This window comes from Myxine glutinosa, chromosome 1 (genome assembly GCF_964187855.1).
Source record: "Myxine glutinosa chromosome 1, kmMyxGlut1.1, whole genome shotgun sequence".
NCBI lineage: Eukaryota > Metazoa > Chordata > Myxini > Myxiniformes > Myxinidae > Myxine > Myxine glutinosa.
In genome coordinates, this window is record NC_136261.1 from 84,822,772 (window position 1) to 84,894,860 (window position 72,089).

Here is a 72,089-nt window from a genome sequence, read left to right on the forward strand (position 1 = left end):
TACGAAGTGACAGCCCACTGAGCTATTGGGTCTCTGGGATATATATATATATATATATATATATATATATATATATATATATATATATATATATATATATATATATATATATATATATATATATATATATATATATATATATATATATATATATATATATATATATATATATATATATATATATATATATATATATATATATATATATATATACTGTATATATATATATATATATATATATATATATATATATATATATATATATGTATATATATACTGTATATATATATATATATATATATATATATATATATATATATACTGTATGTATATATATATATATATATATATATATATATATATATATATATATATATATGTATATATATATATATATACATATATATATATATATATATTTGGTTTTTGTTTGTATATTTTGTATATTTTTGTATATATATTTTTTTGTACATTTTTTTTTTTTTTGCTGCTGCATGACGAGCTGGGGTATAATATATATATCTTTATTTATTTATTTCTTTCTTTCTTTATTTACCGGTATATATATTTATTTAGACGATATATATAGACTGCGTTAAACGACCTCTTCCCTTGTTTCAGTTTCTTGAACTTCTTGAACTACTTAGGAATAAGATGCTTGAACATTAAAGTAATCAGTGATAGGCGAACAATAAAGTAATCGATAGGCGATCGATATTGCTCCTGCCTCGTGGAGAAGTTGCGCTTTTGCCAAACAGGGCGGAGCTTCTGCTCGTAGGGAGGAGATTGCGATTTAAAGGGCGGAGTTTATCCATGATTCGGGTTCGGCTTACCCACCTCGAGGTCTCCAGTTCACCAGCGAGCACACAGGGGGTAGCCATGTCTGACACCGATCCAGGTTGGAACATCTCTTTCGCGGGCTGTGGGTTTCTCGGGGTGTACCACATCGGCGTGGCGAGTTGTCTGCGGGAGCGAGCTTCTCACCTGTTTGAAGGTGCCTCCAAAATCTACGGTGCGTCGGCTGGTGCGTTGGCTGCCACCTCGCTGGTGTGCGGCGTTTGTCTGGGTGAGCACACATCGTTTGTACATTTACCTCGATTTAAAGAAGAAGATAAATTAAGAATGTTTCATTTTGCTCAAATTATTTATATTAAAGGACTGGGTTTTGAGTACGTATTAAATGGATATGGGTAAGATATGCTCGAGATATGTATCGGTCATGGGTCGAGTCTGTGATAAACTTTGCCAATCAGCTGTTATCTATTTTATGACATTATACGAGGTCGTAACTCGATGCATGCAATGCAGTCTTGCATAACGTTTGTAAACCACTTTTAGTAGTTGCGTCGTCCTGAACTTGCAGCCAACGGTACAAAGTCGCGCGACCGAGAAGTTCATAACCGTGCGCTCATTGGCTGAAGGCGGTGATCCAAGCGCGCGGTGCGTTGCTATTGGAGGAGTCGAGTTGTGGAGGGGCGGGGCTTGGTAGAAGGCGGGGACGAAATGGGACGCTGCGACACGTTTGGGGTTATTACAGGGCAAAGCTTGACCTGTTGGGTTTTGGGTAACTTGCACCTTTGTTTGCTAAAGGTGAAGGTGACGTTTATAGCTCCATGATTCGATTCCTTTGATTACTGTAGTGCTAAGTTCGTACGTTCTCAAAACCCTCCTGAAGATTGTTCTTTTTCGAAACAGAGAGAACATGTTTGAAGGAATTGATCATTAACGAGTAAAAATATGGTAAACCCATAAATTGTAATTTGCTTTGCCACAATGATTGTTTTTAAGTAAAGGTTAATGGTGCTGTTTTGCTGAAGTTTTAGCTCTGCTGGTTCTTGATGTGGAGACCTCAGAAAACAGTGGATGCAAACAAACAACCTCAAAATATCTTCTCAGCACTCTGCACAACCAGAAACCCAGCCGGTTTGTATCCAAATTCCAAATAAGTTGAGAATTTCTGATAATATTCATTATTCGTCACAGAGTTCTTCCGATGCTGGGTGCTGGTCGTGTGTGTGTGTGTGTGTGTGTGTGTGTGTGTGTGTGTGTGTGTGTGTGTGTGTGTGTGTGTGTGTGTGTGTGTGTGTGTGTGTGTGTGTGTGTGTGTGTGTGTATGTGTGCGCAGTTTGATAGAAAGGTAGGTGGTGTGGTCATGCTGGTTGATAGATTGATGTATTTAAGGGTAAGATGTGAATGATTTCATGATATATTATCGAGTGTGTAAGGAAAGTTATAAATATATGATAATGTAGGAGCTGCGCTCCAACGTAAATCGGAAGAATGGACGCGACAAAAAGCTGGAATTCGTCCGAGTTTCTTTATTGTGTCAAATCAACTCGGGTACTCTGAAAAGCCCGTTTATCGGGCAGCAATATAAAAAACACATTATCCCGGAGCGTTTGCCCGGGAAAGGCGAGAGGGGGCGTGCCCGGGCATCCTGGACGAGGCCTGGCAAGTCGAGAGCGGGCATGCCCGGGCGTCCCGGACGAGCCCGGCATGGTGATCGCTCCGCGTCCTCGGTAGGTGCAAGGCGATTGTGTATACCCAGCGGTAGCCGCTACACACGTCCCCCCAGAATCGACTTGCACCGGCAGGGTCAATTTAAGGGGGGTCCTGATGACCCAGCCGAAGCGACCCCTGGCGGTCGTGGGGGGGGGGGGGGTCCGGTGTGGTGGTGGACGGTCGAGTGGGGGGCACCGTGGACGGGGGGGCGGCCTCGCCACGGCGGAAGGGCCAACCGTGGCGGTTGGTCGATGTCCACGTGCGCCGGCCTGAGGCGGTCCACCGCAATCCGGTCCGACCTGCCGCCGATGTCGATGACGAACGATTTGTCGTCCCGTCGCAGGACCCGTAAGGGCCCGTCGTACAGCGGCCGTAGTGGCCCCCGATGTGCGTCATGACGCACAAAAACGTCCTCCGCTGTGCAAAGCGCTGGGGGGACGTAGGACTGGGGGTCACCGTGGTGGGACGTTGGCATGGGGGCAAACCGTCGGGCGGTCTCCTGGAGGTCCGAGCGCTGGTGAGCTGCGGACCAGGGACTGGTAGCGTCGGGCACGAATTTGCCCGGGACGCGTAGCGCCTGGCCGTAGACAAGCTCGGCGGTGGATGCCCGGAGGTCCTCCTTGGGGGCCGTGCGGAGGCCCAAAAGGACCCACGGCAGCCGGTCGGCCCAACCGCCGTCCTGAAGGCCGGCCATGAGCGCGGCCTTCATGGAGCGGTGGAATTGCTTGCACAACCCGTTGGCTTGGGGGTGGTAGGCCATAGTACGGTGGAGCTTGACCCCCAGGTTGCGGGCGACCGCGCCCCACAGCTCGGAGGTGAACTGCGGTCCGCGGTCCGATGAGATGTCCGCCGGTGCACCGAAGCGGGCGACCCAGGTGGCGATGAAAGCCTGCGCCACGTCGGCGGTGGTGGTGGAGACGAGGGGAACGGCCTGCGGCCACCTGGTGGTCCTGTCCACCATGGTGAGCAGGTGTGTGAAACCCCATGATTGGGGGAGGGGGCCCACCAGGTCCACGTTGACGTGGTCGAAACGTCGTTCGGGCACGGTGAAAGGTGCCAGCGGGGCCTGGGTGTGTCGGTGGTACTTGGGCCTGTTGGCAGGCTGTGCAGGTGCTGGTCCAATCGCGGGCGTCCCGTCGAAGGCTGTGCCAGACGAATCGCGCCGACACCAGCTTCTGGGAAGCTTTCCGGCCCGGGTGGGAAAGGCCGTGGAGGGAGGCAAAGATGCGGCGTTGCCAGGTAACGGGCACGATGGGGCGAGGCTGACCTTGGGAGACGTCGCAGAGCAGGACAGTGTCCGCGAAGGGGATGTCGGCCAGGCAGAGGCCCGTGTCCGCCGCCCGGAGGGCTTGCACTGTGGTGTCGGTGGTTTGGTCCGCCGCCATAAGCGCGAAGTCCACGCCGAGGTGGACCGCGTTCGCGCTGGCCCGAGAAAGACAGTCGGCCACGGCGTTGTCTTTGCCGGCGACGTGCCGGATGTCCGTAGTAAACTCCGACACGGCGGAGAGGTGGCGCTGTTGGCGGGCCGACCACGGCTCCGTGACCTTGGCCATTGCGTAAAGCAACGGCTTGTGGTCGACGAACGCCGTGAAGGGTCGGCCCTCCAGGAGGTGGTGGAAATGGCGAACGGCCAGGTGTAGACCGAGGAGCTCACGGTCAAACGTGCTATATTTGAGCTCGTTCGGCCGGAGTTGCCGGCTGAAAAAAGCGAGTGGCTGCCAAACCCTGTTCACCCATTGCTCATGTACGGCGCCCACCGCGTAGTCTGAGGCATCCGTGGTGAGGGCGATGGGAGCATTGAGCACCGGTGAGCGAGCAGTGTTGCGTCGGCGTGGGCCCGCTTTGAGCTTTTAAAGGCCGCGTCCATTGCTGCGGACCAGACGACGTCGTGCTTGGCCGGCTTGCCCCGGAGGGCTTCGTAGAGGGGCCGCATGAGTTGAGCAGCGCAGGGCACGAAGCGGTGATAGAAATTCACCATTCCCAGGAATTCCTGCAGGGCCTTTATGGAGCTGGGATGCGGAAACGTGGTGATGGCCTCGACCTTGGTTGGCAGCGGCACGGCCCCGTTCTTGGTGATGTGGTGGCCCAAAAAATCAACGGCCGTCGTGCCGAAGTGGCATTTGGCCGGGTTGACGATGAGGCCGTGCTCGCTGAGGCACCCGAACAGTGTTCGGAGGTGGAGGAGGTGCTCGGCCCGGCACGTGCTGGCGACGAGGATGTCGTCCAGGTAAACGAAGAGGAAGGGCAGGTCGCGCAGCACGCCGTCCATCAAGCGCTGGAACGCCTGAGCTGCGTTCTTGAGGCCAAACGGCATTCGCAGGAATTTGAATAAGCCGAACGGCGTGATGACGGCCGTTTTTGGGACGTCGGCCGCCCTGACAGGTACCTGGTGGTATCCCCGTATTAAATCGATCTTTGAAAAAAATGACCCGTCCTGCCAAATGGGCGGAGAAGTCTTGGATGTGCGGGATCGGATACCTGTCGGGGGTGGTAGCGTCGTTAAGGCGGCGGTAGTCGCCACATGGGCGCCAGCCGCCCCCTGGTTTTGGGACGATGTGTAGTGGCGAAGCCCACGCGCTATCGGAGCGCCGCACGATGCCGAGGTGTTCCAAAGCGTCGAACTCGGCTCTGGCCACGGCGAGCTTGGCTGGGTCGAGGCGGCGGGCTCTGGCGTAGACCGGTGGGCCCGTGGTTGGTATGTGGTGCTCGATCCCATGTCGTACTGCGACGGCTGAAAACGTCGGCCGCGTGAGGGCCGGGAACTCCGTGAGCAGGCGAGCAAACTCGTTCGCCGCCGGGAGGGCGCATGCCAGCTCGGTCGGAGCGGAGCTGCTCAATGTGCATACCAGGGAGCTGAAGGTCTCGGCGTTGATGAGGCGACGCCGTTGGACGTCCACCAGCAGTCCGTGTGCGCAGAGGAAGTCGGCGCCTAGCAGAGACATGGGCACGCTTGCAGTTACAAAAGTCCAATTAAAGCGTTGGCCGCCGAAGCAGAGCGTGACGTTGCACGGGCCGAAGGTGCGGATGGCCGATCCGTTGGCCGCAACCAAGGAGGGGCCGCAAACCACGGACTGCCTGTCCTGATCGGAGGCGGGTATGACGCTCAGTTGGGCGCCGGTGTCACACAGGAAGCGCTGTCCGGACGCTTTGTCCCTGATGAAAAGTAAGTTGCCCGTGTGGCCGGCGCTCATGGCTGGTAATGAACGCCGGCCCGGCCGTTTCCCGGCTTGCCGAAGGTGCACGGGGGTTGGCATGTCCGGGCCTTCTGTCCGAACCTGGCATGATAATAACACCACGCCTGGTCAGGTGGAGGCCCCGGTCGTCGTGCTGGAGGTGGTCGGCACGGCGTAGCGGCCGCCAGTTGCGTCGGCAGTTCGGTCGTCGACCGTGCCGGGTGCTCGGGCGCCATGGGCGTTGCTTCGGACGGCGGTGGGCTCCAAGTCGCTGCTCCAATGCGTTGGCCTGCCGCGGAGATCTTGTCGGCTTCCCTGGCGAGGGCGCGGGGATCTGTGATCGTCGTGCTTGCCAGGGCGAGGCGTACCTGGCTGGGCAGCTGACGGAGGAAAAGCTCCCGGAACAGGAATGCCGGAGAGTGCTCGCTGAGCAGCGAAAGCATGTAGTCCATTCGCTCGGACGGGCGCGTGTCGCCGAGCTCGTCCAGGTCGAGCAGGCGCCGTGCGCGTTCCGCCGATGAGAGGGCGAAAGCGTCGAGGAGGAGCTTTTTAATCACGTCGTATTTGTCAGCGGCTGGCGGGCTCTCGAGGAGGCTCAGGGCGCGGGCCGCGGTGGTGGAGCCGAGCGCTGCTACCACATGGTGGAAGTGGGTGTCGTCGGCCGTGATGCCTCGCAGGGCGAACAGGGAGTCCGCCTGGGTGAACCAAACCGTCGTGTGAGCCTCCCGGAAGGTAGGCAGTTTGAGGGTAACTGCCGTGTCCATGTTGGGTCACCAATGTAGGAGCTGCGCTCCAACGTAAATCGGAAGAATGGACGCGACAAAAAGCTGGAATTCGTCCGAGTTTCTTTATTGTGTCAAATCAACTCGGGTACTCTGAAAAGCCCGTTTATCGGGCAGCAATATATGTACACATTATCCCGGAGCGTTTTCCCGGGAAAGGCGAGAAGGGGCGTGCCCGGGCGTCCTGGACGAGGCCTGGCAAGTCGAGAGCGGGCATGCCCGGGCGTCCCGGACGAGGCCTGGGAAGTCGAGAGCGGGCATGCCCGGGCGTCCCGGACGAGCCCGGCATGGTGATCGCTCCGCGTCCTCAGTAGGTGCAAGGCGATTGTGTATACCCAGCGGTAGCCGCTACAATAACACATTAAATCCTATTGCAAGTAAAGTTGTAATAAGTGATGTTGCATTGATGGGTTGACTGACTGCCTGGACGTAACTGAGGTTGTGGATCTACTGATGTACCATCTATTGATGTGGATCAATGATCGAGGTTGTGGATCCGCCGTTTGGAGAGGTCCTGGGCTGAAAGGATTGAAACCTCGAGGAAAAACGGTGCCCAGCTGATGATCCATGCAGTCGGGAAACTAGTCAGTTGCTTACGGGTTAACGTTCTTGCTTTAGGTGGAGAAACTATGTTTGAGGTTTGCAATTTAAATAAAGTTGAATATGGGATGTTGTGAAATTAACATCATTTCCAACAATCCTTTAAATTATTTAAGTTTAGGAACAACCGATACTGTACAATTAATTGTGTGTGTGTGTGTGTGTGTGTGTGTGTGTGTGTGTGTGTGTGTCAGTGTCAGTCAGGGTGTTATCCTCATCTTTATACATTCATTTAATCCTCAAAGGGGCTTGCAGGATAGCCGATAAGTATGCCCACTCATCTTTCAGGTGTATAGATTGAGTTTGAATCTCGACCGCGCTATGAACCGTCACCCTGTGTTTCCGCATACAAGGCGAGACATCAATGTGTGTGCATCGTCCATCGAGAGGACGTTAAGTCGGAGGACCTGCCTGCCAGCACTGGTCGTTGGGCGGACGTTTAATATCCCACGGGGTCTTCCATGAAGAGTAGGTGAGCTATTAGCCTGCACAAATTCCAAAATCCGACCTGGACTGAATGCTGGAAAGGCAATGGCAATCCACCTAGTGTACACCTCGCCAGGAAACTGCTTTGGCAGCACCGATGCTCTGTAAAGAGTATGGTATCTTGATGATTATGATGAGCAACGGTTGAAGTTGTACTACATAGAGTATATGCAGAGCAAAGACATTTGTCGACATCAGTTTACTCTTACATTTTAAAACTTTTTTTCAAATTTAATTGTATTTATGATAACCTGTGACAAAGAAACCGAAGGGAAAGGAAGGATAGCGGCTCTCGAATCACGAGCCAACATCTCAGATGGGAGCGTTCACATCTTCTACCTTGATTGGTCAAAATATCATGTTGCAATTAATCTGAAATCTGACATACTGCCTGCTTTACAAAATTCAAATCTATGGATTTATTTGCAAAAAGAGTTTCGTTTGTGAGATTTAAGGCTTTTGACGTCATAGATGGTGTCTCACTGCATACCACCCATTACATTTTTGGACCTTGCGGTTTCTTGCCTTATTGTTAAGACCATGCAATGTCCTTTGCTGTGGACTCGAGTTGCCACACAGGGAATGATGTCATGATTTTGTGGCAATTTTATTTGCGTCATTATTTTGGTGGCTACAGTCGTATAACAAATCGCTGCAAAGTTATTCTCATCTTCCATGTCTTTGTAAATCTGAAATCGGCGTCCTCCATTGGGAAACAAGGTTTTGTAATGATGCATGTCTTACCCTCTCTCTGATGTCATTACATTCAGGAATAGGCAACACTGTCATCGCTAATTACAGTAGAACTTTGTCGACCTCAGATTGAAAACGTTGCGTTGTGATGATGTGATTAGATTTCTGTCCTTCTGGATCTGTGGTGAACTCACGAGTTCTATTTATTACATCAGCACTGTGGTGGAATTGGCAGGGCTGTCCCAGTGTCCCATCCCAACAGCTCCACCAATCACCACATCTATCACATTGTTTTTGAGTCGGTGCAGTTGCTAATTCGTTTTTTTCATGGCTTTCTCTGTCACCGAAGGCGGACGAAGGTTATGCTTCCACCCCTATGGCCTATGTGTTGTTTGTTTGTCTATCTTTTTGTCTGTGAGCAGGATGTATCAAAAAGTTGTGGATGGATTCGGATGAAATTTGGTGGACAGGTTGGGTGTGTGACACGGACAAATTGATTAAATTTTGATGAAGATCCAAATCTGGATTCGAAAATTTAAAAAATTTGAATTGATTCTTCGCCATTGAGCGACAGGACCAAAACTGATCTACAACATCAAATTTCAAAAAGTTGTTATGGATTATGTTATGAAAACGGATTATGACAACTTGGTGGATGAGTTGGGTCGTTGACGAGAAGAAGCCGATTAGGTTTTGGTAAAGGTCCAGACGCAGACCTGGCCCATCGATGGGATAGAAAATGTAAACTGCTAAGCCTGGCACTCTACTGAATGTCGTCGCGTTGCAGTTTTACTTCTATTATTATTTGTTCCTTCACTCTTCTTACTCTATATGACGAGACTGAATCATTCTGCCTCAGTATACCCAGTTCTCAGTCGGACTTCTCCTCACGGAACTTCGCATGTAAGGAAAGGTTACTTTAGTAGTTAACCTTCTTTCTCTCTTGACCAATCACAATGGCCATCTATCTCCCCTATCCCCACAACAGGTCAGTGCTGTTCTGATATCATGCAACTGGCCAGGGAAGCTCGAAGGCGCATCCTGGGGCCAATGCATCCTTCTTTTAACATCATCAAGATCATCCGTGCAGGTCTGAGGAGACTTCTTCCCGAGGATGCACATGAGCGCGTCTTTGGAAAGCTTTGTATCTCGCTCACTCGAGTATCTGACGGCAAGAATGTACTGGTGTCCGATTTCTCTTCGAAGGAAGAGCTTATTCAGGTGCGTACCGGTCTGGTACTTTTTAAAGAGTTATCTACTTATGATGTTGCATGTCCAAAGGAAGGACCAAGGGTGTTGGAGAGTTGGGGTGTTACATTTTGTTTTCAAAAATAAAGTTATGGGGGAAGTTGGGACACAAGAGATATGATGGGGGAATACTGTTCTGGAGGAGTGGATAAAGGAGAATTGAAAGGACATTTGGAGTAACGAAATGTGGATGATTTGGGTGCAAATTTCTGCCATTTTTCAAGTAGTATGATGTAGATGTCCCATTATTAAGGACTGCTGAGTGTACAAAGGTTACTAAATGGTAGTAAGATGAGGGCAAGGGCAATAAAAATGACGAACTCGCTTGTTTCAGGTAACAACTTCACTGACCAGCCCAATATGCCTTGTGTTTCAGGTCTTGCTATGCAGTTGCTTTGTCCCTATTTACTGTGGCCTCATACCCCCATCATTCCGTGGAGTGGTGAGTTCGTAAGCTTCTCTCATTGTGAATTTTCTCTTTTGCACAACTTTTTGTTTTGCAGCATTATTGTGTGGACCATACTTGGTGTTGGCCTAATGGTTAGGGTGGCGGGCTTGGGATCCTAAGGTCCTGAGTTTGAATCCCATTGAATTGACGCCAGGTGGAGTTGACTCAGCCTGTCATCCTTCCAAGGTCGGCAAAATGAGTACCAGATAACTGATTATAGAGAGGCATTGCATCAGCGGCAGACTCGCCCACTGAAAAATGATGCAGCCGGGTGGCTGCACACGAACCACCACATTGTGTGGACCAAAGACCAAACATTTACCGAAACGCATCCTGTCTTTGCATCTCATGTGGTATAATTACCCTCGTCAGAGGAGAGGGTATTGCATTTGAGTCCGTTTGTCTGTCTGTCTTTGTGTCTGTTTGTTTGTCTGTATGTCTGTCTGTTTGTTTGTTTGTCCGCACAGAATAAATATGATTTTCTCTGTAAACTGTTTCTCCGATTGACAGGATATTTTCACCAGAGGTGCACCTTCTCCTGTAGAATGTTTTAATGATAATTATGACATTAAAGGTCACGTGGTACGGGCGCCATCTTGGAAAAACTGAAAAACTTTGCACCTCTATATCTCTGAAAGTGCTGCATAGAAAAAATTGAGATATTGCTCATTGTAAAGAACTCTCCATGGGGAATAACATATGTTACTGATTGTCATACGTGCCTCCATTATGACGTCATAATTCAACGAGTACAAAACTTAATCCGATCAAGATGAAATTTCTTGAACATCATCTCGGGATAAATTGGTAGAGAAAAAAAAATGATGACGTCATCGGTCACATGGTTCGGCTGCCATATTTGTTTCAACATAAAAGCCTTAAAAACCACTAAAAACACATACTGGTGAGGGTCTGCAATCTCTGATTGCTCTTTCTTGTTTCTACTGTGGCTTTCTGTCACATCCCAACATGTCACCACATCACCCATCTCTACAGCTGTGTCCATACAGACAACAAACCCATAGTAACTGGGCCATATTGATTCCCAAATTTTTTTATCCGTGGTAAGACTTTGGTGTTCATGTAAAAATATTTAATCATGATCAGGCGGCAAGTGGCCAATTGGTTTGCAGCACAGGATATTCTCTGTCGATAATAAATTATTGCTTTTATTTTATTTTATATACAAGGGTCTAGGCTCATGGAGGAGCTAATGACAAAGGATTGCAGGTTTCGACTTCCAAAGGGTATGGAAGAGGTGCATCATGAAAAGGAGAAATCCCAGAGAGGAATAGAATGAGGAAAAAACAAAAACTCGAGTTCATACAATACCTTACTCCACACAATCTTGAGAAAAAGGAAATGGGAAGGGTCTTTTCAAATCTTGAGTTACGTTTCTGAGCACCTCTGGTGGAGTCTTTCATATGAGTGATATATCCTTATACACAGGGGGGAGTCATTGGCAAAGTGATAGCGTTAGATGCCACAAGAGTTGTTGCAGACAGCGTCCTCAGATAACAAGTTGTTATTCTGGGTCAAAGTGTTTGGTAGGAATTGGCACAACCAGTACCCTTGGATCGTACTTTGCCTCCTCGGGTAACGCGTTAAGCTGGACCAAATACTTTCTTCATGTTCACATAGTTTTCTTCTACATGACTAATCTGCTAGTCTAGATTAACTCTGCATGACACTTTGGTTTGCTAACTTCTGTTCACAAACACCTGAGCTCCCGAAAGTTTAAGATTAAAGTTGTTTCAAAGAATATCTCATAAATACTAAATTGCATAAATTATTAACTCTACTAACACAATGATGCAGCTTTTTGCTTTTTACGGCGTAGCCCATAGGGCAAAGCAGTCTATAACAGTGTTTCTGTCAGTATGTATGTATGTTTGTCCTCTCAAGCGTATACCAATCAGAGCTGAGGATCTGGTCACATGACAGGGTGATGTGATTACGTCTGATGTCATTACGGCGTACCACGGCTGACTCCACACTTCGCCATTTTGAATTCCAATGTCGTTCAGGCCAAACATATCGTTGAACCTGTCATATATCACAATCGCCATGTTCTACCTTTACGTTTTTCATTCAGTGCGAAACATATACAAACCGATTGTTAAAATGATCATGAAATACCAAAAGCATAGACGTTACGTGTCTTCCAACGACACAGTACGTACAGGCCTAAGGCCTCATGATTTCATGCCTCAACTTCAGGCCGCTTCGGACAAATTAAGCCCAGGTTTCTTAATACAGCAGTTGTTTTCGTGATAATAATAATAGCGTTAATACTAATATTATAGTAAATATAATCGTAACACTGCAATCCCTTTGTCATTATGGCAAAGTTTCTAGATTGAAGTGTGCATGGTTCATGAATCGATGATAAGCGGTGTACGGTACAAATAACGCGGAATTAAGGAATTAGCCTCGTTTTTTTTACGGTAATGTCATTTTCTTAATATAATGGTAACGTAACGTTGATATTAAAGTAAATCTAATTGTAACACTAATCCCTTCGTAGTGACTGCAAAGTTACTGGAGGTTAAAATATGTTATCTTCTATATATTAAAGTAGCGGCAGTTTTGTGTCACGCAACGTCATTACGTCTATGGTGTCTTTACACCGTGCGATGGTGTACGACGGCCGACTCCACCGACCGACATTTTAATTTATATACTGTACATGTCGAACCTTTCCTCGAAGCAATCGAACCTGTCGGTGTTTTTACACGCGGACAGCTGTACGTTGCAGCGAGTAGAGTACTACGGCTACGCCGCTGTTCGACTTTCGGTCTTGTTTGATAATAAAATGAATCTTAAAGGTATTTTTATGGTTGTCACTTTGGAGTACGTATTTTAATGTTCGAGGGGTGACTGATGACAGGAATTAGTGATGTGATGTGGGGTGAGGTTGGAGGAGGGGGAGGGAGATAAAGTTGAGGTAGAAGATAACTTGGTTAACTACAGTTATAATAAATAATAATAATAAATCTTTATTTTCCCATATTCAGATTTATTATTTGGCTGGTGTTGGCTTAGCGCTTAGGGTGCCGGCTTGGGATCCCAGGATCCTGGGTTTGAATCCCAGTAGATCGCTGAATTAACACCAGGGGGTTGACTCAGCCTGGCATCCCTCCGAGGTCGGCAAATTGAGTACCAGTTCACTGGTAATTCCTTGTGTGTCGTAAGAGGCGACTAACAGGGTTGGCGGCAGGAAGGGCATCCGGCCATAAAACATTGCTTCAAAAATGGGACCACGGTGCCCGAAAAAGGCCAACCCCTACTCTGCGGGGAAAAATGGCCTCTAAAGGTGGTTTCTATTCAGGGAAATTATTCTTAGGGTTAAGGAATATGGTTAAGTAGATTACTACATCGATGGCAAATGTACCATTAAAGGGGAGGCCAGTGGTTGTGCAGGGAGGACATTAACCCTTTGAGAACCACAAGCATCTTGAAAGTAATTTTCAGATACAAGTCCAATTTTATTATAAATTTCGCTATAATAATCACGAATATGAATGTGAAATTCAAGAGCATGCATGATGTAAAATACAAATTTTTCGAATCAACAAAAAAAGAAAAAAATCATGGAAACGACAAAAGCTCTTCCCCAGTGTTGGCTACTTCTTCTTCTTCCTCTTCTTCTTCTTCTTTGTCTTCTTCTTCTTCTTCTTTGTCTTCTTCTTCTTTAACAGACACTATTATCCCACCCCGTGGGGTCAGCTGAGGGAAACCTGTCCCGAATCTTCAAAAACCGTCTGGCCAGGCCTGAAATTTGACTAGTTCGGGCAGGAATTTGGAATTTTGGCCATGGGGCCGGCGATAGCTTGCTTACTCTTGCAAAAGACACCATGGGATCTTTAACGTCCACCAACCCATGCTGGCAGACGGGACTCCAAATTTAACATCGATCCGAGGGACGCACATTGATGAATCACCCTGCCCGTGAAACACCGAACTGACAGTTCATAGCTGGGTCGGGATTCAAACCCAGGCTAGACAGCTTCGAGGTGAGTGTGCGTACCTCTAGACCATCCTGTCAGCCCACCCAGTGTTGGTTACAATGTGTGCCAATGTCAAATTGCAGGGAAAATATCAGAGATACACCACTTTAAAGTTTAGGAACATTAGCATCTCTTGATCCTTAAAGGGTTAAGAGGGGTGGTGTAGTCAGGTGACTAGGAGGACAAATTGAGCAACGATGCCGAGCCTGCTGTGTCAACACTCTATGTAACAAGTCAAAGTGATATGCTGTTTAATGAATACAAGAATACACCAGTCACTGGAGTATAAGAGCACAGGCAACGTTTGTTCGACATTATTTGTTTGGTGTTTCTTGTTTATCATTGGGTCTCGCGTGATGGTTGTTGACATTGCATTGGGAAACACCATTGATACAACAGATCCGTAGGATTTAAAACAACATTGATGGTGCAATCCATGGTTCCAAAAAAAAAACCCCTCCAAAGAGATGTTATTTCATGGTTTTTGCCTTGATTTGTAATTATAACAAAACTTGAGTGCTGTACCCAAAGTAATTGTTCAATGCACAATCAAATCAAATAGATTACCCTGTCAGAAAACATTGCGTAAATGTGCTTGTCCATTTTACCAAAAGATAATGGCATGACTCTCGACCAAAGCAGAAACTGTTATCCTAGAGTTCTGCATTTAGCCCATTGCATCATTAAACGCCCGGTTTTAGGGAAGGGATGTTGAAATGGCCGACACACCTGCCAGCTTTTGATTGTGGATGTCAAAATTGCACACTTTGAAACGTTGAAAAACAAACAGTCGGCCATTGTGTAGTCGTACCCTGGCCAACTTAAATTTTTTCCCTTTGACTGAGGGCTGCTTCAGCAATATCCGTGATGGATTTGCGACCTGGCCAGGGTATATTCTCATCTCTGGAAGTGTTTGATGTCCTACCTCTGCTTCTTATGGAGTATAGAAGCTATTATTATTATTGTTATTATTATTATTAGCAGAGTACCTGCCCTATGGGCGATCTTGTTCCAAGCATGCAACACATTCTTCTGCCATCGGATATTTTCTGCTGATTTCCTTTGGTAATACTGCTCTTGCTGATTTCTGTTCAACTTGGGTGTCCTTGGTTTTTGAGGCATCTCAATTTTCCAGAAAAAAAACCCAGCAAACGTCACCCTCGCTAACAATACCCAAAACCAACCACACCCCCTCGTTCCCCTTCCCTTAACCATCCCCTCACAATCCCCCATCAAGCATCACCCTAGCTAACAATACCTATGACAACCACACACACCTCCCCCACTCCACTGCCCCCCACAATCGCCCTTCAAACATCACCCTAGCTAACAATACCCATGATCACCTCCCCCCCTCCCCGCACCCCCCGCGCCATCCCCTCACAATGCCCTATCAACCATCACCTGAAGCTAACAATACCCACGACCACCCCACACCCCTTACCCCACTTCACCATCCCCTCACAATCCCCCATCAACCGTCACCCTAGCTAACAATACCCATAACAAACCCCTCCCCCCAACCCCCACTCCATCTTCCCCTCATAATCTTCCTTCAACCTTCACTCTTGCTAACAATACCCATGACCACCTTACCCCTCTCCCCCACCCCCTCACATTTCCCCATCAACCATCACCCGAGCTAACAATACTCATGACCACCTCACTCCCCTTACCCCACTCTACTATCCCCCCACAATCCCCCTTCAACCATCACCCTAGCTAACAATATACCCATGACCACCTTACCCCCTTCCCCCATCCCCTCACAATCCCCCATCAACCATCACCCTAGCTAACAATACCCATGACTGCTCCACACCCCTCGCCCATCCCCTCACATCCCCCCCATCCCCTCACATTCCCCCATCAACAATCACCCTAGCTAACCCACGACCACCCCACACCCACCATCCCCTCACAATCCCCCGTCAACCGTCACTTTGGGGTCCAACAATACCCACGACCACCCCATAAGCCCCCAGCCCCTTTATCATCCTTAAACAGTATCGGAATCCGAGCTTGCAATGCACCGTTTCTCTATGTACCGTCGCCGGCAGGATCACTGTGAGTTCACAATGTGACATCACTGGCAATCTCAAAAATCGACAGTCTGGTTTTTTCCGGCACTTTGTGGTTGGCAAATAAAAAAAAATTCCCTTCAAATTATACCGTGATGAATGATTGCCAATGGTTTTTCAGGCGAAAAAAATGCGTTTGGGTTCCCCTTTAAGGGTCTTTTGGGTCTTCAGTGTCTTTTCAGTCTTTTGGGTCTTGATGGTCTTTTGCATCTTTGGGGTCTTTTCATTCTTTGGGGTCTTTTTATTCTTTGAAGCTTTTTGGGATTTAAAGGATCTTTGGGGTCTTTTGGATATTTGGGGTCTTTTGGATATTTGGAGTCTTTTGGATCTTTGGGGTCTTTTGGATCTTTGGGGTCTTTTGGATCTTTGGGGTCTTTTGGATCTTTGGGGTCTTTTCAGTCTTTGGGGTCTTTTCAGTCTTTGGGGTCTTTTTGGTATTTGGGGTATTTTGGGTCTTCAGGGTATCTTGGGTCTTTGGGGTCCATTGGGCCTTTCAGTCTTTCAGGCCTTTTGAGTCTAAGGGTCTTCGGGGTCTTTTTGTCTTTTTTGTCTTCAAGGATCTTTGGGATGTTTTGGGTCTTCAGGGTATTTTGGGTCCTCTGGGTCTTCAGGAGGTGGCAGGAGAAGGAGAGGGATGGGTGAGGAAGGGAGTGGGGGGAGTGGAAGGGGGTTCATCCCCTTTTCGTTGAATATATGCTGGTGAATGTGCCGTTCATCATGTTTCCGAGTTCAGTGTGATGTCGATCAGGAAGAAGAAGAAGCCTTACTACCAACTTCGTACACTTCTGGAATTGTTTGATTTATTTGTGTTCAAATGTCTGGTGATTGTTTTGTATTTATTTATGCGAATGTGTACTTGTACATAACTGTCATTAATAAAAAAGGCTTAAGCACTTTTTTATTTATTTATCCAAAAACACGAACTTTTTTTTTTTTTCAGTTTTTTTTTGCCTAAAACACTCCCAGGCACTCACTGATGAACCTCTGAATGTTAGACGAAAATCCGTTCAGCCATCTCTGAGAAAGATGGCGACATGCAGACACGCGCAGACAGACGCGCAGACAGACGCGCAGACAGCCGCGCAGACAGACGCGCACACAGACACGCACACAGACGCGCACACACACAGACACGCACACACGGACGCGCACACACACGGACGCGCACACACACGGACGCGCACACACACGGACGCGCACACGCACAGACACGCACACGCACAGACACGCACACACACAGACACGCACACGCACAGACACGCACACACACAGATAGGCACACACAGACACGCACACACACAGACACACACACACTCAGACACGCACACGCACAGACACGCACACGCACAGACACGCACACACACAGACACGCACACGCACAGACACGCACACACACAGATAGGCACACACACAGACACACACACACACAGACACACACACACACAGACACGCACACACACAGACACGCACACACACAGACACACACACACACAGACACGCACACACACAGACACACGCGCACACACACACACACACACACACACCTATATGGATGAAGATAAATTGTTCTTGCCCAGACTCTGTGGCGTAATTGTTAGAGCGTCTGCTCTGAGCCTGGGAGATTCAAATTCCAGCGGAGTCGTACCAAAGACTCTAAAAATGGTATGTCCTGCTTTCTTGCTTGATACTCAACATTTAGGAAGGAAGTGCAGTTCGAACCTGTGGTTGCATGGACAAACAATCATAGGTAGGAAATCATAGCCAAGGCTTTGATGGGCCTAATGTCCTCTACTTGCATTGAAGTTCCTTGTAAGAGAACTCATGTTATTATTTGTGCTTTCCCACCTATTTCCATGCCCACGTGTGCAGCGCTATGTAGATGGAGGACTCAGTGACAATGTGCCTCAATACGCCCTCCGGAACACTATCATTGTATCACCGTTTAGTGGTGAAAGTGACATCTGCCCTCAAGACCCTTCTTCCAACTTCTTCGAGTTTCTATTCAAGAACACGAGTATCCAGTGTAGCCTGGCAAACTTGTGTCGATTTTCACGAGCCCTTTTTCCTCCAGACCCACAGGTACAACTTGAAACGGTATAAGAGGGATCGGGATGTAGGAAGTGGTGCATTTTGGAGTTGTTTGGCATGCATGGCTCCAGTCTGCCTGCTGTTTGACTGCATTTCTTTCTCTTCCAGGCATTGGGGGATCTATGTGAACAAGGGTACAATGATGCATTGCAATACCTGCACAATAATAGTAAGTACAACCTGTTTTTTTATTCAATTCAGATGTATAGCATGAGAGGTTATTATTATTATTATTATTATTATTATTATTATTATCATTATCATTATTATCCTGGAGTGTCCATTTATTTGGAGGATTCTTTAACCAAATGCACTGGTTCAAATCCCATCCTTCCATGACTTTATCATTATCAATCTCTTCATTCTGTAATACGTGAACCATATTAAAAGAACCTTATTGCTAGAATAAAGTGTCAGCAATGTTGAGGACTATGTAGAAGGGGTTAATTACAGTGAGGTGATATTGATATTGAGACTTTTGCAGATGTGCCAGTGGATTACTCTACATACCTTGTTGTGCCTTTGGGTGTACAGCTGCTATGACATAAGTTTTTCACATCTCAATAGAGGGTGGCTTGTACTTTGTTTCTACCTTGCAGAACCTATACTTGTCCGATTGATTCAGTTCCGCCATTTTCTTAAAGCTTTTGGTGTAGTGTCCTTGGTCTTGGGTATTTATCATGATTTGTTCTCCATCCCTGTTGAGATGACCTCTTATTACCTATTCCAAAGAGCCTTATTTGTCTACTCCCAATCTGTCCAACTCTTTTTTTTTTATACCTTCCTGCTTTTTTATCATTTTCCCAGATGTCAGTGTAAATCTGTTGATATATCATTTTACTCTTGTTCTTTCTTCTTTTTTGAAATTGATGGAGCTGTACTCACTACTTGGCCCAAAAAATTGTTTTGGACGAGTGTGTTGAGTGTGTGTGTGTGTGTGTGTGTGTGTGTGTGTGTGTGTGTGTGTGTGTGTGTGTGTGTGTGTGTGTGTGTGTGTGTGTGTGTGTGTGTGTGTGTGTGTGTGTGTGTGTGTGTCCGCTCACTTATACTTGCCTACAGGTCACAATTTTGAATCGATCTTCACGAAACGTCACCAAATAGTAGAGTTGGTGGTCTGACAAAATCCTATATATTTTTGAGGACAAAAGGCCAATTTTGTTTTTGTGATATTTGGTGGCTCTCTTCTACTCTGACGTAGGTCAAAGGTCAACCACTTTTTTTCAAATTTCTAACATCCTCAATTTTCATCAGATTGATTTGACATTTGAATAGGATTTACATATCAGCTAAGTGAATTCACCCACCAACTATTTTTGAGATCAACATAGGTCACAAGGTCAACATAGGCCAAAGGTCAACAACCATTTCAAATTTCTAAAATCCTTAATTTTCATCTGATTGACTTGAAATTTGAATAGGATTTTCATATTAGTGCACTGAATTCAACCACCAACTATTTTTGAGATCAATATTTGCCAAAAGATCAACATAGGCCGAAGGTCAACCACTTTCCAAGATTTCTAAAATCCTCAATTTTCATCCGATTGACTTTAAATCTGAATAAGATTTGCATATCAGCAAACTGAAACCAACCACCAACTATTTTTGAGGTCAACATAGGGCAAAAGGTCAGCATAGGCCAAATTTCTAAAATTGTCAATTTTAATCCCATTAACTTAAAATTTGAAGACAATTTGCATATCAGGTCACAGAATTCAACCACCAATTATTTGTGAGGTAAAAGGGATGCTTTACTGAGTGCCATGCTACTTTGTTCTCTTTTGCCAAGTGTCACTCTATGAGTGATTTTTCATTGTTGCTTTCGTTGCTTGTGTGACATCTTTCATTTGCACCTGTCTTTTTTGAAATTTTTTGCAACGTGGGTTCTGGATCCCTTTTCTGGTTTGTTGTATTTTTGTTGGCTTACAAATTAGATTCAGTAGTCTGTTGCACTTTTTACGTATTCAGCCAATACTACAGTTCTCATTCTGTGCACTTGGTTGAGCTCCAACAGGTCACTACCTCCTTCTCATTTGGCCTGGTACTTTCTCAAGATGCAATGATTTTTGTAAAAAACATTTGTATATGGTGAGGAGTTTCCTTGTTTTCATATCCAGTTTATTGATTTGTGATTGTAGCCAGATTATTATTCTGCAGCTGTCCTGGAATACTGATATTGCGAGTTGACTTATGGCTTTGATTTTGTTCCTTGGAGAAAGGTGTTTTTTCAGGATCAGCCTCTTTCTATGCAGGTATTCTTTAGTAATTGTTTTGCACATTTGTTTGTTTGTGATATTTGGTGGCTCTCTTCTACTCTGAGGTATTTGTATGATGCTTCGTTGTCTGGCTCCTGTATTGTTGTATTTGTGTCAATTTTTGTCCATTTTTGTTGGTCTACCTTATACGAATGAGTGCTTGGCACACTTACCCAGGCCAAATCCCATTTGAATATCGTCTGAGTATTGTTTCACTAATTTGAGGTGTTCTGCCAATTTTTCATTGTTTGGTGCAAAGAGTTTTAAATCATCCATGTAAAGGTAGATGTGTGTCACCTTTTCTGTCTCTTGGGATGCTCTCTTATTTGATGTCAGGGTGTATTCCATGTCCTTGCTCATTAATGAGGTTGCGCAGTTGGTGCAGGGCCAGGCAAAACAGGAGTTGTGAAAGGTTGTCTCCCTGGAAGATTCCTCGACATATCTTCACTCCTGGTATTTCGATCTTTCCTTTCTAGTGCTGTCATATCAATGTGGTATGCCAAAGCTCCATTGCTTTCTCTGTCAATTTTATTTTTTGGGAGTTGATGTTGTGCAATTACATGCATTTTATCATCCATGAATGTGGGACACTATCAAAAGCTTTTTGTAGTCTATCCATGCTGTGGATAGTTTTGTTCTTCTTGTGTTGCAATTTTCGAGTATGGCCTTGATTAGTAGGATGTGGTCTATCGTTCCATAGCATCCTCTTTTACATCCCTTCTGTTTTGCCTCTAGGTCTGGTTGTGTTAGGTGATGGCATATAATTTATGAGATAATTCCCATCAAGAGTGTGTGCCTTGTTGGCAGACAGGTTATTGGTGTATACTTGAGGTAGTTGGGTCTCTTCAGGCTTTGGGATGAGGAAGGTATGACCAACTTTGATCCACTCGTCCAAGGTTTCCTCCCCTTGGATAAGTTTGTTGAATACTCCCGCCCACACATCTCCCTGCTCTCAAATGTTGTGGTTGTGTGCTTCCCCTTCTCTCCCCATCTTGTCTTCCGCTCCCTCTTTTTGTATATTTTGTTTGTCTGTTTGATTTGTTTGTGAAATAAATGTTAGCTCTTTCACGAGCCTCGATTCAGTATACAAAAAAAAAATTTTTTAAATGTGAAATGTGTTTGAAAATGTGTTTGTGTTTGAAATGTGTTTGTGTGTTTGTGTATGTTTGTGTTTGTGTTTGAAATGTGAAATGTGTTTGTGAAATAAATGTTAGCTCTTTCACGAGCCTCGATTCTGTATACAAAAAAAAAACAAAAAAAAAAAAAACGAGCATTGTGATTGTGGAGAGAGCATCAATCTGGTCTTCTTCAGCTATTCCATGAATCTAGCTCCCCTACCAATCATCCTCCCTGTTCATGTCTTGAATAGATTTTACATTAGAAAATGGCCTCCTTCTCCTCTGTGCTCCCAACATTCGTTTCTTAGTTTCCTCTTTTTGAGCTTCATTTTTGAGACAGGTAGCCCGTCCACAGCCTATTGGTGTGGTACAACTTCCTGTCCCCCCCCCCCCCCCCCCCCCCGTGTGTGTGTGTGTGTGTGTGTGTGTGTGTGTGTGTGTGTGTGTGTGTGTGTGTGTGTGTGTGTGTGTGTGTGTGTCCACCAGTGATGCTTGAGATTAAGATAACGTTAAGTATAGGGTGATTGTACAATTTTTTTTTTTTTTTTTGTATACAAGATCGAGGCTCGTGAAAGAGCTAACATTAAGAGGAATGCTAACATGCTAACACTCAAATCCGTCCACAATTGGTGTAATTCACAAAATTCCGATAAAATGGTTCTTGCTAGTCTGATACCTTGCTCCTTTAGGAATAACCATTACTGTTCATAAGTGATTGACAGTGAGTGATAAGTGATTATTGACAACAATGGTTGTGAAGAACAGATTTATGGAAAAAAAACGACGTGCATGTTCATGCGTGCACATTCATTTGTGCACGTTTGCATATTTGTTGTGTATACATAGGAAAGGGAAAACAGAGGGGACAAGATGGAGCATTTCACAATGCTGAGCCTCGCCAGGGTATTTGTTTATGAGACCCTTTTCACACAGCATGCCACCTCGCGTGACCCCCTTGGAGATTGAAAACACGTTTTAAAAACGAGAACGGCACTCGGAAGAGAGCATGCCCCCGCCTGGTTGGCCATATTACTCAATGGTGAAGAATCACTTAAATAATTCTCATATCCGAATCCATATTCAGATCTTCACCAAAATCGAATCTATTCATCCTCGTCACACACACAACCGGTCCACCAAGTTTCGTCCAAATCAGTCCACAACCTTTTGAGATGTCGTGCTATGTATCGTTTTTGTCCCTTTCTCCAAATTGTGAAGAATCACTTAAAAAATTATACTAGCTGGATCCAAATCCAGATCTTCACCAAAATCAAATCATTTGGTCCTTGTCACATACCCTTACCCAACCTCTGTGCCAAATTTCGTCCGAATCCATCCACAACTTTTTGAGATATCTTGTTCACAGACAAACAAACAGACAGGGGTGAAAACATAACCTCATCCACCTTCGGTGGTGGAGGGAACAAGGGATGAACACCACCATATATGGAGAAGGAGGAGGAGGAGGAGGAGGAGGAGGCGGTAGGATTGAAAAACTATTGCACAGACTACAGAAATTAGCATACAAGGTGACCTGTGAGTCTGGATTTAGATGCACAAATAAGGAATGTTGTATCAACTAGTTCAACCAAACTGAGTTGCAGAATGCATAGAGCTGGTGATGCAGCACCTGCATCGTTTTGGAAAAATAATAATAATAATAAAAGGAGAGGCTCACAATCTGCTGGTGATGAGAGGGGTGAGCCCTGTGCCTCAGCATCATCTTTGGGTTTGTTTGCCAATGATCTTCAGTGTCTTTGTGGAGAAATGTTATTTTGTAGTTTGCTCAGCGTAACATATGGTCTGCAATGACATCTAAGTATTTTTTTTATCTCTTTAAAAGATACTCAGTACAAACCACTTTACATTTATCGTTTTTTGATTACTGTCTGTTTGTTGTACAGATCTACTCGTTCCTCCAACTTCTGGAACAGGCCTTATAACAAGCCACATAGGGCCGGTGTGTATGGAAGATACTAGAAGTGATTTGATAGAAGATGACTTCCTTAATGCTGAAATGTCATCGAACTATAACAGTCATCAGCAGCAAATACAGATTTCATCCTTTGAAGCTCGTCTGTACCACAGCTTGCCACATGCTTTACAGAAAGGTAAATTCCCTTGAGAGTGAAGAAAGAACGTTGAATGAAATAGATCGAATCATTCCATTTTTGAAGTTGTGGTATCCTAAGCATAATCAATAAGTACAGAGAAACATCATATGTAATTGACAAATCCAGGTCTGGAAGACCCAAAAGGCCATCTAATAAAGATGAGCAATACTTGAAGATAACCTGAAGAAAAATAAAGAAGACAAGTGTTGAATGAACAACAGAACTGGCAGAATACTCGTGTCGTTGTTCATCCATCAGCAGTATTAAGGTCACTTGAAATGGGGACTTAAAGTATGTGTAGCAGTGAGAAAACCTCTGTTAAACAAGCGTTACGCCTAGGTCCCCCGTCGTTGAAGTGACGCAAGTTGACAAAGTGGAAGACGCAAGGAGGCCATCTTGGATTTTGACATGGCGACCAAATTTTCGATAGCGTTCTTCCTTATTCCTAGATACACCCACACACCAGATTAGAAGTTGGTACTTCGCTTATTTTTCAAGATATTTCGCTCACAAGGTTCAGACATACATGGTGTCAGACATACATGGCGGTGGCCATCTTGGATTTTGATGTGGGTTGCACCCACACACCAAATTAGAATTCGGTCCTTCGCTTACGCACGCACGTTCGCACGCACGGACGCACGCACGCACACACGGACGGAGGGGAAAACCATAGTCTCCCTTTCGCTCCGCGGTGCGACGGGGGACAAATTTTTTTTTAAAGGAGAACAAGACTAAAAGGTTAAAATATACACAAGAAAATGGACCATGGAACAATGGTCGAAGGTTTGATGGATAAGACAAGTCAAGTTACACTTATTTAGATTTAATCAAACGCAGTATCTGAGACGATGAAAAACTGGAACTTGTAAAGAGTCTTGCTTGAAGCCAACAATTAAGCATGGACGAAATTTGGTGGACAGGTTGGGTGTGTGACAAGACAAAATCGATTCGATTTTGCTGAAGATCTGAATATGAATTCGGATAGGAGAATCTTGTGTTCAGCCTGGCAGGGGTATGCTCTCTACCGAGTGCCGGTCTAGTTTGAATAATATATTCTTTTTCACAAAGGTGTATTTATGCATCCGAGTAGAAACAGGGTGGCCACAAATTACTGCTCCAAACTCAAACTGTAATAAAAATAATAATGAAATGGGAAACAATGAAGTGGTTTACTGCGTGTGGGGAAAACACAATTTGGGAGAAAATTTAGCATTTTTATGTATTCTTTTTAACTCAACTGGACTATGTCCAGCTGAGTTTTTGTCGACACCCAGTGTCCGTTGTCCGTCGTTCGTCTGTCGTCCGTCTGTCTGTCTGTCTGTCTGTCTGTCTGTCTGTCGTCTGTAAACAATTCGACGTCTACGCTCTAAATGTCACAAATATTGATGAAATTTGATGAAACTTGTTATGCAGCATCTTTAAGACATAAACTAGTTTGGGATTGCATTTGGGCGTTGCATGCCAAAAAATGGGCGCGGCAGGGCGGCCATATTGAAAAATCAATTTTTGTCGTATATTTTTAGCACATATGAAAAGAAATAGTTTGTGGTTCTATTATGCATATTCTAACCATATTGATATAGACCAGTTGAGTTCAGGTTCCCTGGAACCTCTAGTTTTGTGGTTGTGGTTATGTTTGGAACACTAGTTTGATTGACTTTTCCATGATTGTGGTTTTCAGCACTGGCGGACGCACTGCTTGAGAATAGTGGAATGTTATCACAACTTCTTGAGATGTACCCAGTGCGCGTGGCCTCTTATGCTGCACTGCCATGCACATTGCCCATTGAGTCAGCTTTGTCCTTCACTCTCCGGTAAGCTCTAGCTCACGGGTTTGTGTTGTGCACCCGTCGGGGTTTATAGAGTTACGATGAATGCATTTCATGGTGCTGTTTTGTAATTAGTAATGCCCACCATTGCAATTAACTTGAGGGAGCTAATGGGTAATTATATTTGGGAAATATTTTCTGATGCAAAACTCTAAAATGTTGTGCTTTGTGAAAAGAGCAATTGTATTGCCCGTGCTGACTTTGGGACAGTTCAGAGGCAACTTGTATTTTCCATATGATAAGCCCTACATTTATGGTCTCGAAACAGTGGGACTCACAGAAGGACAACAGAGGTTGCAGGTTTGCGAGAACTACTAGATCAGGAGGATTGCGCGAGTGAAGAGGGTGGATAGAAGGAGGATGAATGAACTGAAGGAGGAGATTGGTGTGCAGATGAGCTTGATGGGAAGATTGGTAAAAAGCCAGCTGAGATAGGCTGGACACTTGGTGTGGATGGAGGAAGAGAGAATGGCAGTGAATATGTTGAGGGAACAAGGTAGGAGAAACTAGAATGGCACTCGGTAGAGCGCATACCCCCGCCAAGCTGAACAGTTTGTTTTATATCCCACTGATAGGCCGGATCTGGATTCAGGCCTGAACCAAAATCTAATCGGCTTGTTCGTGTCACCTAACAAACTCATCTACCTAGTTTACTCATAACTCATCCACAACTTTTTTAAATATCATGTTATATATCGTTTTTTGCCCGATCCCTCAATGGTGAAGAATCACTTAAAAATTAAATAATTCTCATATCCAAATCCACATGCAGATCTTCACCAAAATCAAATCGATTCGTCCTTGTCACACACACAACCTCTCCGCCAAGTTTCGTACAGATCCGTCCACAACTTTTTGACATATCTTGTTCACAGACGGACTCTCTGTCTGACAGACAAACAGACAGACAGGGGTGAAAACATTACCTCCATCCACCTTTGGTGGCGGATGTAAAAAGGGGTTAACCGTGGTTGAGATGGGAGAATTGTGGGAAGAGGGATATCAATAAGGTAGGATTGGTTTGGAGAGTGTCGAGCGATAGCCGAGGACAGAGGGGAATGGTGGAGTATATCATGGTCCAAGCAGGGCAGATGCTTGATTCCTGTTGGACCTCATGCCTTATAGAGGGAAGAGAAGGAGAACAAGATGTTGTCGCTGTCCAGTCTGGTCTCAATCAAGATTAAAGTTTCACTATTTCACTTTTGCTTTTTTTAGGTGATCTCATGTCGATCTGAAGTTATAATTAAACTTTGTACAGTTAAACAAGTACAGTTAAACTTTGAATTACCCTCATGAAATGCTTGAGTCAGTATATGCATCAAACTTCTTCTTTAACGGCCACAATTCTTTCCATGTTATTGTGTGGTTGGCCAGGGGGAGCTTAACCAAAGTCCTTCACGAATCGGCTGGTCAGGCCTGACGTTCGACTACGGTTGTGGCAGAAATTATGAATTTGTTCATGGGGCCGGCGATAGATCACCAACTCTTCAGGAAGGACACAGTGGGATTTTTACGTCCACCAGTAAATGCCAGCAGGATGGGATGCCAGTTTCAATGTCCATCCGAGGGATGGGCACGCACATTGTGATGAATCACCCTGTATGTGAAACACCGGATGCCAGTTAATAGCTGGGTTGAGATTCAAACCCAGGATAGCCAGCTTAGAGGCGAGTGTGTCTGCGTGTTCATCAATATCAAGTTTTATTCTTGATTCCCTGCTGACTTTCTTGCCATGTCTTTCATTCTGTGTCTACATTTGACAACATGAAATTCCTAGTAGTGTTCATTTTCTTTATACCGTGTACCCATTCCCTCCTCTCCCTCCCAATCTCCCCACCGGCCCCCTCCCTTCCACAGCTCTACCGACGTCCCTGTTCTCTACTGTTGTTGCTTTCCTCTCTCTCCCCCTCTTGTCTCCCGCTCCCTTTATTTATTGTATGTTTTATGGGCCTGTGCATGTTTTCGTGTGTAATATGTTAGCTCTTAGATGAGCCTTGACTCTGTATCCCCCCCAAAAAAAATAATAATAATAATACATGCCACTTGTTTTGTTGGTATGTTCATTCCCACAGGTTGCTGGAATGGCTCCCAGATGTTCCTGATGATATGCTTTGGATGACGGAGCAAGCACAAGCTGTGATGGCTTTCATGTACCGCCGAGCACGCCAGGCACTGCAGAGGTACTTGCATGACGAGTTAGGATGGATGAGTGTACCCTTCTAACATTTAAGTCATAGAAGGAAAAGAAAATGTTAGTCTGTTTATATTATAACAATGGGGCTTTAACATATACTATCTTACATGTTATTTTTATGCAACATTGCACACTGAGTATTAAATGTCCGTTCAGTTCTGGTGAAGGCTTGACATTGTACTTGATGCATCTGCTTTGTCAATATCTACCGTATCAGTGGCCCAAAGCCAGTAGAACATAAAGGTTTTAAAAAATTTAAATATCTATTGTTCTGCTCATCACATACCATGCCTTCAGAAAGTATTCACACCCTTTTACTGTTTTCACATTTTGTTGTGTTGCAGCTTGAAATTAACATGGATTAAATTGAGATTTTTTTGTTACCGATCTACACATAATACCCCATAATGTCAAAGTGGAGTTTTTAAAAAGAAATTTTTACACAATCATTTCAAATGAAAAGCTGAAAAGTCTCGAGTCAATAAGTATTCAACCCCTTTGTTATGACACTACAAATTGAGCACAGGTGTGCAATGTGCATCCAATTTCCTTTGATCATCCTTGAGATATCCCGACAACTTCATTGGAGTCCACCTGTGACCAATTCAATTGATTGGACGTGATTTAGAAAGAAACACACCTTTGCTGCAACATTGGGAAATGGAAAGAATATGGAACTACCCATACTCTTCCTCAAGTTGGCCGTCTGACCAAATTGAGCAACCGGGCAAGAAGGACCTTGGTCAAGGAGGTGACCAAGAATCAAATGACCACTCTGACAGAACTACAGAGTTCCTCGGCTGAGATGGGTGAACCTGCTGAAAGGACAACATTCCATTCGGCTTCAACACGAATGTGAAAATCTCAGCTTTATGGGAGAGTGGCCCAATGGAGGCCACTCCTGAGAAAAAGGCACATGACAGCATGCCTGGAGTTTGCAAAAAGGCACATGAAAGAAAATATTCTGTGGCCTGATGAGATGAAAATTGAACTCTGGCCTGAATGTAAAGCGCTACATCTGGTGGAAACTGAGCACAGCTCATCACCCATATAACAACATCCCTACCGTGAAGCATGGTGGTGGCAGCATCATGCTATGGGGATGGTTTTCAGCAGCAGTGACTGGGAGACTTGTATGTACAGAGGGAACAATGAATTGAGCCAAATACTTGAGTAGAACCTGCTTCAGAGTGCAAAAGACCTTAGACTGCAGCGATGATTTACGTTCCAACAGGACAATGACCACAAGCATACAGCCAAAGCAACACTAATGGCTTCAACACGAATGTGAAAATGCTCGAGTGGCCCAGCCAAAGCCCAGACTTGAATCCCATTGAGAAACTGTGTAAAGACTTGAAGATTGCTGTTCACTGACGCTCCCCATCCAACTTGACAGAGCTTGAGCAAATCTGCAAGGAAGACTGGGAGAAACTCAAATCCAGATGTGCAAGGATGAAACAGACATACCCAAGAAGACTCGAAGTTGTAATCACTGCCAAAGGCGTTTCTATGAAGTATCGACTCAGAGGGTTGAATACTTATGTAAAATAGATATTTCTGAAACTCAATTTTTCTTTATTTTGAAAAAAATTCTAAAAAAGAAATTCCACTTTGACATCATGGAGTATTATGTGTACATGAATAACAAATATAACCCATTTTAAAATCTCAATATGAACCATTTTAAATTCAGGCTGCAACATAACAAAATGTGAAAAAAGTCAAGGGGTGTGAATACTTTCTCAAGGCACTTGTCCCAATTTGTAGTCCCATATAACTTCCTCAAAAAGTAAATCTAATCAGCAACTTGGAAGTAAGCAGAATAGCACTGACATGGAGTATACATTGTTGTACGAGCCCCAATAGGGTGTGCACAAGTGCAAGGTGGAAGGATTATGTGAAATTCTGTACCTTTGCTACCCACCAACAAATACGAATCTACCTTGAAAGCGTTGCTACTACAGCAGACTCTCAAGGAAATTCGTGTTTGAGTGTTTTTTTATGTAATAAAAGTCAAAAAATGAAATAAAAAAAGAACTCAAACAGTACTCTGTGGAGCACACACCCCTGCCAGGCTGAACAGTTACATTTTGTGTCTTTTTAACTTATATTTGAACAGTTACAAAAATTATCGGATTCGGATCTTCACCAAAATCAAATCAATTCTTGCTCGTAAAACACCCAACTTGTCCAACACGTTTCGTCTGAATCCGTCCAGAATTTTGAGATATCGTGCTAAATATCGCTTTGGCCCCATCTCTCAATGGTGAATGTCGAATAACTAAAAATTCTAGTATCCGGATACAGATCCTCACCAAAATCAACCTTTTGAGATATCCTGTGCACAGACAAACAAACTGACAGACAGGTGTGAATACATAACCTCCGCTCGCCCACCTTCGGTGACGGAGGTATTTTATAAATGCAAAGGAATTTTTAAAATTTCAGTTTACTTGTTAGTTCATCTCATAAACAGCATCCGTCGTACGAAGCTATACGAGTCGTTTCTTCGTGCTCTTACACAAAGCAGAGTTGGGTGTGACTGTCAAGAAGTGGAGAGGAAAGCGAAAACACCTTGTTCATAATGAAATGTCATCTTTAAAACCTCAATAACAACACATAAGTGAACCATAGACTTTGTTCAGCTTGACCTGATAACAATACCTCGTTTTCTGTCTGTGTTTTTGTGTTTTTTTACCTGTGTACCTCATAACCTGATACCTGAATTTTACCTGATAACAATACCCCCTGTTTTTTTCCCCCCATATTTCCATCCCCAACCAGGTCAAACTCGCAATGTGAGCTCCATAGAGCAGCAAGTACTCCCGAACTGTGCGCTGCCACCAAGCCCTTAAATGTTTATCATACACGACATTCTGTACCTGCCCTCCAAACCTGGGAACGTGTGGTGGAGGCCAATTCGAAGCTCAAAGATTGCGCAGCAGAGGACAGGCAATGGGGCGGAGACGCAGCTTGGTTTTGTACGTCATTTGATACAGAAAGCACGACATCCGAGCAAAGCATTGCTTAATGATTGCTACATCGACATGGTCTAACTACAATGCACAGTTCCAGATAATTTAATCGCAATAAATACTGGGTGGTTCTTCAGGAGCAATCTCTTCCGGACTCTTTGCAGGTCATATGCGCAATTACTCGGCACGATCTGCATACTTCATATTTGGTATCCAAATTGACCGGAATTGAAGCACTGCATGAATCTTGATCCGTCTGATCAACAGTTTCATCTCGTGCGTACTTTCCATCGCCATACTTGCGCATTGTCTTGCTCTTGGTGTTGATGTCCGGCACGTGGTCCTTTTTGTATTCCTACCAAAATTGTCGAGGGCATTTCTTCAGTGTGCCTTTTAAAAGCAGCAACGTTTATTTATATTGTACATGTAAATTTGCATCGTTTTATGTCGGTGACTATTTTTTTTTTTCGTAACTCCTTTTTGCACTTCTGTGATGGGCCGATCTTGAAAAGATATGAACCTCACACAAAGGCCGAAGTATCCTTCAGACCAATAGCTATCTTTTTGGCCATCATTGAGAAGCCAAGCCATTTTGAAAATAATGTGCAATTGAAGTTTAATTTTCCATTTGGTATACCTGATGCGAATGCATTGTTTTATGACTAATTGTATTTCGATGCGACACCTGGCTATATATCAGCTGGATTCTGTGCGAGGGCTTTGCTTTGTAGATATCATTTGCACATCAATGGATAGAAATGGTTGTTCCTTGCAAAGGAGCCTGGTTAACAGTTAAATGTGAAGCTTTTTGGACAAATGTTCTGATATGTAAAGCTCTTTACAAGCAGCAGAGTTGCCACTTTTGTGTTCAATGGAGTAAATAGAGATGTTTATTGGTGCTTGCTCTAGTGCTTTGGTCAGTTAGACTGCCATTGGAAGGGACGAACAAGATTAAAATCCAGAATAAGTTTGTTTGTTGGACAGGAAGAATCAAAGCAGTGACTTTATATAAAGAAGAAACATTCAATCCTGCAGCCTCTGAGTGATTTTTATCTGTTTGGCCAGTTTGAACCCCAACTTGAAATTTCTTTATTGGGCACACAGATGTGAAGTTTTGAACCTCTCAAACCACATTCTTTTGTTTCTATCTACTCCGAACCTCGCTCTCTTTTTTCAGATGTAGCACACGGCTGAGAGTAAGCATCATATGCTTTGGGGGATTTGGCTGTGCCAATGATGCAGTATGCAATGATGCAGAGCCCTGGTGTTGGGCAAGCGGCTAGGGTGCCAGTTTAGGATCCTAGGATCCTGGGTTCGAATCCCGGTCGATCGCTGAATTAACGCCAGGGGGGTTGACTCAGCCTGTCATCCTTCCGAGGTCGGCAAATTGAGTACCAGTTCACTGGTAATTCCCTGTTTGTCGTAAAAAGGCGACAAAAAGGGTTGGCGGCAGGAAGGGCATCCGGCCGTAAAACATTGCTTCAAAAAGGGGACCAAAAAAACAACAACCATGGTCCCCGAAAAAGGCCAACCCCCGCTTGCGGGGGAAAATGGCCTCTAAAGGTGGTTATTTATATTTTCAATGATGCAGTATCCCCTGGAGGTTGGATCAGGAATTTGTTCATGGTGACGGCGGTAGCTCACCTGGGCTTCACGAAGGACACCGTGGGATCTTTAACGTCCACAACAGGCTGGCTGATGGGACGCCCAGTTTAAACGTCCATCCGAGGGATGGCAATGTACACCTCGGAAATTGGTGACCATTTATGGCAATGCAAAGCCTTAGTTTAAAAATGCATCCAACCAGCCAGGCTAAACAGGGTACAAAAGTGCTAAATATGAGAAACAGAAGGCAGAGCTGCAAAGGATGATTACCGGGAGAAACTAGAAATGAATATTTCTTCTTCCAATCCAAAACGACTTTGGCAGGATATTAATGTGATTATGAGGTTCAAACCAAGGACCAAAGCTTTGTCTATACTCTATGGTGATATGACTGCCGGATCAATTCAACAATTTTTATGAACGTCCTGAACATTTGAACGCCCTGTAGTCGGTGCCCAAGAATTTGTGATCGGGGAGCATATGATACCAAATGCAGTCAATCATTCAGTATTGTGACAAGCGCTATATTTATTCAGTGATGGCCACCTCCGAGAAAGGCACGTATCGGAATGGTGCCTTCAGAAAAAGTGCCAAAAAATTGCCCCAAGTGCATGTCATGCACATATGTTAAGAAACAAGATGTTCGGTCCTTCACAGATTCGGTGGGAGAAGTATCGTACCGGCATTGACTTTACTGGATACACCCGGTGGTGTGCGCCATAACGAGACCTTTTGACATTATACATCGATAAGAGTTACGCCTAGGTCCCCCGTCGGTGAAGTGATGCGAGTTGACAAAGTGGAAGACGCAAGGTGGCCATCTTGGATTTTGACGTGGAGACCCAATTTTCAATAGCGTTCTTCCTTATGCCGAGATACACCCACACACCAAATTAGAAGTTGGTACTTCGCTTATTTTTCAAGATATTCATATCACAAGGTTCAGACATATATGGCGGCGGCCATCTTGGATTTTGACGTGGCGACCCAATTTTCAATAGCGTTCTTCCTTATGCCGAGATACACCCACCCACCAGATTAGAAGTTGGTACTTCGTTTATTTTTCAAGATATTCAGCTCACAAGGTTCAGACATACATGGCGTCAGACATACATGGCGGCGGCCATCTTGGATTTTGACGTGGGTTGCACCCACACCAAATTCGAATGCGGTCCTTCGCTTACGCGTGCCCACACGGACGGACACACGGACGGAGGGGAAAACCATAGTCCCCGTTTTGCTCCGTGGTGCGCCGGTGGACAAAAATAAGGCAGATCATGATTTTTTAAAATAAATTGAATACTTCAAGCACGATTATTCCCTCAGTAATTGATGGTGGACATTCTTGCTTCCTCTTTAAAAACCCTGTTCGGATGGCTCTCAGAGTTGACTGTGTGACTTGTCTAATCTTGAAGAAATGAATGGGTCCATGGAAAAGGCCATGTTCAAACTTGGCACAAGCACAGGATATGATGGCATACACATGCACCTCACTTTATTTTGCGGTCTGATAAAAGATGGCCGACTGGTAGACTGGCAGCCATTTTAGTTGTATAAAACCCGATATTGACCACATCCTTAACAATTTCATGGACATGCATTTACCAATCTTGTTCAAACTTTGCACCCAGATAATGAATGATGGCTTACGTATAAACGTCACTTATCTTTGAAAACAAATTCAAGATGGCCGACTGGCAGCCATTTTGTTACATAGACGTGTCCCCAACCATTTCTTGCACATGCATGGCCCGATTTTGTTCAAACCTGGCACAAGCACAATACATGATGGCATTTCCGTGCACCTCACTTTATTTTGCGATTGAACAAAGATGGCCGACTGGTAGACTAACGACCATTTTAGTTGCAAAAAAACCTGATGTGGATTACACCCTCAACCATTTCGTGGACATGCATTTGCCAGTCTTGTTCAATTTGGCACACAGATATAATGAATGGAATATGTAACCCCAAGTTTTGGGTCTGTCAATTTGCATACATCATCTACTATACTAGTGAGATACCCGTACTACACACGGGTGGGAGGCCATAAGCAAACAAACAATGCAGAAACAGCGAATGCAAAAGCATGAAACCAAATAAATTCCACATTCCTGTAGCACCTTCAGTCGCAAACGTCGGACATGGACAGCAAGTTCCTGAAGGACTTCCATGAAAAACGTACCCATTGGCAAACAAACGTACGTTCCATACCCAGTCAATGGCGAATCTGCATATGGCGATCCACGAAGTTCACATTCAGAAAGTAGAAACCATCACGGCATGTCATCATTCACTTGCACTCGATATCTCTTTTTTCATTCCAAACAACATAACTCCAATTAATTAGAAAATAAACTTTTAACAACATTGTTAATGTTTCCTTCATTGTAAAAACTACCAAGTCAACAGTTAAAAGGATTTTTAGCTGATATGTGTGATGGCCTTGGCAAGATCGATGGAGACAGATCTGTTAGCTTATACACCTCCCAAATAGCTATGTGGAATTCTCTCATGTAGAGATTAAACCCACGTCATTTGAACTATGGCTGGGGGCATTATTTAGTTTTAATGATGTTTATATACGAATCAAAAAGATAATTGGTTTTGGGACGTCCTTTCCGCATATCTCGTCCTTTCTGCATATCTCGTGGGATTGTGAGTTGGAGAGACGACCATGATGGCGGGGAGGGGGTTGGCATTCTAGCAAGCAGGGATTCAACCCATGTCCTTATGAAAGGTCTTTGTCCGAGGTCACCGAGTCCGATCGGTGCAGCCGTTTGTGCGGCACCCGGGAAAATATCGTTATGCGGGAGTCCAAACCTGAAAATGCTGGAGGCCAAAGCTGAAATTGGAAAAAAAAGATAGCCTATTTTACTCTAGGGAATCCCAGGATTACCCACCCAAAATATCGTTGGATCGGTTCAGCTGTTTTTGCGGTACCTTCGAACGGACGGACAGACAGATGGACGGACATTTGGTGAATTATAGTAAGATAAGAGATGTTGGTCTGTTTTTTTTTTGTTTTTTTTTTGTATACAAGATCGAGGCTCGTGAAAGAGCGAAAATTAATCACACAGAAAGACAAACAGACACATAAAACAAATAACATCGGGAGCGGTAGACAAGATGGGGAGAGAGGGGGAAGGACACAAACACAACATTTGAGAGCAGGGACCGAGAGACATGGAGACATCGAGAGATCTGTGGGAGGGAGAGGGCTTTGGGGGGGAGGCATGTGAAGGGGGGAGGCATGTGAAGGGGGGGAGGCATGTGAAGGGGGGGGGGGGGGTGGGAGAGGTATAAACATATGGACACTGCCAGGATTTCCAGGAAATAAGTTGGAATTTCAAATAAGGTGGATCTGGGGTGAATTAGTGGGGGTAGAAAAGATCAAGGTTATGGATGGGGGAAGATAAGAGATGGTGGTGAACAGCTGTTTTAAAGACCTGGAGGGAGGAGAGGGATTGAAGGGAGTGTGGGAGTTTGTTCCACAGGCGGGAGAAAAGAGGAATGAAAGAGTGAAGGTGAGCAGAGAGCCGAGATTTCGGCAGTTTAACCATCAGAGGGTTGCTGGCAGATCTTGTGCGACCTGTAGGAATATTTGGGGGACAGAGCACGGAGAGAGCTGGGGGAGCAAGGCCGGAGAGGAGTCGGTAGAAGACAGAAAGACCACCTACCTGCCTGCGGTGAGTGAGTGAAAGGCCCTCAGAGATAGCTTCATCGCGGGAGATTCCAATGATTTTGAAAGCTTTGGATTCAACAGCGTGAAGCCGAGCCAGGTGTGAGGCAGGAGCACCAGCCCATAGGGGAGAACAGTATTCCATTGAGCTGCGGATGAAAGCCTTGCATGTGGTGAGGAGCTCAGGTGTGCCGAGGAAGGACTTCGCACGACGGAGGATGCCCAGTCGGCGACTGGCTTTGGAGGCCAGCTTGGAAATGTGGTTTTCCCAAGAAAGATCATGGCAGATAGTGAGACCCAAAAGCTTGAGTGACAGAACTTCTTGGAGAGGATTGTTGAGAAAGTAGATGGGAGGGTTGTCCAGTCGATCTTTTCGGAGAGACATAGTAAGAGAGTGAGATTTGGCAGGATTGAAAGACATGTTCCACTTGTTTGACCAGTCTGTGATTTTGTCCAGGTCTTCAGAGAGTGAGGAGGCTGCAGACTGCCTATCTGAGGGAAGAGGAATGGAGCGGCAGAGAGTGGAGTCATCAGCAAAGAGATAGAGAGGATTTTCCAGAGAGTCAGAGAGATCATTGATAAAGACCAGAAAAAGCACAGGGCCCAGCACACTTCCTTGGGGAACTCCAGCCTGAACAGGAAGGGGAGATGAGAGAAATCCATTCAGGGCCACACGTTGACTACGACCAGAGAGGAAGTCCGCAAGCCATGCATGGAGATTTCCATGGATACCATAGGAGGAGAGTTTGGTGAGCAGAGCTGGGTGCCAGACCGTATCAAAGGCCCTTGATATGTCAAGGGAGACAGCTCTGATTTCCTGTTTGGCATTCAGGACCTCCATCCATTGTTGAGACAGCAGAAGCAGCATGTCCAGAGTAGAGTGACCTGGTCTGAAACCAAATTGATGATCAGAGATCAAGCCATTGGAGAAGAGGAAAGATTTCATATCCGAAGCAATGATGGATTCCATGACTTTGCTGATAATTGGGAGCAGGCTGATTGGTCTGTAGTTGCAAGGATCTGTTTTTGCACCTTTTTTGTGTAAAGCGGTAATGTTAGCTGATTTCCAGGATGCTGGCAGATGACCTTGAGCAAAAGATAGGGTGAAAAGAACAGAGAGAGGATGAGATAGAGCGGCAGAGCAGGATTTTAGGACCCGTGGGCTGATGCCGTCTGGTCCAGTTGCAGAATCAGAGTCGAGGTTTGACAAAAACTCCTCCACCTTGTCAGGAGAGAAGGACACAGAGTCCAGGAGCATTTGGGTTCGACTGGGAAAGGTGGGAACAGAGAGAGATGGGTTTGGGACTAAGGATTTCGAGGCGAACACAGAGTTGAGGCATTCGGCTTTGTCACGTGCGATGTCAACTGTGTGGCCATTTGAGGTAAGGGAGGGGATGGAGGGGGAACAAACACCAGAAACGGATTTGACCAGACGCCACCAGGATTTGGAGGAAGGAGACAGGTTTGAGAGTTCATGGTTTTGGGACCATGAACCGTGTTTGTCTGTCTGTCACCATTTTTCTCAGATGGCTGAATGGATCTTCGTCAAACTTTCAGAAGTTCAGCAGTGAGTGCCTGGGAGTGTTTTAGGCCAAAAAAAAAAGATCGTTTTTTGGAGTTAAAAATAAAAAAAATAAAAACCGCTCAATAGTGCCGAGGCCTTTTTAAATTAATGACAGTTATATACAAGTACACCTTCGCAAAAATAAATACAAAACAATCACCAGTGTATAGCCCTGGTGTTGGCTTAGCAGTTAGCATGCTGGCTTGGGATCCGAGGATCCTGGGTTCGAATCCCGGTCGATCGCTGAATTAACGCCAGGGGGGTTGACAGCCTGTCATCCTTCCGAGGTCGGCAAATTGAGTACCAGCTTGCTGGGATGAATGATCACGGTGTGTACACCGCATCCCTGCGGTAAGAGCGTGACCAAGGATTGGCGTCAGGAAGGGCATCCGGCCATAAAAACATTGTCTCAAACAGGGAACCATGATCGTCATGGGGCCCGCAAGGCTAACCCCTGCTCCAGCAGGGAAAATGGCCTTAAAACGATCATTCTTCTATTATATTTTCACCAGACATTTGAATACAAATAAATCAAAATTCCAGAAGTGTATGAAGTTGGTAGTATGGATTATTCTTCTTCCTGATCAGCATCACACTTAACTCAGAAACGTGATGAACACCACATTCACCCACCTGCATATATATGAACCCCCTTCCTCTCAATGCCTCCCCATCTCCCCTTCCCTCCTGCCTCACACCAAGCTCGTCTTCACATGGTTGAAACCAAAGCATTCAGAATCATTGGAATCTCCTGCGATGAAGCTGATTCTGAGGGCCTTTCTCTGACCGCAGGCAGGTAGGTGGTCTTTGTATTCTATCGACTCCTCACCGGCCTTGCTCCCCCTGCTCTGTTTGTGCTCTGTCCCCCACATATTCCTGCAGGACACACAAGATCTGCCAGCAACCCTCTTCTGGTGAAACTGCCAAAATCAAGACTCTCTGCTCACCTTCACTCTTTTCTCTTGCCTCTGGAACAAACTCCCACACTCTCTTCAATCCGTCTCCTACCTCCTGGTCTATAAAACAGCTGTTGACCACCTTCTCTTATCTTCTCCCATCCAAAAGCTTGATCTTTTCTACACCTGTTAAAACACCCCAAATCCACCTCTTTCAATCCCCAACTTCTTTCCTGAAATTCCCAGAAGTGTTCATTTGCTTTATACCGTGTACCGCTCCCTCCTCCCCATGCCCTCCCACTTCCACAGATCTACTGAAATCCTTGTTCTCTACTGTTGTTGTGCTTGTGTGCTTCCCTCTCTCTCCCCCTCTTGTCCCCCGCACTCTTCATTGCATGTTTTGTGTCTGTGCATGTTTTCATGTTCAATTTGTTAGCTCTTACACGAGCCTCAATTCTGTATACAATAAATAGCACCGCAAAGCGGGCGTAACCCCTCAGCCCATGCATGGTGAAAGGAAGCATTGATGATAATTTGTTATTTGAACCGAAGTTGTCTACCGAGTAGGAACTGCAAGTAATTGAATTTTCGCCCATGAACCCATTAACCCATTTCGCGCCCATGAACCTTCCTCGACTCAACCCCAACACACACTGCAAACATGGATTTAATTGGACAAGCCGTTCTGCTCGACATTGACGGAAACCAATTTGGCTGCCGTGGCGGCCATATTGAAAATCGCAGCGCGCCCATTTTCGAAAGGCACCTTCCTCTACTCAACCCCAACACACTGCAAAAATGGATTTAATCGGACAAGCCGTTCTCCTTGAAATTGATGGAAACCAAAAGTTGACGGACGCCCGGACGACAATACCGCTTAGCCCATTGGGCTGAGGGGTGAAAAAACCTGTACCTGAGCATATATACCAAAAGATTAATGCTTTTATCAAAAAGTGACATTTTATACCTTAACCACTGTACAAAAAGTTTACCTGAATGTTGGTAATGATGGCATTGGCTTTGTGTCTGATTGCAGACGCCGTTCAATAAATCACTAAGCCTGCCATGTTCACACGAGGTAATCCCGCAAGGTTCAAAGTCCATTCACCAACAGGGAATTCGGGCAGAATGCGCCTATAAAGTTCTCTACATCTTTTGTTGTCCAGGGGCACGCCCCTCTCACGGTACATTTCCAAATATTTTCGGCGTCTTCTCAAAGCTTTGGAAGGCACTTAATGTAACAATCCTTATCTGGCACGCAATATATATGTTCAGTCGCCCTGGTGGAATTTTTTGATAGGGGTTTCTACACATGCTCGCCGAGCCTTCTCAGGCAAATGCCATTTTGAAAGTCACGTATTGTTGCCAAACGGCGTTAGGTCACAAAAAACACACGTTAGTATTCCTCAAGTTTTTCTCAACCGAGGAACCTATTGTATTGGCAATATCTCATTCGGTTTCTGTGTGTCGGAAGCCAAAGTAAAGATCTTTCCCAGCATGGTCTCTTTCAGCAATTGGTCATGCGGGTGGTAAATTGACCACATAACCACCCACCAGTTTACCATTACATTGGTTTGTCAGGATTGGGATCAGGAGACTTGCCCAAATCCAGCAACTGTTACAATGTACAATATCCTGTAGAATCTTCCTCTGCAACTAAGACACGAATGCTTATTCACACAATATTGAGTTTTAAAATGCTAAATGTGAAGGGTTCTCTGGTTTATTTTAACTCTCTGTGCTACCGCTTTGTAAGCCTTGAAGGTTTGTCACATGATTAATAAATTCCAACAGTGCCCAACAGCAATTCCAACAGTTTTTTTTTTTTTTTTTTAGTGCCCATCCAACTGTAAATGCCAAATATTGTTTTATTTTTCTCCCATTATCCATTACCATATTTTTTGGGAAGTGTCTTACCAACCACAACGTTAAAGTCGCACAAGGGGGAAAAAAATGGCCACTGTGGGAATAATTTGATTCTCAACATCAAGGCTTTTAAACTAATCATCAGCAGAATGCAAGAATTAATGTGTGAAGCATTTCGTTTTATTGGCTTTCAGCTGATAAGAAAAAAAAAGTCCATTGATGAATCAGTCAAACAGGCCAAAGCCCATATCATCATCAGATTCTTCAGACTCCTCTTTTTCTACCTTTTCCTCTGTAAAAGGTGGGTGGGAAAGAGGACAGGAGGGAAAACCATGAAAATATACATATTCCCCCACAACTCATGAGGAAATCAGATTAGACACAAAGGGTTGTAGAAAACAGGTAATAAATACATGGTAAATGGATAAATTAAAAGTTATCGAAACATTTGGTCAGCAAAACGACAAAAAGTTTCTAATGAAAACTACAGCTTTAAAGTCCAAATGTGAAGCTGCACCCTTGTGCAGGCAGTTAGGTGTCCGTTATACTGCCAATGACAGAACTTTCAATAAATATTGATACATTTAATTATTGCAAGGTACCGATTTGGGTCAATTTAAAACAGCAAAAAAGTAAATAAGATTTTCCGATACAAAGGGCATGAAATAGATACGTGTCCAGATTGATGGTCCTATTTTAGCCCCAGCAGTTAATTATTCATCCAGAAAATACAGGTCAAGTCCAAAGTATACAAATAAAAACAATGATCAAGTTCTAGCAGAAAACACCATAAATAAACTAGAGCTTCCAGGGAAGCAGAACGCAACTGAACTGACTGGACAACTTTAAAGTAGGTCAGTTGTCTGTACTAGATTTGACTTAAATGAAAAGCCAACAACCTTGTGTAATAATCTTAAGGTCCTTGTATCCTTATACTTGTCCTTGTTTTACAATTGATAGAATGTTACACTTTGCAACAATGTTGCAGAAATATAGTTGTGTAGGCGGCCATTTTGTGACAGATCGGGTTGACATGCGATAGCAACCTACCTTGTGTGGTAAGAGTCTCACACACCAAGTTTGATCAAAATCTGTTAATATTTGTGGACGCTAGAGTGTTAACGTCGTTTTCATGACCAAAAACAAAATGGTCGCCTAAGTCCACCATTTTTCAACGGATCGGGCTGAAATGTAATAACAACCTGGTCCTTGGGGTAAGGATGCTGCATGTCAAGATTGATCAGAATCGGTTGATATTTGTGGACGCTGGAGTGTTAACGTCGTTTTCATGACCAAAAACAAAATGGTCGCCTAAGTCCGCCATTTTTCAATGGATCGGGCTGAAATGTAATAACAACCTGGTCCTTGGGGTAAGGATGCTGCATGTCAAGTTTGATCAGAATCGGTTGATATTTGTCGACGCTGGAGTGTTAACGTCGAAAAGTTAACGGACGACAGACGACGAACGCCAGAGGGTTCAGTATGTGAGAACTCAAATGGACGGTAGTCCAGTTGAGTTAATAAAGGCACACATAGTGAGGAAAAGTATTTTTCCCCCTGTATACAAAATCTATGTTTGTTGAAGAGCAATGTGACAAAGCAAAGAGGAAAGGTGACAACAGTAAGGGAAAAGGTAGAAACAATAAGGCAAATAAAAGAACAGGAAAAGAGGAACTTGAGGAAGAGAGGGAAAAACTGTAACCAACAAGAGGGTCGAGTTAAGTAGGGTTTATGCAGGTGAGGTGACAAAAAAATAATAATAAAGAATCGTGGCTTATGTGAGATAACATCTGCCGTTTGAAGCTTTGGAGGAGAGAGTAGAGTTGAACCACCTTCTGAAGGTGGTTCCACAGACAGGTGAAAAACGTCACAAAAGAGTAGAGGTGTATATAGCAAGCCTGGATTCTAGGATTTTAACCAGTTCGGTGACACTGGAAGAATGGAAGTGGCATAGAGGGATCGGGGGAAGACGATAGGGATAAAAAAAAGAGCCAAAACAGAAAAGAGGTAAAAATCAGAGGACACCAACCTGCCCATTCATATATGCCATGCCATGCCATGCCATGAGAAATATGACACGTGCTTCTGCCTCAATACAGGAGATGCTAATAATGTTGAGAGCTTTAAATTATATTCAGTCCAGGAGAGAGCGAGAGATGTGACATGGGGGTACCAGCACAAGGACAATTTCTCCTCTGAGCAATTGACAAAGGCCTTCAAATATTCAAATACTAATTTTTCAGGGAATGACAGAGGATGACCAGTCTGCAGTGGCTGTGTTATACAGTCAGTCCAGGAGTAGCTAATGGTGAGGTTTAAAAGTTTAAGAAACTGACCCTTTCCCCATGCCTGACCATGGAAACAGGATCATGGAAACAGGATCCTGCTGGAGCAACAGGGTGAATCTGAGATTTCCCAGGATTGAAAAACACGTTTCATTAATCAGAAGGAACCACCTTCAGAGGCCATTTTTCCCTGCAGAGCAGGGGTTGGCCTTTTTTGGGCACCGTGGTCCCCTTTTTAAAGCAATGTTTTATGGCCGGATGCCCTTCCTGCCGCCAACCCTGTTAGTCGCCACTTGCGACACACACAGGGAATTACCAGTGAAGCAGCATATAATCAATTCCAGATCAGCGGCGAGTGCCGTAACCGCTGTCTGCCTGTCGATAGGACGGGCGCTGCATGGCATAACGTGAAGTGCTCTGCACAAAGTTAGGGAAAGTTTCCAGAGAAGTGGAGAGGTCATATATGTATGCAAGGGACAAGAAAGGACCCAAGATGCGAGACAGAGACAGAGACAGAGAGATTCCATTGATAACTTCTTGTTGACTGTCTGAGTGAAGGACATCAGAAATCTTCCATGCACCATTATATATATTTTTTATATTGCTTCAAGTAGTACATCAAATATAATTGTGCACTCCTTCTGTGTCCGCATTATTAAAAGGGTCCCTGCTGTCATTCCGTTGGAACCGCTACATTATAGCTCCAGGTCCTGCTTCTTATTCTTCCATCCCATAAAGACTGGCTTTTAAAACAGGCATTTTATGATTAAAGAACAAACAAAAAAATTGTTCCAAGTAGAATGATTCTTAGCTTTCTAATGGTACCATATTTATAACTGACTGACTGTGACAATGACACGGCAATACATATGAGAAATGGATCAACCATAGGTTCAGAACTCAGATTTTTGTTTTTTTAACAAGATCAAATTTGAATTACCCACATTTTTATTGGAACAAAATTTTACAAGGTATATTAGGACTTGGAGGAATTAGTCTTTTCCAACTACACTCCACACCAATTCTGTCCTAAACCATACTCCCAAGTTCCTCCATCCGTCTACCAAGCCGAAAATATAAACCCTGTTTGACAAATTTATGAAATAAAAATAAAATACCTGTGCCCTCAGCTAAACAATAACTTGAAAACATGTTTGTAATTGGCAAAGCAGAGAACATAATTATAGGCCACACAACTAGCTTGTTGCGCCATTTATCCAACATCAGTTGTAGTTCCGAGTGCACAAACCTGCTGGAGCCTTTTCTGCAACAACTGCTGCTTGGCCAGTGCTGGAAGGAGCTACAACAGCACCACCTGCAGGCATCGACGCGAGCTTGCCAAATCCTGCACACAATGAAAGGTGTAAAAGTAGAGCCATTAATTATCCCATCTGACACCCAATATGCCTCCGCCCACTTCATTACATCATTATACGTATTTGTACAAAGTTCGATTTAATTATTGAGAAAAATGTCAGCGGCATACAAAAGGCTGCTTTATATAAGGGTATGCGCCATGTGGCAAACTATGGAAGGGAACCAAAGAACCAAAGAAGGGACATTCAAAAAAATCTCGTGTGCATACTGAACTACCCAAACTACCCTTGTGTTCTTAGAAGGAACCAAGTAATGCCCTAGAAAAGTTCATATTAAGGGGAACCAATTTGATTCATATAGCTGCATGAATGAATGAATGATCGTTTTAAGGCCATTTTTTCCCGCTGGAGCGGGGGTTAGCCTTGCGGGCCCCATGGCAATCATGGTTTCCTGTTTGAGGCAATGTTTTTATGGCCGGATGCCCTTCCTGGCGCCAACCCTGAGTCGCCTCTTACAATGCGCAGGGATACGGTGTACCTATTCTAAAGCGGGGTACACACTGGGGTCATTCATCCCAGCAAGCTGGTACTCAATTTGCCGACCTCGGAAGGATGACAGGCTGAGTCAACCCCTCTGGCGTTAATTCAGCGATCGACCGGGATACGAACTCAGGATCCTAAGATCCCAAGCCGGCACCCTAACGGCTAAGCCAACACCAGGCTCTCTGCATGAAGACGTAAATGTATTTTATTTGCCAGATGTAGGGCACCCCTTTACAAACCAAGGCAAGACCATTCTTTACCTCGATGTACAAATCATGTACTTATGAAATTTGCAGCTGATCAAGTCCAGTACAAGCCGAGAAATGAATTTTCAGTCCCCATGTGAAAGTTGCATACAGAGAAACGATCCCTCATAAAGGGAGGGGCGGGCGCTTTACACCTCCCTTGATCCCAACAGCTGTTTTCAAGTATCACATTTTTACCTGACATGACCTCTGACCATTGATACAACAACAACACAACATGCATTTTAAAGGCCATTTTCCCTGCTAGAGCGGGGGTTAGCCTTGCGGTCCCCATGACAATCTTCTCCATTTTGCCCTATTTTCTGCATCTCTCCTTGTTAACCCCCTTGCCCGCATCTCTTCTTCCACCATCTTTAGCCAAGTCTTTCTCGGTCTTCCCCGGACTCTACTTCCTTCTACATTCATTTCCATCACTCTTCTCAACCAGTCACTTTCATCCTTCCTCAACACATGACCAAACCATCTCAACCTGTTCCTCTTCACAGCATCAATCACAGGCTCTATTCCCATCATCTTTCGCAATTCATCATTTGTATCTTTCGCAATTCATCATTTGTCTTCCTCTCTCTCAACGATACTCCGCACATCCGTCGAACCATTCGCATTTCCACCCTTTCCAACCTTCGTTGCTGCTCTACGTTCATTACCCATGTCTCGCTCCCATAAATCATAACACTTCTCACACATGCAGCATACACCTTTCCCTTCAGCTTCAACGACACTCCCCTCATCATCAGCACGCCACTCAATTCCCGAAACTTCTTCCATGCACATCTCACTCGAGCAACCGTTGCCGAGTCTGATCCACCTTCTCCATTCAGCATGTCTCCGAGGTAGCAAAATGTTTTCACACCTTCCAGCTTCACGCCGTCTCCAAGATCCAACTCAACATCTCCTCCATCTGCAGCTCCCTCTGTGCACACCTTACATTTGAATGTAGCTGCCACACTGGTTAATGACTCTCTCAGACCACTACATTTTTGATGAACCCACTCAGCGCACATTGTACACTGAATGGAGTTCACTCCGACACCCTTCCTACACACCGTACAGGGACACTTCCCAGTTCTTTCCACCTCACCACATGCTTTACCACTTGCCATCACCTTCGTCTTTCCGATATTCACCTTCAGACCTTTTGTCTCCATACATTCCTTCCACGTGTTCATCTTTTCCTTCAGTCCATCCATACTTTCCGCAATCAACACCAGATCATCTGCATACAACTCCCACGGTAAACCCTCCTTTACGTTCTGAGCCAGCACCTCCATCACAGCTACAAATAGTAGTGGACTTAGTACCGACCCCTGATGCACTCCCACCTTCACCTCAAACTCACCACTGTTCCCATCCTTCGTCCTTACAGCTGTGCGCGCTCTTTTGTACATTGCCATCACTACTCTGATCAACCATTCCTCCACTCCTAACTTCCTCAATGCCCATGTCAATACTTTGTGTGGAACCCGATCGAATGCTTTCTCCAGATCAACAAACCCAAGAAACAACTTCTTCCTCTTCTCCATGTACTTCTCCTGCAACTGCCTCACAATGAAAAGCGCGTCTGTCGTTCCTCTTCCTGGCATGAATCCAAACTGCATTTCATCGATCTTCACTTTCTTCCTAATCCTCCTCTCCAACACCCTTTCCAATACCTTCATTCCATGCTCCAATAACTTTATCGCTCGGTACGAGCCACACTCCAGAGGATCACCTTTCCCCTTGTATAGAGGGACGAGGGTACTCAGTTCCCAATCCACTGGAATGCGGCCTTCTTTCACCACCAGATTACAGATCTCTGTCATTCTCTTCACACCCCAACTTCCTGCTGCCTTCAACATATCTCCCACAACTCCCGTCGGCTCTCCCGCTTTTCTACCCTTCATTGCTTTTATCGCTTCCTCAACTTCCTTCTCAGTTATCTTCTCTGCCGGTCCTAAAACTGGGTTATTCTCTATGTTGCCATTCCATTCATTCTCTGTATTCAACAGCATTTCCATATATCTTTTCCATCTTCCTTTAATTCCATCTGGGTCGACAACGATTTGTCCCACTTCATCCTTCAAGCAACTCACCCCCATCACATCACACCTCTCTTTCGCTATCTGCTTTGCAATCCTGAATACTGCTTTCTGACCCTCTTCCGAATCCAAGCGTTCTCCGAACATTTTCCTACATGCCTCCTGCGCCTTTGCTACCTCTTTCTTTGCAGCCTTCCTGGCTGCCTTATAACTTTCATGCTCTGCAGTTTCTGCTCCCGTACCCTTCGCCTTCTGCCACTCCTTGAACTTCTTCCTCTTCTCGTCAATCCTCTTTCCAACTTCATCATCCCACCACCATGTTTCCGAGTGCCTCGGTGGTCCTTTTGTCCATCCACATACCTCACCAACGGCTCCCAACAGACTAGCTTTCATTGACATCCAACCACTTTCAAGCTCAGCCACATCATCCTCGACCCTACTCAGCCTCTCTTTTAATGCCTCCCTTACTGTCACCTCTTTCAACCTCCACACCTTCATTCACGGTTGGTACTTCACCCGCCGAGCTCTCCTCGCACCTTTCACCCTTACGTCGCAGACAACCAAGTGGTGCTGTGAAACAGCCTCCTCCCCCGGGATCACCTTTGTGTCCCGGAGGTGCCCCCTATCTCGCCTACGCACCATCAGGTAGTCAATGGTTGTCGTCGACCCACCTGACGTGTATGTAACAAGCTTATTATCCTCTTTCTGGAACTGAGTATTACAAATCAACAAACCAGCTCCATCAGCAAACTCCAAAATCCTTTCACCTTCTCCATTTCTCACACCATATCCGTAACCCCCATGAACTCCGTCAAAACCATCCATACTCCTTCCCACATGTCCATTTAGGTCTCCTCCTACCACAACAACTTCCTCATCTTTCACGTTTTCCATCAGCTTCTCTATCGCACACCAGAACTTGTCCTTCTCTTCATCGCTTCGACCAACCTGCGGAGCATATCCCGAGATGACGTTCACCAAGAGCTTTCCAATCATCATTTTCACCATCATCAACCTATCACTCACTCTAGTCACACTCACCACACTGTCTACAAACTCCTCAGAAAACAGGACACCAACACCATTCACGCCCTCCAGGTACCCTTGCCACACAAACTTGTATTTCTGTCCCTGCCTACCCTTCACCATTCTCACACCACTTCCCTTCCATCTCGTCTCTTGCACACAACATATGTCCACTCTTCTTCTGACCAATACTTCCACCACTTCTCCTGATCTCCCTGTCATTGTCCCTACATTCCATGTCCCAAACCTCAGAAACGGATCTCCACTTCGGGCTGCACCCTGCCCACATGTAGTTGTAATTGTCATGGTTCTCTTTTTGACCATTGATGTCGAAATCAAATCAGTTCATCTTTGCATCATAATATGTACTTGTACCAAGTATGGTAAAAACACTCATCACTGGTTCACAAGTTAGTAAAGTAACAATAATTTTTACACAACAGGACCTTTGACCTCTTGACCCCATAATCTAATCAGTTTATCTTTACATCATTGTACAAACTATCAGATGCAAAACAAATGCAGAAGGATACATAAAACAAGGGACGTGACAAAGCCGATTGCAATCGTTCTCGTCTCGCAAGTAAAATAGCAAATCATTTAATTTACACGTGAACGTGAGAATGCTTGTCTGGGTGCTGCAAAATTATTGGTCGATTTCAGTTTAACCGCTAATACTATTTTCTGTACAAAGCACTTGCAGAGGAAAGCACTTACCAGCAGAAATCACGTCATTCACATTTTTACCCTTGAGTTCCTTGATGATCTAAAAAAACAAATGCAGTGGGCCGTTAGTACAAAAGTACGTTTAAATACTTCTACGCTGCAATCGAAAATTCTGCCTCTCACCTTAGTAAGTTTGTCATCCTCCGTCTCGATGCCAACAGAATCAAGGATTTTCCTTATGTCAACAGCAGTCGGGCTGCTGTTTCCCCCAAGGGCGGCAAGTAGGTAAGCGGCTACGTAACGCATTCTGCAACACAGATCAGGTCTAGGATTAACGATACACCCAACGGTCCTAATGGGCAGGTATCACAAATGTGCAGAGGGTATAAGACTGTTTTAGCACTTGCAAAATAAATCACAACCAATCCATAAAAATTAGTACCACGACCAGATATGAGTAATTCAGATGTCAACCCGCAATGTCACAGTGAATGGGGTCGGCCTAAAAAGGAATGCAGGAAATGATTCTCTCTCATCGAAAAGGGAGGATCTAAAGTTCACAGTGGAACTTGAACACACATCATATGCAAGACAGACAGTGTATGAGTATTTTCCAAGCGAACATGGATTCCCAGATTTTGAGAAGCATCTGCGCATTGGCATACACGTTAGGGTGGTGCTCAAAATAATTGTTTTAAAATATTTACTGGGACATGGCTTTATGTTGTTCCTTTTGTTCCAAAATGAAAAGACACCAAATATGAAAGCAATCTGATTTTATTTAGGGGTGCCACATCAGCCTTCAAACTAAAGGTGTCGACAAAACATTTCTATGTATGGATCGAAAGCAAAACCAGAAGTTTGTTTTATGAAAATCCACCCTCCACTCACTTTCTTTGTATTCTAGCAAACACAAGTTACAATAGCTGCACAAATAGCACGATATTGCTATGAAAACTCAAATTCAATGATAACAATCCAAATGTTCAGTTCATAAAATGAAGAGACACCATATCACATAATATTAAAAAACCCAAATATAATGAGAAATGTAACTCCTATTTCTGGGCCTGTTTCACCACTGTTGCCTTCTTGGCATCGGGGTACATCTTCCTGTGAGCAGCAACAACTTGGAGCAGAGCTTGCTTTTGCTCTTCATCCTTTGTAAGGAGCTTATTGTAGTCTTATATCAATGCGACACCCCTTTCTGCCCGTCGTTCACCACGACTAAGCCACTGGCGGCTTTCTTTGCTTCCTGAAAGCTGGTTTCTTGCTCCCATGAACCAGGATCCTTATCCATCCAATCAGTTGGGGTCCCTAGGATGCTGAAGAAATGCTTGGTGTGTTTTGTTATGAGGCCAGCGATTGACAGGGCGGTTCCTCGTTTGATAGCTGGTCTCTTTGGAGAGGGGTTTTCACCGTCATTTTTCAATGCTTCAATCATATTGATCTTGCTTTCTTTGTCAATTCTGGTGTCAAAGAATGCAAATGCCACTAGTACTGGGCTCATGTACCACGTGTGGCGGCCAAGTGCCTTCAAGGCTGCCTGAGCCATCTTCTGATTGATTTGTTCAAACTTTTCCAACTTCTTGAAGAGGTTAATGTCATTCAGGGGAGCCTCAATAGCTTGTGGAGCCCAAAACCAAGCCTGTACATACACAAGGCAGACAAAAATGTTGAAGGCTCGGAGTTCTCTCGCCTCGCGAAGTGTCAAGTGGAACTCTGACCGAAACATGAACACCTGTAGTGAATATAGTGCTTTTGCCATCCATCTGGCTCTGTGCATTGCTCCTGGAGCCATGATCCGGATTCCACGAGGTGGGATTCCTCCCATGTAGATGACAGTCAGTTCTAGGAGTTCACGATAATCATCTCACGTGGCTGCTGATCTTTCAAACACACAAGAACGTTTTTGCTTCCAACACAGTGTCTACAGATCCCATTGAAGCCTTCCTCTCTGAGAATTGATCGTGAAGAAACTTCCTGTCCTCGGGGTTGGTGATTATGGCCTCCGAATCTGCATGCCTAAGATCAAACGTCTTCTCCAAGGAGGCCTTGAAGGATGCTTCCTTTTTCTCTTGGGTCGCACCACCCCGCTTTGCACCTTTTTGGAGGCTCCTCCATTCTTCATATTGCCTCTCCAAACGATGGATGCAGTGCTGCTTCGTCGTTGTAGGTAGGTGAGCTTTTTCCCAGAACTTCACAACCTCTTCAATGGTGAGGGTTGCACTCTCCCGGACAGTGCGATTCTCCTTCTTCAGGTGATGGAAAAACAGGACAAGAGATTGATACACAGTCGGGAGCTTGGCACCTTTGATGGCATCTCCAGAAGTGGACCCAATGAGATACACATTATCCTGAGCCCGAGTTTTCAATGAAACACTGGTACTAGCACATGCCATATCTGCAAAATAAGCAAGAATGTGGGTAAAATCCTGTTAATTCTTACTCCACAGGGTCACTCTCTACAAAAGAGCCACAGTCAATAAGTTAGGCCTACATATTACACACTAAAAAAGCGTACCCCTGATCCCGGGAACCTGTACAAAACATGCATGAAAATTGCCCAGATAGTGATCATAGGAAGTCTCAAAACTGTATGTATAATATATTGTATATATATAATGTATAATGTGTATTTATGTATATTTATTATTTAATGTATATTTACTATATATTTATTTTTAATATTATATTTAATGTATATATATAATTATGTATTTATTTTGTGTATATACAGCCCAAAAAATGGGAATTCCTATTTTTGCATGGGGGAAAATTCATCACTGATGTGGCACCCCTAACTATTATTGGATTCCATTCAAATTTGGTGTGGTTTCCTTTGACACCAAAAGGAACAAAAATAGACCATGTCTCGGAGAAAATCTGCATTTTGCTTTTTTGAAGCCCACCCTAATACACGTGTATAATTGAAAGTCCCTTGTAATTGGTAAAATGTTTGTTTATTATTATTATACTTTGAAAATACACTACAAACAACTGGTTTTACCTTTTCAGGTTGTTTTGTCAGGTATCGGTCTCTGGTCTACATCGCGAGTCATAAGTCACAGGACACGGTTTTAGCTGCTTATACAAGATTTGTTTATACCATCGACCAGGGTGAGCCATAAGCCCCAGGAGTAATATAACATATTACAGTAATACATCGGAGTAATAATAACATATTACAGTAATACATGGGAGTAATAATAACATATTACAGCTGTCAACAGTTATTACAATTCTGTCACAAGCTTTCAACAACCTGTTTTCATGATGTCAATCTGACAATTCACAAATGACAGTTGGTTCATATGGTTTCATGTGAGGTCTTCTTTCATTGTGCGACGTAACAATGAATACGAAGCACCCAACTCTGCAGAACGTTTCCTTAATGATTTTCCGAGATCTGAGAATGGATGTATTAATGTTTTGAATTTCCAAATCACGAATTTTTGGTCGTACACTGTGCTTGCTGTAGAGTACACCTCCAGTCTGAAATGCATTTTCCCCCAAAGATGAAGATTTGATTTTGATGGTGCTGGCTTTCCAAAACAGTCTTCTTGCATCGGTTTCATCGTCTTGTTTGTGTTTCTCCTCTCGTGGTACCATACCACTGCTACCAGCCTCTCTTCCAGTGTAAATGGACTTGTGTCTGCCATCTTTGTTTAATGTATTCTTTTATTATCTGAGAAAAAACTACAAATACATAGCATAAACAAATCTTGTATAAGCAGCTAAAACCATGTCCCGAGACTTATGGCTCACCATGTACATATTCCAACAAGTGACATTTTTACGGCGAAGCCCACCGGGCAGAGCCATCTAGAACAGTGTTTGTCCATCTGTATGTATGTCCCCTCAAACGTATACCAATCAGCTGAGAATCTGGTCACATGACAGGGTGATGTGATTACGTCTGATGTCATTACGGCGGTGCTGCGGCTGACTCTCCACGCACCGCCATTTTGATTTATATGCCGTTCATGCTGAACATATCGTCGAAACTGTCATATAATCACAATCGCCATGCTCTACCTTTACGTTTTTCATTCTGTGTGAAACACAAACAAACCGATTGTTAAAATGACCATCAAATATCGAAAGCATCGGCGTTACGGCTCTTCCAACAATACGGTATGTATAGGCCTTAGGCTTTATGACTCACCGTCTGCTTCGGACAAATTAAACCCAGGTTTCTTAATACAGTGGTATCTTATCAGTAGTATCGTTTTCGTAATAATAATAATATTATAGTAAATATAACCACAACACTTTAATCCCAATGTCATGAATGGAAAGTTGATGGATTGAAGCGGTGTAACCACGGTAGTAAGGAATACACCTCGGTTTTTTAAAAATAATATAATTTTCGTAATAATAACGTAACATTATCATAGTAAATCTAATCGTAACACTAATCCCTTTGTGGTGACTGCAAACGTACTGGAGGTTAAATATATATCCTATATATATAATAAAGTAGCGGCAGTTTTGTGTCCGGCCATCATGCTACGTCATTACGTATATGTCATTATCACTTCGACAGCGGCAGGAAAGGTCATTCATCTTTGGGGTATATAGATTACAGTCTCTCTGTGGTCGGGTCTCAAGAACATTGGGTGTTTGTTCATTTACCAAGTTTATTGTGGAGAGATCGTCAAGTGGTTTAAGCATTCGAGCAAGCACTCCATTCAAAACCCTTGAGGAACGGCTGGCTTGGCAAGCCCTAGCTAGCTGCTTGGTAAATGAGCACACCTCCAACCCTTGTGGGGTATATAGATTACAGTCGATCTTCACTCAGTTCTGTAAGTAAAACTTACCTCATGGATTGTCAGGATTCCTCCACATTTCTTTGTTTAATGTTATAAACAGCATCAGCGACTGTTTAAAAAGCTAATCACGTGTGTTTGTGGTTTATAATATTTTACAAGCCCGGCTACGCCGCTGTTAGACTTTTGGTCTTGTTTAATTAAAATATCATATCCAGATCTCAGACACATTACCCATGCCCTGTTCCATATTGCAGGTCTAGGGGACCAACTAAGTAACAAAGGATTCACAATTTGAAAATGGTAAAGCTCCGGCCACCATGCAGCAATAATGAAACGACAAAAGAAATTCGCTGCAATACAAATCAAACTAGAACGGCACTCAGTAGACCCCATACATCGGCCAGGCTGACCAGTTTACATTTTGTATACCAATGATGGGCCAAATCTGGATTCGGACCTGAACCAAACTCTAACGGGCTTGTTCTTAACACCTAACCAAGTTTTGTTATAACTCGACCACAACTTTGAGACATCGTGCGATGTATCGTTTTTGGCCCTATATATCAATGGTGAACTAGAACAACACTCTTCGACGTCACGCCGTCGACCAATATGCCTCCGCCCACATTATTACAACATGATAATACTTGTACCAAGTTTGATTTAAATCCATTCAGCTGTTCTCAAGATATCACATTTTTACCTGACATGACCTCTGACCTTTCAACTCTTGCCCCCAAAATCTAATCAGTTCATCTTCACGTCATTATACATATCTGCACCAAGTTTGACTAAGATCCCTTCAGCCGTTCTCAAGTTATCGCTGTAATGAAAACATATCATGGACGGCCGGACAACCTGAAAACATAATGCCTCCAGCGACTTCATTGATGGAGGCATGCAAATCACTTAAATTCTCATATCAGGCTCTGGATTCAGATCTTCACCAAAATCAAATCGATTCGTCCATCCGTCACACACCCACGTCCACCAAGTTTCGTCCGAATCTGCCCACAACTTGCTGAGATATACTGCTAACAGGCAGACCTGGGCAGACATAAAAACAATCTCCGTCAGCGCACCTCAGTCGTCGACGAGATTGCAGCTGGTCTGAGAATGAACAATCTCTAAAAATTGATCTGCATGCAGACACTCAGAGCAATTAAGACAAGCATCTACCATTAGGAATGGTCAAACTCAACGAAGGGGGTCACACTTGATACGACAACGACACAGAGATGTCGTCGTCATCGTTTTTTTCCCTAATATAATGATATGAAAAAGGAATCCTACTCGCCAATCAGTGAAGAGGTCTCTTACATCTTTGGACAATCAAATAAAGATGGGCAATGTTGGACGCTATGGACACCAAGGCCTTCAAGATTCTTGGAATATCTTGCAATGGAGTTTAGTCTATGGCCTTATCACTTCGCCATTGCTGACAAGTGTTAATTAGTCTCTTAGTTAATTAGTGTTGATAGTCTGTCTCTTCTACAGCCTCCTCACCCTCTGCTCTTCCAGGTTTCTGCAGGGCACACACAGTCCAGCATCAACCCCCATCTGGTAAAACTACCCAAATCCAGGATCACTGCCCACCTCCACTCATTTGATCCTCTTCTTTCGCACCTAAAAATGAATGAATGATCGTTTTAAGGCCATTTTCCCCGCTATAGCGGGGGTTAGCCTTGCGGGCCCCATGACAATCATGGTTCCCTGTTTGGGCAATGTTTTTATGACCGGATGCCCTTCCTGACACCAACCCTCAGTCACCTCTTACGATGCGCAGGGATACGGTGTACCTATTCTAAACCGGGGTACACACCGGGATCATTCATCGCAGCAAGCTGGTACTCAATTTGCCGACCTCGGAAGGATGACAGGCTGTCCCCCATGGTGTTAAATTAGCGAACGACCGGGTTTCGAACCCAGGATCCTAGGATCCCAAGCCTGTCTCACCTGTGAAACCTGTCCTGAAACCTGTGAAACCAAATTCCAAATGCTCCTCAATCTCACTCTTCCCACCTATGGTCTTCAAGACAGCTGTTCACCACCATGTCAGATCACCCCCAGTCCACAACCATGATCTTTTCCACCTTCGTTAACCCCCACCCTTACCTCAATCCCTCTTCCTTTCAAATATACAGTTACCCCTCATGATTAGGAAGTTATGTTTTCACACCTGTCGGTCTGTTTGTCTGTCCATTTGTGAACAAAATATCTCAAAAAGTTGTGGACGGATTCGGCCGACATTTGGCAGAGATGTCACATATGTGATATGATAAGGAAGAAATGATTAGATTTTGGTGAAAATCTGGATTTGGATCCGGCTCTGGCTACTAGAATGTTAAAAGTGATTCTTCACCATTGAGAGATAGGGCCAAAAACGATACGTAGCAGGATATCTCAAAAAGTTGTGGATTGATTCGGCCGACATTTGGCAGAGATGTCGCATATGTGATAGCAAAGAAATGATTAGATTTTGGTGAAGATTCGGATCCGGCTCTGGCTACTTTAATTTTAAAAGTGATTCTTCACCATTGAGAGATCGGGCCAAAAACGATACGTAGCAGGATATCTCAAAAAGTTGTGGATGGATTCGGCCGACATTTGGCAGAGATGTCGCATATGTGATAGCAAAGAAATGATTAGATTTTGGTGAAGATTCGGATCCGGCTGTGGCTACTTTAATTTTAAAAGTGATTCTTCACCATTGAGAGATAGGGCCAAAAACGATACGTAGCAGGATATCTCAAAAAGTTGTGGATGGATTTGGACGAAACTTGTTGGACAGGTCGTGTGTGTGACAAGGAAGAATCGATGAAATTTCGGTGAAGATCCAGATCCGGGTAGTATAATTTTTTAAGTGATTCTTCCCCATTGAGCTATATGGCCAACCAGGTGGAGGTATGCTCTCTACTGAGTGCAGTTCTAGTTTCCTTCTGTATCCGTCTTGTCCACCCTTTGCATCCTCTCCTGCCCGTCATTCCTCCACCATACCCATTATACGTCCAACTCTCCTTCTGCCTTGGCCTTCCACTCTGCTGTTGGTGTCCCCCCTCTCAACTGCTCCTTTTCTTCTGTCGTGTCCTGACCTGTTCAGTGTACAAGAACAAGCTTCTTCTACCAGCTTCGATCATCATTAGGTATACAATTTTTTTAAACAAATCGATAAAAGCATGTTACATTACAAATCCGACATGCTTTTGAAATATTTTGGTTAAAAGGAATATTGACATTTGGACTCCTACGTTGTTAAAAGTGGTGGCCACATTTAAGCCTTCCTGCGAGTCCATGGAGCAGGAGTTGATGACCAAGCCCCGCCCTCATCAGGTGGGACCGATAAGTGAAATGTCTGCTCCGAAACTGGGACACAAAAGGTCGATCAACAACCAGCAGGTCGCCAGCATAGAATTAGAAGGGTCTTACCTTGTGTGCCGACTTTTAATACTATAACGTCAACAAACCAAACAGCTTGTTTAGAATGGCCAAACAGCTTGTTTAGAATGGCCATGAACTAAAAAATGGTTGAATACGGAGACGAGAAAGAACCGGAAATCAAGCGAAAAAATAATTAATTAAAATAAAAATCCAATACCACGTGTTTGGAAATATTCTTCAAAAACAGATCAAATGTAATTTGCTTTGACACGAAGCATGTGCAGAGAGCCAGTAAACGTATAACTATAACACTAAAATAAAATAAACAACTTTGGACAACATGCTATTAAACTCGGAGCAAGAAACTAGGCCGCGGGCTCGAAAAGGCCTCTATTAAATCAGAAACACGATAAAGGTAACATTACGAACCCGTCATTGACAACCGCGCCGTGTGAGAACCTTTAATAACTCATATACACCAATCAAACGGCAGGTACTACTTACTTTAAGTCTAACAGACACGAAACGCAGGGAGCGCTTGGCAAATAATCCCAACGAACAGACTTCCAGAGAAAAAGGAAGAGGCGTGGTCAGAAGGAGCGTGGCCGGAAGAAGCGTGCCGGAAGAAGCGTAACGGAAGAAGCGTGACCGGAAGAGAAGCGCCGGAAGATGTCAAACGTGTGTTCTGTTATTTATTAAAGGCCAATATATAACTTTTATACTTCCGAATGATCTATATGCGTATAGATATTTCCTTTCCAGTCTCAGACATAAATAATAAATAAATAAAAGTGCAATATCGTGTTTACGTGAGTGAAGCAAACAGCGCGACGAACTCACCACACCGCCACAATATTCAGGCGATAAGTTTCTTTGCACGAATCGAATTACCAGACTCCGTGACGTAATGATTAGAGTGTCTGCTCCGAGTATGAGTTCGAACCCCGATCGTCACACCAGACTTTTAAAATGGAACGTGCTGCTCATAGTTTAACATTGAAAATGTGCTCTGGAAAGAGCGAGGACACCATTTTCATGTTCATTGAGGACATCCATGCTAGTTTGATAGGGCATGGGAAAACATGTCTGATTTTGACCTTAAATAAAGGTCATTTTCAATGTCAAAGGGACAAAATGAAGTCAAATTTCACATTTTATCAATGATGCATTTACAGACACATAAGATATAAGGTTTATGATAGAAAATACATGGAACATGATGATTCAAGGGTTGCTTAAGCCAAATTGCACACATTTAGCTGTTGAAAATCCGATAAGAAAGACCTGACAAATCATAAATTACATTATAACACCAAAATATCGACTTTTTTTCTAAATACCTTCAGAATTTTTTTTTTTTTAATGTCAGTTTGTGGCGGACACGATGGCTCGCTGGCGCGATGACATCATTCCGCGCACCAGGTGGGTGTCGGCCACGCCCGAGGGGTAGGCGTGGCCTCGGGATATACACGGGGCTCAGCCCCGAGCACGGCAGTGCTATAGTTTGATCCTTGGAATAAAGACGCTTTTGATTACATACGTTGTTGCTTCCTTTATTGGCAAGACAAGTCGTGCGCATAGCACCGCACTACATTGGCGACCTCCGACTAGTTCAGCCGACGCTGACCTACAGAACGCGCCATGACAAGCAGCAACGCGGTAGCGGTGAAACTCCCTGAGTTTTGGGAAGCTCAGGCGGAGATATGGTTCATGCAGGCCGAAGCCCAGTTTCAGCTTCGTGGCATAACGGCGGACGAGACGTGCTATTTCCACGTCATCGCCGCCCTCGGGCCCGGCACAGCCGCCCGAGTCGTGTCCGTCCTGCGGAACCCACCGGCCGACCACAGGTACGAGGCGCTCAAGCGTCGCCTCATCGCCACGTTCGGCCTCACAGAGGACGAACGGGCCGACCGTCTCCTGGACCTTCCCGACCTCGGCGACACGCGACGATCGGTCCGAATGGACCACATGCTGTCGCTACTGGGGGACAAAGCACCGGATTTTTTTTATTCTGGGCGCTCTTTTTACGCCAGCTACCGACCGGCCCAGGTACGCCTCGCGTTGGCCGGTTCCAAGATAAAAGAAACCCGTGCGCTGGCCGTCGAGGCCGACAAGTTTTTCACGGCGTGTGACACGCGGGCGAGCTTCGGTGCGGCCGTCGCGGATCCCGGGGCTGACGCTGATGCACTACACCTCGGGGTTCCCGAGGCTGATGCACACCGCGTGGCCGCCGCCACGCCCCGCCCACCACCACCGTGAAAACCGTGGCCTCCGCCTTCGCCACAAACCTGGTGCCATTTCCACGCCAGGTTTGGCCACAAGGCGAGGAGTTGTCGCCCGCCGTGCTCGTTCGGCAAGTTGGGAAACTGCCAAGCCGGCGCTCGGTAGCGGCCCTGAGCGTCGGCCATTCCGGCAGCCTTCTTTTTATAACGGACACCTTGTCCGGGCTCCGCTTCCTATGCGACACAGGTGCAGAGGTAAGCGTTATCCCTGCCTCTACGTCCGACAAGCGAAATGCGGGCCTGGGCCCAGCGTTGCTTGCAGCCAACAGAACACCCATACGCACGTTCGGGAAGCGCTGCCTCTCCCTGCGGTTCGGAGGGCAACGCTTCAAGTGGTCGTTGGCATTGGCATTGCTCGGTGTGGACTTCCTCTGTGCAAACGGGTTGTTGGTAGACGTGAAGAACAGACGCCTCGTCCAGGCCGAAACGTTCAGCTCGCTTGCTTGCACGCTGAGCAGCCCGTTGAGCGGCTCACTAAGCAGCTCACCGAGCGGCTCGCCAAGCGGCTTGCTGAGCGGTTCGGTCCCGGCGAGGTTGGTTTGTACGCTTCCGTCAGCGGACGAGTTCACCCGCCTCCTCGCCAGTTTCCCGGCCCTCACGCGGCCCACCTTCTCGGCGGTGGCCGTAAAGCACGGTGTGGAACATCACATACCCACCGTCGGGCCACCGGTCTACACCCGGGCCTGCCGCCTCGAACCGACAAAGCTCGCGGTGGCGAGAGCAGAGTTCGCTACGCTGGAGCGGCTGGGCATCGTGCGGCGCTCCAAGAGTGCTTGGGCATCGCCGCTACACATCGTGCCGAAGCCTGGTGGGGGATGGCGGCCATGCGGGGACTACCGCCGCCTCAACGATGCCACCACCCCCGACCGTTACCCGGTCCCCCACATACAAGACTTTTCCGCCCGGTTGGCGAACATGTCCTGCTTCTCTAAGGTGGACCTCATACGCGGCTACCACCAGGTCCCCGTCAGGCCAGAGGACATCCCAAAGACGGCCGTCATTACGCCATTCGGCCTCTGAGTTCCTTCGGATGCCCTTCGGTTTGAAGAATGCGGCTCAGGCGTTCCAACGTCTGATGGACAGCGTCTTGAGCGACCTGGATTTCGTCTATGTCTACCTGGATGACATCCTCGTCGCAAGCGCGTCCCGTGAAGAGCACCTCCGCCATCTCCGCACGCTCTTTGAACGCCTGGGCCAGCATGGCCTGATCGTGAACCCTGCCAAGTGCCGGTTCGGCGTTGCCGAGATCGACTTTTTGGGGCACCGCGTCACCAGGCATGGGGCCATCCCCTTACCAGCAAAGGTGGAGGCGGTCAAGGGGTTTCCGCGCCCCCGCACGATCAGGGGGCTCCAGGAGTTCCTGGGCATGGTGAACTTTTACCACCGTTTCCTGCCCCGCATCGTCCAGCTCCTGCGCCCCCTGCACGAGGCCCTCCGGGGGAAGCCGGGCAAAGGTGACGTCGTTTGGACCGAGCAGATGGATGCGGCGTTCGCGGCCGCGAAGCTCACCCTGGGTAACGCCACCATGCTCGCGCACCCGGCGCCCGATGCACCGATCGCCCTCACCACCGACGCGTCTGACTACGCTGTGGGAGCGGTGCACGAGCAATGGGTACGCGGAGCTTGGCAACCGCTGGCGTTTTTCAGCCGGCAGCTTCGCCCGCACGAACGCCGGTACAGTACCTTTGACCGCGAGTTGCTCGGGCTTCACCTGGTGGTCAGGCACTTTCGCCATCTGCTCGAGGGCCGTGCATACACGGCCTTCGTCGACCACAAGCCCCTGGTCTTCGCGATGGCCAAGGTCGCCGAGCCGTGGTCGGCCCGGCAGCAGCGTCACCTCTCGGCCGTGTCCGAATACACAACGGACATCTGGCACGTCGCGGGGAAGGACAACCCGGTGGCGGATTGCCTTTCCCGGTCCGTCGCCCACGCGGTCCACCTCGGCATCGACTATGCACGGATGGCGGCGGACCAGACCACCGACCCCGACTTCCAGGCCTTGCGGACCGCCGTCACGGGCCTCCGCATCACCGAGGTGCCATTCGACGGCGCAGGCACGGCCCTCTTGTGTGACGTCTCCCTCGGGCGGCCTCGCCCCATCGTGCCCACAGGCTGGCAGCGCCGGGTTTTTGACGCCATCCACGGCCTGTCCCACCCGGGCACGAAGGCCTCCCAGAGGCTGGTCGCCGACAAGTTCGTCTGGCATGGCCTCCGGAAGGTCGTCCGCGATTGGACCAGGACGTGCCTCGCGTGCCAGCGCGCGAAGGTGCACTGCCACACCCAGGCCCCGTTTACGGTGCCCGAACGTCGGTTCGACCACGATCACGTGGACTTGGTGGGACCTCTGCCCCCCTCGTGGGGTTTCACCCACGTCCTCACCATGGTGGACCGCACCACCCGGTGGCCGGAGGCCATGCCTTTGGCGGCGACGATGGCGGCGGACGTCGCGCAGGCGTTCATCGCCACCTGGGTTGCCCGGTTCGGCGCCCCCTCGGACATCTCATCCGACCGCGGCCCCCAGTTCACCTCAGAGCTCTGGGGGGCGGTCGCGCGGGGGCTCGGTGTCCAGCTGCTCCGTACCACCGCCTATCATCCCCAGGCCAACGGCCTGTGCGAGCGTTTCCACCGCTCCTTAAAGGCCACGCTCCGGGCCACCCTCCGCGACGGCGGCTGGGTCGACAGGCTCCCCTGGGTCCTGCTGGGCCTCCGGACGGCGCCCAAGGACGACCTGCGCGCATCCGCGGCGGAGTTGGTCTTCGGACAACCGCTGCGGGTGCCGGGCGAGTTCCTCCCCGACTCCACGGCACCATGGTCCACGGCGCAGCAGCGCTCCGCGCTGCAGGAGACCGCCCAGCGGTTCGCCCCGGTGCCGACGGCGCACCACGGGCGCCCGCCAACGCACGTCGCCCCGGAGCTCCGCACGGCGGAGTACGTGTTCATCCGACACGACGCCCACCGGACACCGCTGCGGCCCCCGTACGACGGGCCCTTCCACGTGCTGGAGACCGGGGCGAAGCACTTCACCCTGGACATCGGCGGTACTCCTGACCGCATGTCCGTGGACTGCCTCAAACCGGCCCACCTCGACATGGACCACCCCCCGCCAGTGGCTCAGCCCCCGCGTCGGGGCCGCCCCCCGGCGGGCGGACCCCCGGCACTGCCCAACCCCGCCGGCACGCCGCCCCCCCCGGTCCCGCACCCATCCCAGGGGCAGCCGGTGGCATCCCGGCATCCCAGATGCCGCCAGCCGCCAGAGGGCGCTTCGGCCGGGTCATCCGTTTGCCCCGCAACCTGACCCTTCAGGTGCGCGGGAATTCTGGGGGGGCGCGTGTGGTGGACACGATGGCTCGCTGGCGCGATGACATCATTCCGCGCACCAGGAGGGTGTCGGCCACGCCCAAGGGGTAGGCGTGGCCTCGGGATATACACGGGGCTCACAGCCCCGAGCACGGCAGTGCTATAGTTTGATCCTTGGAATAAAGACGCGTTTGATTACGGTACATATGTTGTTGCTTCCTTTATTGGCAAGACAAGTCGTGCGCATAGCACCGCAAGTTTCTCATAAAATGAAAACTAACCATTATGAAACATTCTCATACATTCTTCATTGTAAATAGTACAATGAGATTTGAAATCGGCCAAAAAGTAACAAAGATATGAACGTTTGAATTGACAAGAGTAATTGTTAATTTAATTTATTTACAAAATGCCATTTCTTGGTTTAAAAAGTGGAAATTCGTTCAGAATGTACCAAATTGCACATTAATGAATACGTTGTGGCGGACACGGAAGCTCACTGGCGTGGTGACATCATTCCGCGCACCATGTGGGTGGCGGCCACGCCGAGGGGTAGGCATGGCCTCAGGATATACACCGGGCGCTCAGCCCGGAGCGCGCCAGTGCTACAGTGACCTCTTTGAATAAAGAACATTTTACTTACCGCGTTGTCCGCTTCCTCCTTGGTAGCAAGTCGCGTGCGTAGCACCGCGCACTTCATTGGTGACCTCCGACATTCGAGTCAGCCGTCGCTGACCACCCGAAACCGCCGCAACTATGGCTACCAACGCAGTCTCCATCAAGCTCCCCGAATTCTGGGAGTCACAAGCCGAAGTTTGGTTCCTGCAGGCGGAAGCCCAGTTCCGACTTCGAGGCATCACGGTGGACGAGACTATGTACTGCCACGTGGTCGCCGCCCTTGGGCCCGGCACGGTCACCCGCGTCGTATCGGTCCTAAGGGATCCACCTGCCGACGGCAAGTACGAGGCGGTCAAGCGTCTCCTCCTCGCCACGTTCGGCCTTATGGTGAACGCATGGGCCGATCGCCTCTTGGACCTCCCTGAGATCGGGGACACGCGACTGTCGGTCCGTATGGACCATATGCTGGTGCTCATGGGCGACGAAACCCCGAACGCTCTATTCCGGGCGTTATTTCGACGCCAGCTGCCAGCACGAGTCCGCCTCGCTTTGGCTGGTTCCGCGTTAACGGAACCCCGTGCGCTTGCTGCCGAGGCCGACAAATACTACGCGGCTTTGGACACGCAGGCGAGTCTTGGCGCGGTCGCCGCTCCCGAGGCTCCCGAGGCTTTCCCCGATGCACTGCACCTCGTGTCCGCCGCCACGCCCCGCCCACCACCACCGCCGCAAAGAAAACCGCGGCCTCCGACGCCGCAGCTGCCCGCCTGGTGTTTCTTCCATGCCAAGTTCGGCCACGAGGCTCGGCAGTGTCGCCCGCCGTGCTCATTCGGCAGGTCGGGAAACGGGCGAGCCGGCGCTCGGTGGCAACGGTGAGCGTCGGCAATTCAAACAGCCTTCTGTACATCACGGACACCTTGTCCGGGCGCCGTTATCTGTGCGACACGGGGGCGCAGGTGAGTGTTGTTCCTGCCGGTACGTCCGACAAGCACACCGCGGGCCAAGGTCCCGCGCTGCTTGCGGCCAATGGTACGTCTATACGCACGTACGGAAAACGCTGTCTCTCCCTGCGGTTCGGAGGGCAGGTTTTCCGTTGGTCGTTCGTTACGGCCGACGTGCCCATGGCACTGCTCGGCGCGGACTTCTTATGTGCTAATGGATTACTGGTCGATGTAAAGCGCAGGCGGCTTGTCCAGGCTGAGACGTTCAGCTCGCTCGCGTGCGCGCTGCCCGGCTCGTTGAGCAGCTCACAGAGCGGCTCATCGAGCGGCTCGCCGAGCGGCTTGCTGAGCGGTTCCGTTCCGGCCAGGTTCATCTGTACGCTTCCGGCAGCGGACAAATTCGCCCGCCTCCTCGTGGGTTTCCCGGCCCTCACGCGGCCCACCTTCTCGGCGGGGACCGTCAAGCACGGGGTGGAACATCACATCCCCACCGCCGGGCCACCGGTCTACGCCCGGGCACGCCGCCTCGAGCCGACGAAGCTCGCGGTAGCGAAAGCGGCATTCGCCACGCTGGAGCGGCTCGGCATCGTGCGGCGCTCCGAGAGCACGTGGGCGTCCCCGCTCCACATCGTGCCCAAGCCCGGCGGGGGATGGCGACCGTGCGGGGACTACCGGCGCCTCAACGACGCCACCACCCCCGACCGCTACCCCGTCCCCCACATTCAGGACTTTTCCGCCCGCTTGGCGAATATGTCCTTCTTTTCAAAGGTGGACCTCGTACGCGGCTACCATCAGGTCCCTGTCAGGCCGGAGGACATCCCGAAGACTGCTGTCATCACGCCATTCGGGCTTTTCGAATTTCTTCGGATGCCCTTCGGTTTGAAAAATGCAGCTCAGGCGTTCCAGCGCCTCATGGACAGCATCTTGCGTGGCTTGGATTTTTTGTACGTCTACCTGGACGACATCCTCGTCACCAGCGCGTCCCGCGAAGAGCACCTTCATCACCTCCGCACGCTCTTCGAACGTCTGGGCCAGCACGGCCTGATTGTGAACCCCGCCAAGTGCCTGTTCGGTGTCGCCGAAATCGACTTTTTGGGGCACCGCGTCACCAGGCACGGGGCCGTCCCCCTACTGGCCGAGGTGGAGGCGGTGAAGGGGTTTCCGCGCCCCCGCACGATCAAGGGGCTCCAGGAGTTCCTGGGCATGGTAAACCTTTACCATCGGTTCCTGCCCCGCATCGCCCAGCTCCTGCGCCCCTTACACGAGGCCCTTCGAGGGAAGCCGGGCAAAGGTGACGTTACCTGGACCGAGCAGATGGACGCGGCATTCTCGGGCGCGAAGCTCGCCTTGGCCAACGCCACCATGCTTGCGCACCCGGCGCCCGATGCACCGATCGCCCTCACCTCCGACGCCCCGGACTACGCGGTGGGCGCGGTGTACGAGCAATGGGTGCGTGGTGCCTGGCAACCGCTGGCGTTCTTCAGCCGGCAGCTTCGCCCGCCCGAACGACGGTACAGTACCTTCGACCGCGAGTTGCTTGGGCTTCACCTGGCGGTCAGGCACTTCCGCCATCTGCTCGAGGGCCGTGCGTTCACGGCCTTCGTCGACCACAAGCCGCTGGTTTTCGCGATGGGCAAGGTCGCCGAGCCGTGGTCGGCCCGGCAACAGCGTCACCTTGCGGCCATGTCCGAGTACACGACGGACATCCGACATGTCGCGGGAAAGGACAACCCGGTGGCCGATTGCCTTTCCCGGGCCGTCGCCCATGCAGTCCACCTTGGCATCGACTATGCCCGGATGGCGGCGGACCAGGCCGCCGACACCGGGGTCCAGGCCTTGCGGACCGCCGTCACGGGCCTCCGCATCACCGAGGTGCCCTTCGACGGCGCGGGCACGGCCCTCGTTTGCGACGTCTCCCTCGGGCGGCCTTGCCCCATCGTGCCCGCAGGCTGGCAGCGCCAGGTTTTTGACGCCATCCACGGCCTGTCCCACCCGGGCACGAAGGCCTCCCAGAGGTTGGTCGCCGACAATTTTGTCTGGCATGGCCTCCGGAAGGCCGTCCACGGCTGGACCAGGATGTGCCTCGCGTGCCAGCGCGCGAAGGTGCACGGGCATACCCAGGCCCCATTGGCCCCGTTTACGGTGCCGGCACGTAGGTTCGACCACGTGCACGTGGACCTGGTGGGACCTCTGCCCCCCTCGCGGGGTTTCACCCATGTACTTACCATGGTGGACCGCACCACCCGGTGGCCGGAGGCCGTGCCTTTGGCGGCGACCACGGCGGCAGACGTCGCACAGGCGTTCATCGCCACCTGGGTCGCCCGGTTCGGCGCCCCCTCAGACATCTCGTCCGACCGCGCCCCCTGTTCACCTCGGAGCTCTGGGCCGTGGTCGCGCGGGGGCTCGGGGTCCAGCTGCACCGAACCATGGCCTACCACCCCCAGGCCAACGGCCTGTGCGAGCGGTTTGACCGCTCGTTGAAGGCCGCGCTCTGGGCCACCCTCCGCGACGGTGGCTGGGTCGACAGGCTCCCCTGGGTCCTGCTGGGCCTCTGGACGGCGCCCAAGGACGACCTGCGCGCCTCCGCGGTGGAGTTGGTTTTTGGGCAACCGCTGCGGGTGCCGAGCGAGTTCCTCCCCGACCCCACGGCACCATGGTCCGCGGCGCAGGAGCGTTCTGCGCTGCAGGAGACTGCCCGGAGGTTCGCCCCGGTGCCGACGGCGCACCACGGGCACCCTCCTACACACGTCGCCCCGGAGCTTCGCACCGCGGAGTACGTCTTCGTCCGGCACGACGCCCACCGGACACCACTGCGGCCCCCGTACGACGGGCCTTTCCACGTGCTGGAGACCGGGGTGAAACATTTCACCCTGGACATCGGCGGCACTCCTGACCAGGTCTCCATAGACCGCCTCAAGCCGGCCCACCTCGACGTGGACCACCCACCGCCGGTGGCTCGGCCCCCGCGTCGGCACCGCAGGCACGCCGCCCCCCGGTCCGGCACCCATCCCGGGTACAGCCGGGGGCATCCCACCTGGCATCCCTGCACGCCGCCGGTCACCAGAGGGCGCTTCGGCCGGGTCATCCGTTTGCCCCGTAAACTGGCCCTCCAGGTGCGCGGGAATTCTGGGGGAGCGCGTGTGGCGGACACGGAAGCTCACTGGCGTGGTGACATCATTCCGCGCACCAAGTGGGCGGCGGCCACGCCGAGGGGTAGGCGTGGCCTCAGGATATACACCTGGCGCGCAGCCCAGAGCGCGCCAGTGCTACAGTGACCTCTTTGAATAAAGAACATTAATCTTACCGCATTGTCCGCTTCCTCCTTGGTAGCAAGTCGCGCGCGTAGCACCGCGCACTTCAACGTAGAGTTTGTGCGGAGAAAACGAATTCCTATGGCCCCTATTCCTATCCTAAAATGAAATCCTATTCCTTGGGATTATATCTTATTATAATAGAGCAAACGTCTGTGGTGATGTTTGTTTGTATGTTTATTTGTGACCAAAACTTATTCTTCTTCTTCTTCAAATAAAATTAACACCCAAAACACAGTCCGTGAACTTTTAATTCCGCACTGTTGGAATATACATTTTGACCCTTTAGACTGCTGAGACCCCTCAGACCTTTGATGACCCTTTAAGTCCCACAAGACCCTTAAGATCATTGTTACATATTTATGTGAATGAATGTGAATTACCATGCAGGTCTTTGCTTCCGGGTGTAGTATATTAAGTTGTTGGGTAGTTGTTGTGGTTGGAGGGTCAGGAGCCCTTCTGAAAGAGTGGCAGGAAACGGAAGTGGCCGGAAACGGAAGTGACCGGAAAGAGAGGAGAAAAAAACACGAGGGAAAGAAGGAGGTTTCTTCTTCCTCGCCCCGCTCCGACAAAAGGTGGAAGCGACCTTGCGCTGCGGGGAAAACGCGCCGTTTCGAACGTCTGGCGAGAGGAGTTACCTGGGAGGTAAATACCTTTTGACACGTCCAGTCACCGTGAGTTCGTGCACGAAACCAAGCGTCCGGGACAGGTTGCCCCGTCTACAAAGACGCGTACGGGTCCGCACGTTGGGCCTCGCTCGCGTCGGAAGCCGCGCTGGGTTTTTGCCCATCTACAAGGACGCGTAAGGGTCGCACTTGGGGCCTCGCGCACGTTGGACGCCGCGCTGGGTTTGCCCCGTGGCTTGGCAAGGAGGTGCGCTGCAGCCGCGGCCCCAGTACGAGACTGCACGTTGGGAGCACGTCCGCCCGGGGTTCGTCCAACCGCCCGTGTGCGGAGAGGAGAGACATTGACCACGGAGGGAGTCAGGAGTGGGGCTCACGTGAGGAATGTATAAGATTAAGATGGCCATCTTAGAGTTTGTGTAGATGCGTTCACATGGTTGTAATATTGATTGTGCCTGGTTGTGTATTGTTGATTGCTCGGGGAAAATCTCCGTGGTTGTGTCTTTGAAAGTGTTTGGTATCATTACCATTGGAAATATATACTTGCACATCAGTTGTCTCCTGGGTGAAATTCCTATGGATTGCGTGGCGAATGCGCCTATATAAGACTATTTGCTGGCGAAGGTCCTCTCACGGTCCGGGGGCCACCGAGACCTGTTTTGCACTGAGGGGACCACGTAACAGAATTGGGGGCTCGTCCAAATTACGATTTGCGGTTTCGCAATTGGGTCTACGTCCGGGATCTAAAAGTGTATAAAATAATAAAATAATAATATTTTTGGTAATTAAAATTTATTAATTAATTATTAATTGGTAATATTTTTTTTTTTGAGAAATTGGGGAAAGTCTTGGGGTGAAGGTTAACAGGTGTTAACGATAGGCACCATGGCGTTTGTGGCACAGAACTTTGGGGTAACCCCGAGTGAGGCACAGTTCCGAGCGTTGCTAAAGTCGGATCTCTTGAAATTGGCCAAACATTTTAACTTGGAGGTCCGAACTAATTTGAGGAAGGCAGAGTTGCAGGCCACGGTGATACAATCTATGGTGGGATTAGGAACATGGGACGAGTTAGCCTGGGAGTGGCTACCCGAAGAACCAGAAGACGTGGAGCTCCGGAAACTGGAGTTGCAATTACGGAGCCAGGAACGGATCAAAGAAGAAGAAAGGAAAGCAGAAAAGGAAAGAGCAGAAGAAGAAAGGAAAGCAGAAAAGGAAAGAGCAGAAGAAGAAAGGAAAGCAGAAAAGGAAAGAGCAGAAGAAGAAAGGAAAGCAGAAAAGGAAAGAGCAGAAGAAGAAAGGAAAGCAGAAAAGGAAAGAGCAGAAGAAGAAAGGAAAGCAGAGGAGAGGAGAGAAGAGAAACAAGCAGAAGAAAGGATGAAAACAAGGGAACTCGAAGCAGAGGAGAGAAAAGCGGAAAGGGAATTAAAGGAACGTGACATGGAGCTTCAGCGGGAAATCAAGTTCAAGGAGCTGGAGTTAATGAGAGAACGGGGAGAGGCACCACCCTTGCTGACGGGGTCGACACCTAACCAGAAAACCTGGGATGTGGGCAGACATGTGAGGCTGGTTCCACCGTTCAGTGAAAAGGAAGTCGCGAAATTCTTCCCACACTTTGAGAAAGTGGCTCGACAATTAAACTGGCCGGAGGAGGCCTGGACCATACTCGTACAAAGTGTGCTGGTGGGGAAAGCTCAGGAAATTTATTCGGCGCTACCAATGGACCAATGTGCAGATTATGAGGTACTGAAGAAGCACATCCTCAAGGCCTATGAGTTGGTTCCGGAAGCTTACAGGCAAAAATTCAGGAATGCCAGGAAGAGGGAGAGTGAGACCCATGTGGAGTTTGCCAGAGTGAAAGAAAACATGTTTGATCGGTGGTGTGAGTCAAAAGGAGTCGGGAAAGACTTCGAGACATTGCGGGACTTGATCCTGGTGGAGGAATTCCAGCAGTGTGTCCACGAGGACATCAAAGTGTACCTGCAGGAAAAGAAGGTACCAAAGTTGTGGGACGCAGCCACCATGGCAGATGATTATGCCTTAACCCACCGAATAGGGGTCCACGAACCTAACTCCTCGCCTAGATCTCCGCAGGGGAGGTGGGGAACAGCAGGTGCGGAGAACGACCATACATGGCGGCGGCCTCGAGATGATTATGGGGACAACTATGATACCCCACCGGTTCGAAATCAGAGGGATGCGGGCCCAAGACAAACTTATAGTTCGGGGGGCCCGAGGCAGACCCCGAGTTTTTCCTCCGGGCCTACTTGCGCGTTTTGCAAAAAACCTGGACACTTGATGTCCAGTTGTTACCTCATGAAAAGGGACAACCCAGAGCGGAGTCCGACTATTACAACTCCGAATGCGATGGCTAGCGTAAGAAATCGCCATCAAGAGGGTTACCAACCATTTATTTCCGAGGGGTTTGTGTCACTGGATGGAGCCTCGACTAACCGGAGACCGGTTAGGATATTGAGAGACACAGGGGCCCATCAATCGTTAATGCTTGAAGGCATTTTGCCATGGTCCGAGGAGACGGCAACGGGGGATAGTGTTCGTTTACAGGGGATCGGGGGCGGTGTTAGTGCTCCCCTTCAGGTCATCCAGTTGGAGTCCGATTTGGTGTCAGGACCGGTCACCGTCGGTTTACAAGCCACGTTTCCTGTAGAGGGTGTATCTGTGGTTCTCGGGAATGATTTGGCCGGGGGTCAAGTTTATGGTAACCTGAGGGTTGATAAAGAGCCCAGCAGGGAAAATAACACCACCCCAGCTCGGGATGGTGACAAAAGTGCCAAGTTATTTGTAGGGGGACTGAACTTCAAAACAGAGGAAGAAGTTCTGACCTCTGTCTTCAACAGATATGGGCCGCTGGTGGAAGTGCGGTTGGTAAGAGACTGGGAAACGCAACAGTCAAGAGGGTTCGGCTTTGTCACGTTTGCCAGCACAAAAGACGCCAGAGAGGCAGAGAAGAATTGGAATGGCAAGGATTTGGAGGGTCGGACCATAACAGTAGGGAAGGCATTTCGTAGGCGTCGAGAGGTCTACAGGAGAGGACAACTGGGCGGTAGTTTTGGTGGTGGCCGCAGTCAATATTATTATGGAGGCTCCCTGAGTTACGGCCGCTCCCGAAGGAAGAATTGGCAAAGTAGTGGCCGAGAAGAAGACCGGTATTCAGGGGACTACAGGGACCAGTGGTCCCACCCTAATTATTAGGGACGTTCTGAGAAGTTGAAGCACTGAAGGCGGCGGAGCCGCCGAGCCAAGATTCCTACACGAATTAACCGTGAACGCCGTTCCTAAAGGCGTCCATGTAGTGAACTTTCCTGCACGGACTAACCGTGAACTCCACGTTCCTCAAGGCGCCCATGTAGAGAACTTTCCTGCACGGACTAACCGTGAACTCCGCGTTCCTAAAGGCATCCATGTAGTGAATACTCGGCTTGGCCTCCCGGAAAAGTGCTATCGAGTGGCTTAACTGGCTTTATTTTTAAGTGATAACTGTGCCCGGGGGGAACTGATAATGTGGGGGGGTTGAGTTATTTGGGTTTGTTTCTTCAAATTGGCCGGCAAAGAAAGTTTTCGCTGGGTTCAAACTTTCTTTCTTGAAGGGGGGGAGTGTTACATATTTATGTGAATGAATGTGAATTACCATGCAGGTCTTTGCTTCCGGGTGTAGTATATTAAGTTGTTGGGTAGTTGTTGTGGTTGGAGGGTCAGGAGCCCTTCTGAAAGAGTGGCAGGAAACGGAAGTGGCCGGAAACGGAAGTGACCGGAAAGAGAGGAGAAAAAAACACGAGGGAAAGAAGGAGGTTTCTTCTTCCTCGCCCCGCTCCGACAAAAGGTGGAAGCGACCTTGCGCTGCGGGGAAAACGCGCCGTTTCGAACGTCTGGCGAGAGGAGTTACCTGGGAGGTAAATACCTTTTGACACGTCCAGTCACCGTGAGTTCGTGCACGAAACCAAGCGTCCGGGACAGGTTGCCCCGTCTACAAAGACGCGTACGGGTCCGCACGTTGGGCCTCGCTCGCGTCGGAAGCCGCGCTGGGTTTTTGCCCATCTACAAGGACGCGTAAGGGTCGCACTTGGGGCCTCGCGCACGTTGGACGCCGCGCTGGGTTTGCCCCGTGGCTTGGCAAGGAGGTGCGCTGCAGCCGCGGCCCCAGTACGAGACTGCACGTTGGGAGCACGTCCGCCCGGGGTTCGTCCAACCGCCCGTGTGCGGAGAGGAGAGACATTGACCACGGAGGGAGTCAGGAGTGGGGCTCACGTGAGGAATGTATAAGATTAAGATGGCCATCTTAGAGTTTGTGTAGATGCGTTCACATGGTTGTAATATTGATTGTGCCTGGTTGTGTATTGTTGATTGCTCGGGGAAAATCTCCGTGGTTGTGTCTTTGAAAGTGTTTGGTATCATTACCATTGGAAATATATACTTGCACATCAGTTGTCTCCTGGGTGAAATTCCTATGGATTGCGTGGCGAATGCGCCTATATAAGACTATTTGCTGGCGAAGGTCCTCTCACGGTCCGGGGGCCACC

The 72,089-nt window shown here is 47.3% G+C and overlaps 2 protein-coding genes across 4 annotated transcripts; one reads left to right on the top strand and one right to left on the bottom strand.

Annotated features, from left to right (window-relative positions):
* Positions 1-801: 801 nt before the first annotated feature.
* LOC137425695 (patatin-like phospholipase domain-containing protein 2) lies at positions 802-31,626 on the top strand. 3 transcript variants are annotated; one of them, XM_068114383.2, is made up of 9 exons: positions 802-1,066; positions 9,225-9,457; positions 9,861-9,926; positions 17,893-18,102; positions 18,220-18,280; positions 23,389-23,595; positions 25,283-25,415; positions 27,503-27,610; positions 30,409-31,626. In XM_068114383.2, the coding sequence occupies exons 1-9, from the start codon at positions 814-816 to the stop codon at positions 30,653-30,655; spliced, it is 1,518 nt and encodes a 505-aa protein (XP_067970484.2). In that variant the 5' UTR covers positions 802-813; the 3' UTR covers positions 30,656-31,626. The 3 variants fall into 3 exon arrangements, with proteins under 3 accessions (XP_067970484.2, XP_067970493.1, XP_067970502.2); XM_068114392.2 differs by having other exon boundaries at positions 835-1,012; XM_068114401.2 differs by lacking the exon at positions 802-1,066 and adding an exon at positions 1,537-1,923.
* Positions 31,627-40,370: 8,744 nt separating this feature from the next.
* RPLP2 (ribosomal protein lateral stalk subunit P2) lies at positions 40,371-57,105 on the bottom strand. The gene is made up of 5 exons (XM_068114370.2): positions 56,990-57,105; positions 48,516-48,639; positions 48,384-48,432; positions 43,747-43,842; positions 40,371-40,504 (listed from the first exon to the last, which is right to left on the bottom strand). The coding sequence occupies exons 2-5, from the start codon at positions 48,636-48,638 to the stop codon at positions 40,437-40,439; spliced, it is 336 nt and encodes a 111-aa protein (XP_067970471.1). The 5' UTR covers position 48,639; positions 56,990-57,105; the 3' UTR covers positions 40,371-40,436.
* Between the last annotated feature and the right edge of the window lie 14,984 nt (positions 57,106-72,089).

Coding starts and splice junctions, on each gene's coding strand:
- LOC137425695 (XM_068114383.2), top strand. CDS start 814: ATGATTCGGGTTCGGCTTACCCACCTCGAGGTCTCCAGTTCACCAGCG. Junction 1,067..9,224: donor GGTGTGCGGCGTTTGTCTGG/GTGAGCACACAT, acceptor TCCCCACAACAG/GTCAGTGCTGTTCTGATATC. Junction 25,416..27,502: donor GCTTTGTCCTTCACTCTCCG/GTAAGCTCTAGC, acceptor TCATTCCCACAG/GTTGCTGGAATGGCTCCCAG.
- RPLP2 (XM_068114370.2), bottom strand. CDS start 48,638: ATGCGTTACGTAGCCGCTTACCTACTTGCCGCCCTTGGGGGAAACAGC. Junction 48,433..48,515: donor AGGATGACAAACTTACTAAG/GTGAGAGGCAGA, acceptor TTGTTTTTTTAG/ATCATCAAGGAACTCAAGGG. Junction 43,843..48,383: donor GAATGACGTGATTTCTGCTG/GTAAGTGCTTTC, acceptor CATTGTGTGCAG/GATTTGGCAAGCTCGCGTCG.